This window comes from Dendronephthya gigantea, unplaced genomic scaffold (genome assembly GCF_004324835.1).
Source record: "Dendronephthya gigantea isolate DGI-Jeju-01 unplaced genomic scaffold, DenGig_1.0 000014F, whole genome shotgun sequence".
In the NCBI taxonomy this organism is placed as follows: domain Eukaryota; kingdom Metazoa; phylum Cnidaria; class Anthozoa; order Malacalcyonacea; family Nephtheidae; genus Dendronephthya; species Dendronephthya gigantea.
In genome coordinates, this window is record NW_021163024.1 from 703,347 (window position 1) to 775,435 (window position 72,089).

A 72,089-nucleotide genomic window follows, 5' to 3' on the forward strand; every position below is an offset into this window, starting at 1 on the left:
ATATCACACAAGTTAGAACTTGAAGAATGATGTACGTTATAACATTTGACTTCAACTCAGGCACAGGCAGGACTGTTTAATGTATCTGTCAGATGATATCATCACCATTCAACGGTTACTTCAAGTGCCCCGCTTTTACTAAAGTATCTCAGGACAGATAAAACCGTGGGAGGGTAATCATAAGTTAATGCAAATGAACCAAAGTGGGCTAACATGCAGTGTCTGTCAACATTTAAGCTCGCTATTAAAAATTGCGACAAGGGAACAACTGTTCCCAATGGATTCCTTGTAAATACAAGGCTGTCCCAAAACTGCAGTGTCCAAAAAGGTGACTCTATAAAATTTGCCTTATTTATGATATCATATTTTTGAACAACCTTCTTCAAGGCTGTCAACACAAATGTACTTATTATAATGTCATATCATCACTTAGTCTTAGGTTAGGTTTGTTTTAGGTTTTTAGAACCTCGCATGTAGAGGAATAAATTTTGAAGTGTTAAAACTTAGGAAATTCAAAATAGCATTGATGATTCAATGCAGTCGGTATTATCGAACCAATGGACAACTTTATAAGGCCAAGTCAAAATGTTTTCCTATCTCTATCGCGCAGATGGGCAGTAAATATATTAGATACAACGGTCGGCACTGTTTCACATGGAGTCATGGGGAACTATAGCCCGACGCAGACTATATATTGGGGTCTATATAACCCTAATATATAACCATCCCTAACCCTAACCCCAATATATATAGTCTGCGTTGCAGGCTAGGGGAACTAAATTAATACTGAATAGTAACTCTAAAGGTGATTTTGCATATAGTAATAATAAATTTTTCACTAACACTTCATGGTGATGATATTTGAAGGGTGCGTAACATTAGCTGATTAGGTTAACGTTTGGCACTAGAAAGTTCGGCGTCTTAGACGGGGGTGAAACGCAACGGTAAAAACGCAACTGTAAAACGCAACGGACACAGCCTTAAAGTCTGGTCATCATGCATTGGTCACCGACAGTCGGCGATGTCTGCTGTCGGTGATCACTGACAAATGAAGTGCTTTGTTAGTTTAAAAAAACTTTGTTCGTCGCCGGCAACCAACCGACTATCGGTGACATGTGAGAAATGACCAGGCTGCTGAATAGGGTAGCGAACGCATTTCCACTTAAAACATTAATTAGAACACTTGAGACAACTTAAGGAAAGCAAATAAGATATCGGCCAGTTCACCAGTTCACCATTTACTTTATCCTAAGAACATAAATAGAGCTAGTCCAACTCAAAGCAACCAATATTTTCTGGTGATACCAGTACGGTCAACATCGGATGCCAGTAACAGACAAGAGTGATTGAGAAATATATATCAGGTACGATTTTGATTATGTTTTAATAAAAAATACATTATAAGTTTGGGTATGTGCACAATCCTAGCTGCAACTCGAATTTGAACATTATCGAAATAGTTCTTCAGGATATAGGCTAATTAGATTATTTCCATATTGCATGCATGTATTATTTCAATTATTTCCATATTGCATGCCACGGCGTATAAAGGAAGCTGTTATATATAGAAATGCTGCTTTGAAATGAAAAATTTAATTTTCTGAAAACTTGTTTTCAATAGAATCATTAATCTTCGCCAACTACGAACATGAAGACTATCCTCCTTATTGCCTTGTTGTTCTCAGCCATCCTTTCAACAACTCAAGCTCTTAGTTGTCTCCCATGTCCCCAAGTAACTTGCCGTTTACCATCCGAGCTTAACTGCAAAGGAGGACTAGCGCGAGACCCTTGTGGTTGTTGTGATGAGTGTGCAAAGGTCGAAGGAGAGGAATGTGGAGGACCATGGCACTTAGCTGGCTTCTGCGACACTGGTTTGAAATGTGTTTACAAAGGTGGCAATGAACACAATATCAATGCTGTTGGGCTATGCAAAAAATCAAGGTAAAAAACCCGAATACCAACCGAAAATTTCAAAAAATACAAAACAAAACAGAATCCGAAGATTATAACATGATCTTAAAACATAAAATATAAAACGAGACAAGGATGAAATTAATTTAATTTGTTATGTTTCGTTAATCTAAACTTTGGTCTCAATTAAGCAAGCAAACACTTCAAGCTCTTTTCTTACAAGCATTTGAGATAAAGGGAAAAAGAAATAGGGAAAAAATATTGAAAACATGTTTCGACTTAACTATATAAGCCATCTGCAGTGCAAATAGGGTAATTATTTACATAGTGAAGTATATCAGTAAGGTAGAAATATGATATATCCGAAGTGCCGGATATTCTATGACAATTAGTTTACTACTATATTGACAACATGACATGATACAAGATATGCATATTAGGCAGAACAAGACAAAGACAAGACAAAAATTATAACTGGAAAATAGTATTGAAACGTTGGACCTGTTTGTTACGGTCTGGTTTGTGCGTAAAGAGCTTCCTTGAGTTTAAAGAGAGAAGGAGATGTTAGGCTGTTAGCAGTGTCTAGGATGGTAAAGCAAGGGCGGGTGTAATCAGTTTTTCAGCTAGCTATTTCTGCTAGGTATATTTGTAGATGCGTGAGTTTTTGTCAGAGGTGATGAGTTCTACAGGGCCGGCAATTGTACAGCGCTATTCATTATATAGATGTTAATCATGCAAAGATGTTTATTTTACAGCAAACTAAATAGTGTCGATCCCCTTGGCTTGATGACTCTATGATATATAGATTTGACATTCCACGGTTTTGATTTTTGAATTTTGTATAACTGTTATATTTTCCCATTTCAGGAAATTGTTCAAGGTTACAAGCTAAATGAGGAGCAACAAGAATGCAAAAATGCTTTGAAGAAGCTCTTGAACAGTTTTTATTTAACCAGGTCTCATTATAACATTTATAGATAACCAATCGATTGTTAATTTGATTGTAGATTGTTAAGAATAATTGATGTTACAATTATATATTTTTTTTCGTATAAAACGTGTATAAAATTGAGTATTGTTATAATTCCGGGTTTATGAAATGGCTGCGTTTTGGGGCACTGTGGTTTTTAGTCGTGCGACAATCTAGAAACGTAAAATTTGTCTACTTTTCCCCTCTTCGACACCATCTCTGGTCATGTATATTTCACTTAACGAGTCACTATACGACTATAGTCCATACCTTTTTTATTTATACTTAGATTATTAGGTTATGATGCACCACACTAGTTATGATTTTATGGCACGAAGGATGCCTATATAGATGTAATATTTTCAAACAATCTTCTATTCAAGAGGGTACTTCAGGGGCCGGTCAAAATAAAGAACACTCTTACATTTCTCTTGAATGAATTTTCTTGAATATTGTGCACTGAATATGTAGTTGTAAACAGTATCTTTGTATTAAGCTGTTAAAAACATTTAGTTTGCTAGTTGAATATAACGATAGACTGGCTTGCTACTTTGAACTTATCCACCGTTATTTAAGCTCAACGGGCTTGATACAACTTGCCTCTCTACAATTCATGTATACTGATACTTATCAGATAATATGTCTGTATATTGCTGATTATTTAGTACCGTTTGGTGATGTTTGAAGGTACTTCAAGTGCCACGCTTTTATAATATAACACACTTTTGTAAACAATCTGAGGGCTTTGTTTGCAAACATGTAAATAAGTATTAAATTAAACGTCAATTTTCTATCTTGCGGAAAAGATTCGTATATAATTTGATACATGCATGAACACTAATCTTAGAGTCATGCCGTGGGGAGAGGATTTGAATAACGAAACGCATGGATTAGATCCCCTATTTTTCTTACGGTTTTAATTGTTCCGTGTAGACTATGTATATTGGTGCCAAAAGTACGAGTATATGCATGCAGCAGCATTTAGAATCGCTTCTTCACAAGTTTCGCATGCGTGTGTGTGAGAGCTATATTTTAAAACTATATATTATGTATTTTTTACCCTAGATGCATGAGGCTAAAGATCGACCTCGCGTGGCTGTCAGGTCAGCAAGATACTCTCGTGTGCGGATAGTTTTTCGTGAGGAATTCGCCTCGAGAAGCACGTTTCTCACGCGTGTCGGCGGATGCTTTTCGGAGAGCTCTTGTATGCGGCGGGCTCAATGCTGAATAATTTTATAAGCTGAGTTAGCTGACTGTGAATAGTAATAACAGCCTACATTAAATACGAGCCATTCGTTTTCATTTATAGACTGGTATGATACATGCATCTATGATAATTAAACCAAGTAAACGGGTGTAGAATACGCATATGAAGTTATCAATGTTCATACGCCACGACTTAGCATATATAGCTACTGAACTTTTTTTCATTACCTAGATTATGAAAGTTTTGACACGCCATGCATGAGTTAGAACTTCACAAATGATGTCGGGACATTTTAGAGCAATACTTCCACTCACACTGTTTAATGTATCTGTCAGATAATATCGTTAATATTTTAACGAAACTTCAAGAAGCACGCTATTGTACTAACGTATTTTTCAAATAATCTCAGGTCTTTGCAGGAAAATAAATTTTGAAGTTAAAACCGTGCGAGGGTAATAACTGCAAGTTAATACCAGTGAACCAAGATTGGACTCAAGTCCAACATGTTATATGGAGCAGCTGTATAATGAAAGGTTATTATCATTATATTATTCATTTCTTCAGAAATTCATTGCAGTCAGTGAACATGCACTAAAATATTAGCATAACAGGACTAAATTATTATGCTATGGCTACGCTACTTATTTCAGCCTTGCCATAAAGCCAGTTTTCCCCTTTAGGTGAATTTATTCGCGCGACGTGAAGCGATATCTGAAATCCGGTGATCAAATATTTCAACGCGAAAAAGTAGAACCGCTTCCTATTTTTTATCTGTTCGCGCAAATGAATTCGCCTTGTGGAAAATGGGCTTAAATCGGTATTCGAAGTAGAAGGACTAGAATGTTCATCCAGTTTTAATTACTGTTACATACATTACGTCCTTATTAAAAAAGGATATAATTCACAACCTATAGCTATATATTATATTATACATTTACTTAATGGTTTCCGTGTTTGGATGACCTGATCCAAACACGCGGGAATGTTGCGAGAGTTAAGAAAAGCGCGCGAAACACGAGCCGAAGGCGAGTGTTTTGCGAGCTTTTCTTAACTCGAGCAACATTCCCAAGTGTTTGGATCAGATCATCCAAACACGGAAACCATTAAGTAATTGTTTTATAAAATAACTAACCATAATTAACTAACCATAAAAATTCCCGCGAAATTTCCGTGTTTGGATGGCCTGATCCAAACACGGGCTTCAACCAATCAGAACAGGCGTTATATACATGTTATTTTATAATTTTCATTACCAGATTATTATTAAAGTTTGACATACGACACAAGTCAGAACTTGAAGAATGATGTACGTTATAACATTTGACTTCATCTCAGGCACAGGCAGGACTGTTTAATGTATCTGTCAGATAATATCATCACCATTCAACGGTTACTTCAAGTGCCCCGCTTTTACTAACGTATCTCAGGACAGATAAAACCGTGGGAGGGTAATCATAAGTTAATACAAATGAACCAAAGTGGGCTAACAGAATAGCGACCAGTGCATGTCTGTCAACAGACACCGCAGAAATTGGTGTTTAAGACGTTTCAACCCGAAAATCTAATCGCTGGTTCACAATTGTGCATTTCTGTATCGCCCTATCAAAGAGAAACCTTTTGAATATCTTAAAAAAGTTCAATTTTTCCTTCTGAATACGCATTCTGCAATCTTTTGACAGCTCATCATACACATCTGACCGCTGTGAAATGGCCATTTTGAGGCTTAAAGTATACACAAGGTTATTAATTCAGACGATTCGTTTTTACCGTGAGCAAGCTTCAAATCTTTTGTGCAAGACATATTTTCTTGAATATTTATAAATCTTTTTCCTCACCAAGTTTGAAGTCTAAGTATCGAGAATTGCGGCTAAGCCTATACCAATTTCCGCGGTGTCCTGTCACCATGCATTTAAGCTCGCCATTAAAAATTGCGACAGGGGAACAACCGTTCCTAATGGATTCCTTGTAAATACAAGGCTGTCCCAAAACTGCGGTGTCCAAAAAAGGTGACTCTATAGAATTTGCCTTATTTATGATATCATATTTTTAAACAACCTTCTTCAAGGCTGTCAACACAAATGTACTTATTATAATGTCATATCATCACTTAGGTTAGGTTTGTTTTAGGTTTTTAGGACTTCGCATGTAGAGGAATAAATTTTGAAGTGTTAAAACTTAGGAAATTCAAAATAACGTTGATGATTATATGCAGTCGATAACATCGAACCAATGGACAACTTTATAAGGCGAAGTCAAAATGTTTTTCTATCTCTATCGCGCAGATGCATGGGCAGTAAATATATTAGATACAACGGTCGGCACTGTTTCACATGGAGTCATGGGGAACTATAGCCCGACGCAGACTATATATTGGGGTCTATATAACCCTAATATATAACCCTATATATCCCTAACCCTAACCCCAATATATATAGTCTGCGTTGCAGGCTAGGGGAACTAAATTAATACTGAATAGTAACTCTAAAGGTGATTTCGCATATAGTAATAATAAATTTTTCACTAACACTTCATGGTGATGATATTTGAAGGGTGCGTAACATTAGCTGATTAGGTTAACGTTTGGCACTAGAAAGTTCGGCGTCTTGGACGGGAGTGAAACGCAACGGTAAAAACGCAACTGTAAAACGCAACGGACACAGCCTTAAAGTCTGGTTATCATGCATTGGTCACCGACAGTCGGCGATGTCTGCTGTCGGTGATCACTGACAAATGAAGTGCTTTGTTAGTTTAAATAAACTTTGTTCGTCGCCGGCAACCAACCGACTATCGGTGACATGTGAGAAATGACCAGGCTGCTGAATAGGGTAGCGAACGCATTTCCACTTAAAACATTAATTAGAACACTTGAGACAACTTAAGGAAAGCAAATAAGATATCGGCCAGTTCACCATTATTGATTTACTTTATCCTAAGAACATAAATAGAGCTAGTCCAACTCAAAGCAACCAATATTTTCTGGTGATACGAGTACGGTCAACATTGGATGCCTAACAGACAAGAGTGATTGAGAAATATATATCAGGTACAATTTTGATTATGTTTAATAAAAAGTACAATATAAGTTTGGGTATGTCCAATCCTAGCTGCAACTCGAATTTAAACATTACTCAAATAGTTCTTCAGGATATAATTTCATTATTTCCATATTACATGCATGCAATTTTGCGTCATGGCGTATAAAGGAAGCTGTTATATGTAGAAAGACTCTTTAAAATGAAAAATTTATAATTTTCTGAAAACTTGTTTTCAATAGAATCATTAATCTTCGCCAACTACGAACATGAAGACTATCCTCCTTACTGCCTTGGTGCTCTCAGCCATCCTTGCAACAACTCAAGCTCTTAGTTGTCTCCCATGTCCCCAAGTAACTTGTCGTTTACCATCCGAGCTTAACTGCAAAGGAGGACTAGCGCGAGAGGCTTGTGGTTGTTGTGATGAGTGTGCAAAGGTCGAAGGAGAGACATGTGGAGGACCATGGGACATGGCTGGCGTCTGTGACACTGGTTTGAAATGTGTTTACAAAGGTGGCAATGAACACGATTCCAATGCTCCTGGGGTATGCAAAAAATTAAGGTAAAAACCCGAATACAAACCGGAAATTTCAAAGAATTTAAAACAAAACACAAAACACAGAGTTTAATTTGTGATATTTCGCAAATGTAAACTCTTGTCTCAACTCGAGCTTTTTTCTTACAAGCATTTGAGATAAAGGGAAAAAAATATTGAAAACATGTTTCGACTTAACTATATAAACCATTTGCAGTGCGAACAGGATAATTATTTACATAGTGAAGTATATCAGTAAGGTAGAAATATGATATATCCGAGGTGATATTCTATGACAGTTGAATTATGATACAAGATATGCATATTAGGCAGTACAAGACAACGACAGACAAAAATTATAACTGGAAAATAGAATTAAAACGTTAGACTTGTTTGTTACGGTCTGGTTTGTGCGTACAGATCTTCCTTGAGTTTAAAGAGAGAAGGAGATGTTAGGCTGTTAGCAGTGTCTAGGATGGTAAAGCAAGGGCGGGTGTAATTAGTTTTTCAGCAAGAATTCTCTAGGTATATTTGTAGATGCGTGAGTTTTTGTCAGAGGTGGTGTGTTCTACAGGGCTGGCAATTGTACAGCGCCATTCATACATGCATGCAAGCGAATATGCATGGTCGGTCCAGGTCGGTCGTAGTAGCCTCGTAAACTAATGCTTACTAATCATAGATATTCACTTTACAGCAAACTAAATATTATGTCGATCTCCTTGGCTTTATGGCTATAGGATATATGGATTTAGGTTTGATTTTTTAATTTTCTATAACTGTTATATTTTCCCATTTCAGAAAATTGTTCAAGAGTACAAACTAAAGCAAGAGCAATAAGAATGCTTTGAAGAAGCTCTTTAAACGATCAGTTTTTATTTATCCAGGTCTCATTATAACATTTATAGATAACCAATCGATTCGGTTAATTGGATTGTAGATTGTTAAGACTTAAGAATAATTGATGATACAATTATATCTCTTTTTCCGTATAAAACGTGTATAAAATTGAGTATTGCTATAATTCCGGCTTTATGAAATGGCAGCGTTTTGGGGCACTGTGGTTTTTTAAGAGAACGCCTCTACAGTAAAGTCGTGCGACAATCTAGAAACGTAGAATTTGTCTACTTTTCCCCTCTTCGACACCATATTTGGTCATGTATATTTCACTTGACGAGTCAGAACCAAGATGGTGCCCCACGGGGTCCCCTGTCGTATACAGGGAGCCCAATAATCTAATTTCTCTTTGCCTGCTCAATAGTCTTTTCAACGATGCGTTTCTAAGGAATTTTGGATTGCAAAGTTTGAATTGCCAATTGCGTTTTTTTTTCGGATACCCTGCTTGTAACACCTGTGCATTAAGTATCTTGACTACAATTCTGTACCTATATACGACTATAGTCTGATACATTTGTTAATTATACTTATAGATTATTAGGTTATGATGCACCACACTAGTTATGATTTTATATGGCACGAAGGATGTCTATAGATATGATATTTTCAAACAATCTTCTATTCAAGAGTGTACTTCAGGGGCCGGTCTACACTATGCGGTATAGGCACCGAAAGTACGAGCCCATGCTAACCATGCATGCAGCAGCATTTAGAATAGCTTCTTCACAAGTTTTGCATCATTGCATGCATGTGTGAGAGAACTATATTTTAGAACTATATTAGGTATCTTTTACCCTAGCTGAGACTAAAGACCTCGCGTGGCTGTCAGCTCAGCAAGTTACTCTCGTGTGCGGATAGTTTTCGTGAAAGATTCGCCTCGAGAGGCAAGTTTCCCACGTGGGCAGATGGTTTTCGGGCTGAGCTAACTGCCTCGCGAGGTCGTTAGCTCAACTGATAGTTCTCGTGTGCGGCGGGCTTAATGCTGTATATAAGCTGACTCCGATGTGTCTGAATAGTGATAAATCAGCTGATATTAAAAATGAGCAGTTTCGTTTCATTTATAGACTAGTATGATAAATGGATCTATGATAATTATACCATATTAATTTTTAACAATCGTTTACACGAATAAGGCTGACAAATATACGTGTCGCATAATATCTTGTCATTGACATTGACGTTGCCGTTGGTCTTATATTTTTAAATGAAGTACCGTATATCATTATTGTGGATATAATTTCAGGACATTGTTGGCGAAAAACCGTTTAAAATTATAACAATTAATACTTCACACTTTTTGATGACAAACTTTCGTCACAGTGGCACTTTAAAATCGCGTGTGATATAATAATATAGAGCCGTTTCTATAGCAATGAAACAAAGGTTACGTGAAGTCAACACAGCTACCTTGCTTCTATCGTGCGCAGTGTAAGTGGTTAGTTCTCATTCATTTCCCCGCCATGAATCGAAATCAGCACTGATCTCATTGAAGTCAAGGGGAAACAATTGACCAACCGAGCGAAACGCCCGGATCAATGGCGTTATAGACTGGTATGCGTTATAATATATTTTGACAGGCTGTTAAATGTGCTTGTCTTAGGGCCTCTTTACATGGTTATCCCGGCTAAGCGAGGTAAAAATCAGATCAAAGCCTGATTAGTCTTTCATCATATTATACAGTTTTCACCTCGCCTAGCCGGGATAACTCGCTCCATAAAAACAGGTCCTTAACAAAAATTTTAAATTACATGTATTCATGCTTTGTACCGATAAATGTATAAAAATATAAAATGGTATAAAAACAAAAAGAAATATTGCAAAAAAATTATTGCATGACTTCTATATCATACGCATGATGAAATTATTAATTCGTTAAATTTAGCAATTACTGTTCGTTAAATTGCTAATAATTAATTAGTTAGTCTGCAAGAATTGGCCAATTTCAATAGTTTATTCTGTGATATTGATTTTGAGCAATCTTCCATGCATTCAGTTAAGGATGACATAAATACTGATACTTGTCATTCAATGTCATATCATTGACGTTGACACGGTGTTTATGCACCGTTACCGTTTTTAAGTACCATGCAACGGTACTTCAAGTAGCACGCTTTAACTAACAAATCATTGTAAATTGTCACAGGACTTTGCATGCAAAAATAAACTTTGATGGATGAGTTACGAAAAAAAGTAATTTTAAATCGTGTGAGGTAGAATCGAGTTAAGGCAAATGAACCAAACATTACATGCCAGAAAATTAGGCCAACATGTTTTTTTAAAGTCATGGGGAAAGTCATGACCTCAATCACAGGGGAAATGATATTATTATACTAACCATTCATATATCTAAATATATACTACGTACTTAAATGCGTCAACAGTGATCTACTGAAGGTCATTGGGAAGTTATTATATTAAGGCTCCGTTCACACGTTTATCTGAACGGCTCGTCACGAAATCTTCGTTTGCCAAACATTAGCAGATTTGGTATATTTATTAATTCATGTCAGTTTTGAACATTAAAGCCTTATTACAACACCGTGTAGACGGCCGGGCTTATATCATTGCGTGCGTGCATGTTAATTTTTATTTATAAAACTTATACTGCATGAAGATACAGGGTCTCTCTCAAAAAACGCAACCACTAAAATATGCAAGACATTAATACAGCTCTAAAGCGCAATAGATAAGCACCTCTGGGAATTGAAAATGGCTCTTAATCCTTCATTTAAAATGCTAAAAGTCATTTTAGCTGAACTATGGAGCAAACCCGAACAATATAAATATTCTTGCATATTTAAGTGGTTGCGTTTTTTTTGAGACACCCAAAAGGCCCCGTTTCCACGCGGCCGGATGCATGTATAATTGGCAAATTTTTCGTTGGTTGCATGGGAGTTTTCTTTTTAACATAGCATATTTCTAAAAGAAAGGGCACAATCGTTGAAAGAAAGGGCCCTAAACAGCCAGGGCCGTAGCTAGAAGCTTAATTGGGGGGGGGGGTGCATATTCATATATTCGTCTTATTTACTTACTTTGCATGCTATTGTTCCTATGGTATATAAACATGAATATATGAATATACACCCCCCCCAATTAAGCGGTCTAGCTACGGCCCTGTAAACAGCTAAAAAGTTGGTTGGATGCACTTGTGTCCGGTTACCTTGACACGGGGATACATGCACGATAACCAATTAATCACCAAAGAGTAATTACTTCCTCAGCTCTGGAATATAAATAGTATGAGGACAAGAGAGAGCTTCAAGGAGTTTCTTTCCATGCGAGTATGCACGGAATAGTTAATATCTATGAATTGGCTACTTACAAGAGAACCATCAGCCATGTGAGAATCATGTGAAGGTTTTACCTCATCGTATGTTTCTACACGCGTCATTTCTTTAACGCGCTGAAAAGCAGTCTTGGTTGAAACCAACGTCATAGGCCATGCTTGCAAAGTATGCACTTGGCCCAGTTCCACTTTGCATAACAAAATTGAGGCTCTTTAAGGCATCTTGAGTATGACAAATAAGATATTGGATTATTTACAAGGATATTTACAACCGTCGACTGATTGCTATATCCTGGATGTATAAAAGAGTTGGCTTAACTCAGAGTGGCCAATATTTTCAGGTGATACGAGTGAGATCAACATCAAATTCTTAAAGACGAAAGAGAGCTTATAGAAATTATCAGGTAAAATTATGATTATGCTTTAAATATTAGTATTATAGTTTCCAGTATAGATAATAATGTTATGTTAAATCTTAACTAGGTATATATATAGCCAAAAGTGACTCGAATATGAACAGCAGGCAACTAGTGCCTTGAAACAATTATATTATTTATTTCACAGTGGAGTATAGGTATAGAATAAATATCACGGCTTAATTTATTACTTAAAAATACTTTTTTAACAAAGCTATTGGTGATCACCTAATTCCAAAGAAAAATTTTGAATAAATTCCACCAATACGATGGCAAATTGGATTTGTAGTAATTTATTCTGTCTTAAGACGGCCACAGATTTTTAAATACGACGCTTATACAACAAATAGCTAAGCTGACAGCAAAATCGTATTTTGTGATTGCGTGCATGACAACAAATATTTAATATTTCATTTTCTAAATAATTGGACACTAAAATAAGATTCTGCATAGAATCATCAATCTTCGCCAACTACGAACATGAAGAATATCCTCCTTACTGCCTTGGTGTTCTCAGCCATCCTTGTAACAACTCAAGCTCTTAGTTGTGTCCCATGTGAGGAAGTAACCTGTCCTTCATTACACAAGCTGAACTGCAATGGAGGACTTACTCGAGAGGCTTGCGGTTGTTGTGCTGCGTGTGCAAAACTCAAAGGGGAGAAATGTGGAGGACCATGGAACATTGAAGGCGTCTGTGACTGTGGCTTGAGATGCTTCAAAGGCCCAGGTTTTAATGCTGTTGGCGAATGCAGAAGGTATAATATTCATACATACACATCACTATGATATAACTAATACGACCATGTTTCTTTTGCAGTATCATGGCAAGATAATTATATATAATACTAAAGGTCATGTCCAGTCAAATTTGCGTATCGGTTCTGCTCATAAAAATAGCTAAAATTGAAATTTGAAAATTGCCTAAATTTCGTCACTGGGTTTTTCCGGGCATGTAAAAACTCTAGTTCATATCCATAGTAAAACCATAGCAAATAAATAATGTGTGAGATACGCAGACAGTTCAGCGTATTTAAAAGAATTTTAACAGTTCAAAATATAAACAAAGCGTTTGAGGATACCAGCATTACGACATGATTTCACCTTTAATCGCTGTCTTATTATTTGAATAACGTAGTTTAACGTATAGTAATATGTTATATTCTCTTTTTCAGAAGGCTGCAAGCTTATTTGCATGGAAGAAATTAAGGATGACAAGAGTAGAAGGCTGCAATGAAGAATCGTCTCTTGCATGCACGAGGATCAGTTTAATTTGCTTCTTTGATACTTTGTTAAATTTCACCGTAAACTTTCAATTAAGTTTTTTATTTCTTGGCATGATTTTTAGACATTGAATTACTTGTTATAATGAGATTAAATAAACTTGCTCTAAAAAGAATGGCGTATATGACCGTCATACAGACCATTACAACGTAATTCAGTTGTGCATGGGCAACCAATCTGTATTATTTTATCCCCTAATCCAGCACAAATATTTACCCGTACAGACTGGTAAACTATTTAAAAAAGATGCCAGAATTTACACTCATAATGATGCATAAAAATTAAACAAGCGATCAAACATCGATCTCGTGGCATCGACAATTGCAAACATATATTATTCAACTAAAGATTTTCGAGCATGCGCAGTTTTCGCACGAAATACAGTTAATATCAACAAACTTAAAGATGATTGGGTCTTGAAATTTGATGAAAATCCTTGCAAATATACGAAATTGAGGTTCGCTACCTTTTTAATGCACGTCAAGGTTGTAGTGAATGTCATTAATTTCATACAAATATTTATGGATATATTTTGGAATTCAATTTACTAGCTGTATAAAGCTATAGGATTTGACAAACAAGTTCCGATACAACCATTAACGGAGTATCGTAGCAGCGTCTTCAAATGACCTTAGGTAGAAATATCGAGAAGTGTTTTTGTCTATTTGAGGCAGTTTCTACATCAAATTATGATGCGAACTTTACAAATAATGTCAGCTTTTAACTTCTTTTGATCAAAATATTTTCAGAGTTCTCGATATTGTTATTAGCAACGACATGAATGTGCTTCGTTTAAGCTTTGGAAATATCAAATATTCAACGACATGTCCTCTTCGCGATCTACAGATGTATAGATAAGCTCGGGGTGTCTCTCTACCTCACTCACTCACCCTGAAGAGGAAAGGAATTGCCAAATTAGATCATGCAGTTATAAATTCGTGTCAAATTTTTAATCTGAATGACTTCGAGCCTTCCGATATTCTCCCTGCATTCAGCATCTACCTATACTGTTTTCATTGCGAAAAAAGAATGAGAAAACTTTATAGATGTTATCGCTTCGCATCAAGAATTGCAGTACCTGAACTTGTTTGCAATCAAAGTTATGTAAAGTAGTGAAAAATTTATACCATTATAACAAATGCGGAAGAGTGCATGTGAATGAAAACTCAGCATGTCATGTATTAGCTACAATGTGCATACTTACCACTAAGCCACCATAGTGCATCGCTAGTCGGAGTTGCAAAAATAAGCTACCTGCGGTTGTGAATATAAATCTAAGGTATATAAGTATTTAAATGATGCTAATACGGAACGAAAACTACGCGTCGACGCTCAAATCCTTGCAAGGGAGGTTACACGAATTAGATGAATCATTTGCATACTGAATAGCTACTCATGCAGCAAAAAGTGGGGGCCAAAGCCCATCCGAGCTACATATTTTGATTGTATACTGACGCTAAATCCACCAAAGTAATTCAGTAAAATTTCTGTATTTCCGTATATAATTATGACAAAAAAGGGTTAATAAATGCAATTTTGACCAAGGTACTTGTCTGGCATTGTGCCTCTCTATAACCTAGTAAATTTATATAATTACACTTCAGTTTTTAACACTCGTAACTGGTCCAGACCCCATTTTAATTATATTTCCAGAATAATTCGGTACGGAATCATGCCAAATATTGCAATTTCATTTGCTAGAAGGGATGCGTCGGTTTTGAACATTTATTATATTCATTTTGAAATCACTGATTGTAGTGTTGTAGACACGCCTTCTGATTGACAGACGGACGAGGGGGCTAAATATAGTAAGAAAGGAATAAGTATTGTATTAGGGGGAGGGCTAGAAGCGAAGAATATATGTATTACAAAATTCAACAATGGCGACGAGGATAGAAATTTAAAATAAACGACAATGGCTTCGTTGGTGTGAAAGGTGACTCCAATGCCACCATTCAATGCTGACGAAGAAGTCGGAGGAAATCAGGCGCTTCGATGGCGAACATGGCTAGGAGATTTTAAGATGTTTCTCGCTTCCAGTAACATCACAAACAAAACACGCCAGAGAGCCAGGCAGGGCCTCAAGTAAGAGAAATATTTCGACAATGTTTCGATTTTAAAGCTGACGACGACGATAGCTAAAGCAGAGGCGTATTTCGAGCCACAAAAGAACCGTTTATACGAGCTCTATAAATTCCGTGAAGCAAAAAAAGGTGGGTCAATTTCAATTCATACAAGATTACGTTCGATGTCAAAGAACTGCGAGTTTTCTGACGTTGACTTTGAAATAATGGCACAAATCGTAATCGGGGAAAAATCACAAGACATGTTTTAATTGCGGCGTCGAATTCCCTCATAAAGGCAGACAATGCCCAGCCAAGAACAAAACGTGCACAAAATGCGGTAAACAGAGAACCATTTCGCCAAACAATGTCGAAGCGGAAATCAAAACACACGAAGAAACCATGCAAAACCCCCATGACAGCCGAAAGGAATTACGACCAATGAGAAAATCTGACGATGGGAGCAGCAGTAACAGTAACAGTGACAGCGAATCTACGGAATATTGTTATGCAGTTAAAAATAAGTCAAACGAGACACCCAATACCAACTCTTGAATCGGTCTCCATGGAACTCAACGGAGCTTCGTTCTTCTCAAAACTCGACCTGTGCCAAGCACACCACCAACTAGAACTCAGTCCTGAGTCACGAAATGTCACGACCTTTTGCATTAATCTAGGACTGTTTCGGTATAAGCGATTAAACTATGGCACCAACGCAGCGGCCGAGCTTTTCCAACATGCCTTACAGGAAGTACTCCAGGTCATCAAAGGAATAAAGAAAATTGCGGATGACATCATTGTATTTCGTAACACCAGGGAAGACAACGACCGTGGTCTGGAGTGTCTCACCCGACTACAACAACACAACTTTAAATCTGGAGAAATGCAAGTTTCTCAAAAAGAACCTCCAATTATTCGGACTTATCTTTACCGAAAAGGGTGTCAGCCCAGACCCTAGGAAAATCAAAGCCTTTGCAAACACACAACAACCGACGACAGTCAGTGAAGTAAGAAGTTTGTTGGGAATGGCCATGGAACTACAGCTCTAAATTTATAAGAAACTATGCTACTATCACTGAACCAGTACTCCGCGAATTAACACAAAAGAATGCACATTTTACATGGACACATAAACACCAAACAGCTTACGACAAACTGAAGCAGGCTCTACTCAAAAGTCCGGTCATGAGCCATTTTGACACCTCTAAAGAGACTTCAATATTAGTCGACGCCAGCCCCGTGGGATTATCCGCGATATTAACTCAGAAGGATCCACAACAAAATGCTTCCAATATTGAATGAATCGTCTCACTACTGAGAAAGCCTATAGACACAACAAAAAGGCGCGAGGAGCCGATTGCAATTTATATAATTATATATACTACAACTAATTTTATTGCAGGTTGTCACAATTGCGAAGTTTAAGAATTGGAATATCCCAAATTATAAACACAAATATGTGAGTGTGAGTAAATATGTAATTGCGTAAATTATCATTTGTAAAATCGCTACTCATTTGCGAGTGACTCGGACACTCGCTACTCGCTACACTCAGTACTCGTTACTCGCGAGTGGCGTCAAGTTACTCTATTCGCAATCATAGAAATATTTGCAGTCATCTAACCGGAGAAATAATTACTTTCTTGCTTTAAAGTGGCGAAAGGATCCTGTATGTGTGTATTGCTGGCACAATATTGCTATTTGTGTCCACAACAACGGACGATTTTAACACGGAAAAGACCCTCGCAATTTCAGATTCAATAAAAATGGATACAATGCTTTATACTTGGCCTTTCGCCCCCGATGCATTCATGACTTTGTCGCGACTGCAATCATTTGATGACAGAGTTACAGTAGATAACTCAGTTGCGCAACTACTTGACAACTGAAGAAGTGGCCACTTGACTCAGCAGCCAGATAAATCAATAGCCACTAAGTTGCGCAGTCACCGTGGATGAGTAACACTTTAGGCAGTCAAAATGATGAGTAACTCCATCCCTGCATGCCGACCAGATGGCTGAATAACTGCGTAGCAACTACAACTAGATCATGCAGCCATGCAAGGTCAAAGAATGAATTGCTGCTGAATGACAGTCATGAAAAATGGAGTAAAAAATCGTACAATATTTTCGCGCGATGTTTTCCGATTTGTGTAAGGTATTGATATGGGTATACCACAAAGTGTTTCATACATGCGCAGTCATTTTATTTAAACGCATAAAATGTATCATTGAAATCCAACCCAAAATCCAAATATTGCCCCCCAATCTATAGAAAATAGGCTTCGGTTAACATATGTTCGGTATATGAAATTGGGCAAGGAATCTTCACTATAATTTTATATGATCTATAATAGCTAGCTCTCACTCAAGTTAATTGCTGCTGGCTTTACAGTCGTTTTCCGAGTCTTCGTGGGTTGGTTCTGTATGTCATCAGCTTCCTAAAACGTTTTATGTGACTTTTATTTTGCTGTGTCCGCCACTCGAGATTTTAGAATTTGCACAACATGCAATCTCCCAAGTAGGATGATTCATAACTATGGCTATAACCAACGTTGTGGATTAAAAGTTTTGGATGGGTTTTTTATCTTTCCAGGTCTGGAACTTTCCATGTTGTGTCTTTATAAACCTTATATTTCCAAATAATTCAACTAAGTATACTAATGATTTTATCAATTTAATAATATTTTGGGACAGACGTGCCGGGCGGGAAGCGTATTCGAAGTATAAATATTAAACTCAACATAGTGCTTTCAGTAAAGCCATAAGAGACAATCAAACCATTTGAGAATAATAAAGATATATTTGATAGTAACGTTTCGTCTTAAGTTAAGACGAAACGTTACTACCAAATATATTCTTACTATTCTCAAATGGTTTAATTGTCTCTTATGGCTTTACTGAAAGCACTATGTTGGGCTTTAGTATTTATACTTCGAATATTTTGGGACGTATAGATAATGTTTCAAGAGCCCAACCTTGCAAAATTGATTGACACGATTGCCTACACTATATGCTTGCTTTCGAGCTTGAATGTGGGATTTGGGTTTGAAAACTCTCCTGAAGTTATAGGGTTTAAAGGGTCTTAAGTTCGAGTGGAATTATACGCACTTCATATTCAAGCCATGAACAGTTGAGTCAAGGAAAAATGAGTCAACTATAGGTCCTCCTGACTAATTTTTCCTTCAACTGTTCCTGGCTTGAGTTTGAAGTGTGTATAATTCCACTCGAACTTAAGACCCTTTAAACCCTAGAGTTTACGTGCATCGAGTGAAGTGCTAAAAATCACAATTGATTTATCCTGAAGTTATGTAAACATTGCAGATTATAAAGCGATATTACTTGTGTGAAAATGACAGTTTAGAATTGAAAAAATGCTTGCTTGTGGTCGGATGTTGTATCACCTATCTGGAAATTATAATAATCTATTAATCAACACTTTCCCAGTTCTCCTTAAAAACTTTTCTACCCGTACAATTGGTTCTAGCCTATGCGCAATGAAACTAAACACGCAATGTTGTAGCAATAACATCATTCTCATTTCTATTATTCTCTAAAATATTCAAGATGTTGATGGTTACCGTTGTTATCATACTGTATATCAATTTTTTGTTATGGTTCCCGTAACTTTTATTCTTTATTCATTTCTTTCTATTCTTTAATCTCTACCCCTCACTCGTCTGGGCGAGGTGTTCCTTCACTTCCTTCGTCTACTTTTAGGGAGCGTTAGTTACTACGAATACGGATTCTCGCTTCTTGTTTGCTTACGCCATCAATCAAAACTTGTAGTCGTCGAGGTTTTGAGTGCACGTTTGTTGGTTCATTACGTATTCCAAAACGCCACGGCTACGTGTTTTGTCAGATGGCGCAGACAAAAGCACCGAGTTTGGCGCGGAAATGACGAATCCTTGATCCCCAGTCGTATTCATAATCACTGTAAAGCTACCTTCGTTTGACAATAGGGAGAATTTGCATGATGACGTGAACGTCTAAGACGACGTGAAAATGGCGAATTAATGGCGTGGTATAGTCCATATTTGGGCACATCACGCCATTTATTCGCCATTTTCACGTCGCCATTTTCACGCTCACGTCCTCGTGCTAAATCACCCTAATACATACAAGTGGAAGCCGAGTAGACGAAAAAGCCATAAATATTACTAGAACTTTGCCTTCGTGCCCCAACCAGCCCAAACTGTTTTCGTAACACAATTCACCACTGGCACCTGAATAAGTTGCGAACAAGTAGTAACTACATATAAACATAGAGTACAATAATTATTTTATTACATCATGCAACCAGCTGGGCATGTTTACAAATTAGCGACAAACGGAAAACACTGTCAGACTTTTATGATGATGCTTAAGTAGACACACGTAATGATTAGGTTTAGAGCATGCCAAATTTGCAGCGCTGTCTTTTGAAAGAATTTAACAATTATTATAGCTAATTTCCCAAATATTCTACTTGTCGTTTTCCACAAAACGTTTACCCAAGACTAATTACCTGCTATTCGATTATTCAAGTTCTTTGCACCTATAAATCATACATGTTGATTATTATTGATATAAACAGATAAATATTTAACAGCTATAGCTGCCTAAAATATACAAAGAGCCTTTTGACTTTTCGACCTGCACCAGGAATTAGTTCGAGTTAACGCCACATATTTTTTACGTATAGAGCATGTGAACATGCTAGTATATTGTTCTCGAGTGTTTCGAAAGTCGACCCGATAAATTACATTAGATATAGTTAAACGCAGCAAACGCTTTTATAACAAGTACGATCGTACTACAGGGTGTCTCAAAAAAAACGCAACCACTTAATATTCTAAAATTCATATTGTTCATAAGCTCAATAGATTTTATGCCCCTGGATTTTAAAATGGCTTCTAATCGTACAGTTCAACTGCTAATAGTCAAATCAGCTAAACTAATAATGGTGCAGCTAACAACCGAACAACGAGTTTTTATTGTCGTGCATGATAACTTGAATGCTAACTGTCGACCTTGTAAAATAAATTGTAAATAAAATTTTACTCGTTAAATACTTTCAATTCAGCTCGTTGGTTCACGCACCCGACTTTGTTTACCGACGATTGTGCCGCTAGAATATGATTACAAGCTTTCTCGCATTCCAGGGGCCAAACGTCTTTTGTGTTGTAGAACAAAGAGGATATTCATGAATATTAAGTGGTTGCGTTTTTTTTGATACACCCTGTATAGTGGACCAGGACTGCGTAACCGAGTTTCTCAAATGCATTGTATTTATAACAATGGAGAGGACAATGTATTTCTAATCGTTTGCGTTTACTTATACAGGGTGTCCCAAAAAAATGTCCCCTCTATTGAAATCAAGCCTTTGTTAGAATCTGATTGCCCTAATATTATGATAAACCCAATTGAAAGCAAGACGCTTTATTTGAATGCCTCAACCTAATAACTATGCTATTTACACACTACTGCGTTGATCATGCATTCAAATCAACAAAGGCTTCATTTCAATAGGGGGGACTTTTTTTTGGGACCCCTGTATATAGGCTGAATATTAATGATATATAGGCTGAATATTAATGATATGTATATATTATTTGGTGCAACTATATCAAGAATTGCTTGTAACTTGCTTCAAAGGTCAAAAGTAAAAATTCGAACTCCGTCAATCGATGCGGAATATTGCTTAGAATAATTGTGCCAAGTTTCATTCCGATCAAACAAGTAATGCTAGAGCCTTAGGGTTTTTTTAAAGACCGTCGCCCCCTAACAAGAAAAAGAAGAAGATTAGCAGCGGTTAGGGACCAGTTCCTGGTCCAATATTGCAAAAACTCGTAGTCTTTTCCTTATTAATAATCAACGTTTTCATTAATTCTGAGTGAATCCAGCGCTGATTCTTAGTGTTATAATTATTAATAGAACCAAGCAATCGAGACGCTTTTTGCTCGTGCATTATTTTTACGCTTTCAGAAATATGATACTGGCATTTTTGCTTCGTGCATAATAATATCTTTAAACCTCTTTTCACCTCCTTGTTTGTGAACTCGTGCATGCAAATTTTGTAATTAACTCACCGAGTGCTTTAAGTTACCAACGCAGAGCTGTCGTCACGCACATGTCATCTCAAGTATGTTAAAAGAAACCACGACACCATCATAGGCGTAATCAACAAACGCTTCAACGTTGAAGCGTTTCGAAAGTCGACCCGATAAATTGCGTTCGATCAAATATATATTAATGCATGGCAACCTCATTGATAATAAAAACTCGCAGTCTTTTCCTAATTAATTATCATTATTAATAATAGTATAGACGTTTAATTCTAGCTGTTAGGTCATATCCCTTGATTTGCAGATAGCATGATAATAGTTTATTCTGGTTGGGAAATACTCAAAAAAAAGTTCTATGAATTATATCTAAACTCTTGGATTTACATGATGTTAACGTTCTTTTGGGCATCGTGCATGCAAGCTTAACACTATATATATATAGGGGCGGTTTCCATTCCTGGATTTAAACTTTTATAAAAATAAATATAACTTTAAAATATCCTTTACATGTTGAAGTTACCAACGCAGGGCTCTCGTCACGCCCATGTCATCTCAAGTATGTTATGTTAAAACAAACCACGACACCATCATAGGCGTGATCAACAAACGCTTCAACGGTTCCATGAATTTTTTTATGATCTCGTACGTTGGATATATAAATGTGGTAAAACAGATAAGAAAGATGATTGGATCGAAGGTTTACTCCTCGAATACACACATAAGGTAGGCACATTGGTTTATAGCTTGAGGTGATTAGACATTAAAATATACGTTATAACGTCGTAAAAATTAATTTACTGTATTAATAGCTAGAATGCGCAGTGCATATATAGTTCCATTCACGGTGCATGCATGGGAACCTTAATAGACTTATATTATTATATTGAAATAGGATAATGCTGGATCATTCCATTTTATTTCGACATACATAGTTTGACAGAAATTTATAAGACTAGTTATGTATGTTATGTATGTTATAATATGTAGAAATTATATTGTTCATTATTTTGAAAAAAAATTAAGTACTGTATATAGCTATTATTCTAATATGAATCACCCCTCCTTAACGTCCGTTGTAGTGACTCTTAATTGAATAGCAATTATAGCCTCCAGTACTGCTTCTAGCAGTTTTAGTTATAACTAAAGCAATTTAGTTATAACTATAGCAATTTTACTTAATCGTAATTCTATGCTTTGCTTTAACTTCTGGACTATAACAGCCAAATAATTTGATTACAATCGACTGAATAAAACATTGAGAAACGTACTGAATGCATGTGATTAACATTAGAGAGCTTAAGCAAGTGACGTTTTTGATAACACCGACGTCAAGAGCGAGCGAAGGCCTGGGGCGAGGACGCGGTGCGTGGCTGAATAATTGAACAGTTAAGCTAAAAGTAAACTTTTTCACGACGAACCCCGGTTCTTTAACTTTTTACTTTCGACATGGAAAACTCATTCAGGAATGCAAGAAATGTGGCACTACTGAGTCATGCGAACAACTGTTTAACTGACGAGGAATTAATTTTACTGTTGGAGGCAACAACTTCTAAAAACCCTGACTTTACCTACGAAACATATGATCAATTTATTCTTGATGATATTCCTGAAGCAGAGTGCAAGGCTAACTTCAGATTCGAAAAAGGTGATCTACCATATCTTGCAGAAGTTTTAAATATACCTGACTCCTTCAAATGTCCTCAAAGATCAAGAGTACCTGGCATAGAAGGGCTTTGTATTCTCCTTAATCGAATGACTTATCCATGTCGATACAGTGATATGATTAACTTGTTTGGTCGACCAGTTCCTTTCTTAAGTATGGCAACAAATGTTGTACTTGATTACATTTACGAAACTCATGGGCATCGTATTACCAGATGGAACAACAACATCCTCAGTTCAGAGCAGCTGGAAGCATATGCAAGGGCAATTACAAATAAAGGGGCAGCTTTAAATAATTGCTTTGGTTTTATTGACGGAACCGTAAGGCCCATATGTCGTCCAAAGGTCAACCAACGTCAAGTTTGGAATGGACATAAACGAGTGCATAGCTTGAAATTTCAGAGCTTAGCTATACCTAATGGTTTAATGGCACTTATTTATGGCCCAGTTAGTATGTCTACCAGTATATTATATTGTCTTTATTTGTTTGTTGTTTGTCTTAGTAGTCTTTATTTTTATACAATTGGCCTATGTCATGCAATTTCTGTTCATATTTATTGTTTTTAGATGTATATTTGTAGATCTGTACCTGTTAAGTGTTTGTATGGCAAGTAAAAAAAGGGAATAAATAATTTGGTTGAGGAAAACTAGGGTTAATATATATAGTTGATGTAAAGTAATCAATAATAATATGCAAATTCTATGCTATAACCTAATATGATCAAACAAGATATTTATTGATCATTTTCTATAATTTTACATTTTTCTTTTAGAAGGGAAAAGGAACGATGCAGGAATGTTGCGAGATTCACTACTGCTTGACGATTTGGAGGTCCATGCATTTGCAAGGAATGGAAATCCTCTTTGTTTATATGGGGATCCAGCATACCCTTTACGGGTGCATTTACAATCACCATTCAGGGATGTTCAAATGACACAACAAATGAAAGAATTCAACACCTCAATGAGCTCAGTACGAGTCTCGGTAGAGTGGCTTTTTGGTGATGTGGTTAGAACATTCAAATGTTTGGACTTTAAACAAAACTTAAAAATAGGATTAAGTTCAGTTGGTAAAATGTATATTGTTGCAGCACTTATGGAAAATGCTTTCACATGCCTCTATGGAAATCTTACATCCCAATACTTTAATCTTCCTCCCCCAACACTTCAAAACTATTTTTCCTAATTTCCTGTAGTAGTATATGATGCATGTTACAATTATTTGTACAACAACTTTATTTCATTAATGATGACAATATTATCAATTAATAATTTATATAACAATTTTTAAATAATAAATAATTCAATATACAACATATCAATTAATATTAATAATAATTTCTGCTTGAAACATAACAATGTTCAATAAACGTGGCAATGTTTCTTGTTCAATGTTTACCAGAAGTTACTTTTTTTGTCCTGAATTAAATTTAACATCAACATATTTTGCTGCATTAACATATTGAGCATTTCATCATGCCTTTTCTGATCTGCCTCAAGTTGTTGTTTTTTCATTTCCAATTCACACTTTCTCATCTCCAATTCTTTGTCGTTTTTTTCTTTAAGATAAGCAACAATTTCTCCTCCTGAACGACGGATTTTTTTCTTTGGCTCTTCATCACTACCAGCATTCTCCTTTGCTTTTCGACGTTTGGTTTCAGACAGCTTCTCCATCGCTTTCTTTCGCATATCTAGGGACTTTACTCTGTCCAGCTCACTTTTTTTTCATTTTCTTGGTAATTGTTGAATCGCTCTTCGTCGGAGGCAACTTCTCTCTCAACTAATTCCTCTAGCAAAGTATCCAGCTCAGTGGGTTCTGGTGAGATACCAGAAGCACTCTTTTCAGTACGAGCTTTCTTTTTATATTTTTCAGCTAGTCGGCTGTATCTGTCTCGTACGGCGCGAGTTGACACCTTGAATTTTGGTTTGTCTACCCTTTCCAAGTTTAAAGCTACCTTCTCCCAAAACTTTGCTCTGGCAGTTGTTTTTCGCTTTGCTTGAAAAGGATCGACAGCAAGTATTTCGCGACATAACAAAACATCGTGCGACTGCGACCATTCCATAGGCGACTTCCTATTGTAAATGTGCAGAAATATTCATGTGAGGGATAAACTGTTGGTGTTTTGTCTTACACCTAAGCCTGACATCACAAATACTCTCACCAAACATTATTGTAAAACAACAAACTATAGATTATACCGAGGGGTATTAAAATTACACACAAAATCTACAATTTTATGCTGGATGGGCTAGTTTATTTTGTGTCAAACAAGTAAACACTTACTCTAAACTTGCAGAAGACGACTCTCCTTCAGCAGACATTTTCTGAGTCCAGGATAAACGTGTAGGCACAAACAGAAAACGTCCAGAAAACCACAGCCCTGGCAAAAACTGAAAAACCCTAAAACGCAAGTTCTCGAGTCTTTGACTTGACAACACGAACCTCAGGACATGTGCAGTATATAACTCGTGGTAGAATTACTTCCGGTTCGCGTCGGTGTTGTCAAAAACGTCACTTGCTTAAGCTCTCTATTATTTATTGGCACGGACTAGGCCATATACTGTAAGGTCAATGCAATGTCACAAAATTATTTATTAACACTAATTACTGTATATATGCCGTTCTTGTCGATAATTTTAACCTATCGATTTTTAGCTGATTGACATTCCTTTTTTTGTTTTTTCCTTGTTTTGCTACTTAGCAAATTGGTAATAGCTATATCTCCAACGGTCGTTACTATTTATGCACTTCTCAGTTTTTCAGTAATGAGATCTATACTATAGTTTTATACTTATGTTTTTTTACAAATTTCATAAGCTTCAAAATATGAATTGGAATCAAGTTTCACTGCATTCTTTTTGAGATAATCCCTATGATACAATATAATTATTATTGCTAGCCTTTCCTTCATAGCGTGCAGGTCAGCAACATGCATGAAGGAGTATACATTCGATCCACTCTTTGGTTTTCTAATTTCAAGGGAAATTGCCAATCATTCTTTCGTATTAAGTCTTTTATATCTTATGAAAGGGACGGTCTTTAAAATATCTATCCCAATCGATCTATTATTTCCTCTATTTTTAACAAATCAGTACCGGTACAATCGCGCAGCCGTGGGTGGAATATTAAGATATCAAGGTCTGGAATATAGTATATGAAAAATTATTAGATTATTTTGATTTTTAAAAAATATATTTTAAATTTAATCTCTAAACTTGAAAACATGGACAGAATCATCATCACCAATTTAACATTTCATTTTCTAAATAATTGGATACTAAAATAAGATTCTGCATAGAATCATTCATCAACTACGAACATGAAGAATATCCTCTTTACTGCCTTGGTGTTCTCAGCCATCCTTGCAGCAACTCAAGCTCTTAGTTGTATCTCATGTCACGAAGTAACCTGTCCTTCATTACACAAGCTGAACTGCAAAGGAGGACTTACTCGAGGTGTTTGCGGTTGTTGTGCTGCGTGTGCAAAACTCAAAGGGGAGAAATGTGGAGGACCATGGAACATTAATGGCGTCTGTGACTGTGGCTTGAGATGCTTCATAGGCCCACATTTTAATCATTTTAATGCTGTTGGCGAATGCAGAAGGTATAATATTCACATATACACATCACTATATGATATAACTAATACGACCATGATTCAAGATAATTATATATAATACTAAAGGTCATGTCCAGTCGGGTTTGCGTATCGGTTCTGCTCATAAAAATGGCTAAAATTGAAATTTGAGAATTGCCTAAATTTGGTACTGGGTTTTTCCGGGCATGCAAAGACTCCAGTTCATACTCATAGTAAAACCATAGCAAATAAATGTGTGAGATACGCAGACAGTTCGTCGTATTTCAAAAATATAAAACAATTAAAAGTGTAAACAAAGCGTTTGAGAATGCCAGCATTACGACTGGATATCACCTTTAATTGTTGTCTTACTATTTGAATAAAGCAGTTTAACGTAGTAAAATATTATATGCTTTTTTTCAGCAGGCTGCCAGCGTATTTGCATGCAAGAAATTAAGGATGACAAGAGTAGAAGGCCACGGTGAAGAAACGTTTCCTTTAATTTGCTTCTTTGACACTTTGTTAAATTTCACCGTAAACTTTCAATTAAGTTTTTTATTTCTTGGCATGATTATTACACATTGAATTATACTATACTTGTTATACTATACTTGTTATAATGGAATTAAATAATCTTACTCCAAAAAGAATGGCGTAATATCATTACAACGAAATTCAGTTGTGCGCAACCGATCTGTATACTTATCTCCTAATCCAGTACAAATATTTACCTGTAGACTGCAGGCTGGTAAACTATCTACAAAAGATGCCGGAATTTATACTCATAATGATGCACAAAAATTAAACAAGCGATCAAACATCGATCTTGCATGGCATCGACAATTGCAAACATATATTATTCAACTAACGATTTTCAAGCATGCGCAGTTTTCTCGCACGAAATACAGTTAATATCAACAAATTTAAAGATGATTGGGTATTATGAAATTTGATGAAATTCTTTGCAAACATAATTGAAATTGAGGTTCCTTACCTTTTTAATGCACGTCAAGGTTGTAGTGAATGTCAGCATTAATTTCGTACAAATATGGGTATATTTTGGGATTTAATTTACTAGCTACATAAAACTATATAGGATTTGACAAACAAGTTCCGTGAAGGCAGCATCGTAGCAGCGTCTTCAAATGATCTTAGGTAGAAATATCGAGAAGTGTCCAATAGACCTTTTTCATAATGACGTCAAACGCGGAAAATCTGATGTTACGCGAAGTTTGATTGGCTCGATAGTTTTGTGGAGCCAATCAAATTTCGCGTAACATCAGACTTTCCGCGTTTGACGTCATTATAAGAAAGGTCCATTGAGGCAGTTTCTACATCAAATTTGATGCGAACTTGACAAATAATGTCAGCTTTTAATTTCTCTTGATCAATCGATATTGTTATTAGCAAGTAGCAACGACATGAATGTGCTTCGGTTAAACTTTGCGGATATCAAATATTTAAACAACATGTTCTCTTCGCGATCCACAGGTTCGGAATATAGATAAGCTCGGGGTGACTCTCTACCTTACTTACTCACCCTGAAGACTGAAAGGGATTGCCATATTAGATCAGTTATAAATTCGTGTCAAATTTTAACCCTCGAGCCTTCCAAGTTATGTAAAGTGAAAAATTGTTACTATTATTAGCAAAATTAATGTGGAAGTAGTGTGAATGAAAACTCATGAAAGCATGTCATGTATTAGCTACAATGTGCATCCTTACCACTAGGCCACCACTGTGCATCGCTAGTCGGAGTTCCACAAATAAGCTACCTTATTCAGTTGTGAATATAAGTCTAAGGTATATAAGTATTTAAATGATGCTAACGACCGTCAAAATTGCTACTGGCCATCCACGGAACGTAAATACGCGTCAACGCTCGAATCCTTGCAAGAGAGAGGTTATATATGGATCATTTACATAATACTCAGCAAAAAGTGGGGGCAAAAGCCCATCCGAGCACTTATAGGTTCCGCGGCTACTGTATATATAATTTCGATTGCACTGACAATCTAGTTTTCCGCAATTTAATATACAAATTTTACAAATTTGCTTTCAGAATTGTTCTTAACTAGCATCGCAACTATATCACCGGTTTTTGTTTTTTTGAGACATGACAAGACTCACGTCTTTACTATATTGCCCTCGAGTATATGAAAATTATTTCCGCCGTTAATTTAACCACAATGTATTTTCTAAACTTCTTACCCATTATTACAAAATTATAAATTATTACCCATTATTAAAATTTTACCGCCAAATATCTATAACATTTATCTGTTCTCATTTCCTTGTTTTGAAGTGGCATCATACCAGGAATATTTGATGTTAGAAAAATGTAATTATTTGATTTATACATCAATATCATTTTTAATAAATATTTACATAAATTATAAATAAACATTGACACTGATGTCTTCGGTGAGGATTCCTGTACCTAACTGCAATGACTAGTTTTTTAGTGGTTCTGTGTACTTCGAAGTAAATAAATTAGAGTTTAAATGGAGCATAAATTCTTCCGACTTGAGGAGACATTTCCTCAGCAAAACCATTGAAACATACGTTATCCAAATATTAGGTGATAAAAAAAATGCAGGCCATGCACTTAGTAACTTTAATTACTAATAGATCGACATCGCCAACGCTTGCTAATAATTGTGCTAAGTAATAATGAATAATCGCTGTTGCCATTTTTTCTACATCTTTAAATTTCGACTTTTTTCGCTAAAAATTGAAGTCTTCTTCATTTGAAAGAACTTTACTGAAATATATGATTATTACTCAACTTCTAGTATTGCACATTTTCTTTTCTGAAGCATTCCGGCTTTGACAAAATGTGGATTACGCCAAATTACTTACTGTCAAACTTATAATATAGGAAAAGTAAACCGAATGTTTTTTTATGTAACGCATGAAAATACCACTCTTCTTTTACGCCTGAAGGCTGGAAAATATTTTTCGTATTTGACCCCCTGCTCTTCTTTGAGATCGTCAATAATTTTAATGAAACGCTATAAATTCTTCATAAACGACATCCTTTAAGACGAACCTCAAGGTTTTCTCACACTTTTCGTAAGTATTCTTTCAAAATTTTCCATAAGTAGATGAAATATTGGCCATTTCGACCATATATTTTTTAAAGCAGGAACAATCAAGGTCGGAATGATACAACCATGCAACAAAGAGTGAAGTAAACCATCCCGTTAGGGAACCTAAGGGGTCGGAACTTCTAACCAAGTTAATTCTTGTTCACTTTTTCTTTATCGAGATTTTCCTTTAATTTCCCCTTAATAAAGTACTGCGTGGAAGTAAACTGCTTTCATATTATATTCTCGTTCAATATTCACGATGGCCACTTATAATGAGTGTTTTTCACGTCCTTGAGGTTTGTACAAAAATATTATCTGCGTTGAAATAAATCAAACTGCAGGAACCAGTGAAATATAGTGATGAATAGTTACCAATACAAATATCCTAAATATATATAGCTAAGCACGAGTCACATTTTGTTCGTTTTCTCAGTGGCGTATAAGCCAGCCTGAACAATTCCGTCCCACAATGAAAAACTTTGAGTCACTTTAATTATTTTCTTTAGAAATTGATTGTTTTCAAGTCAATAAAAAAATTACATTTGTATTACAGGGGCACCGAAAGCAGTTTAGGGTGGCGGGGCAGAGTTTTAGAAAAGGGCACATTCATTTTACCTTAGCAACCACACGAAGAGGAAACTCAAATTTACAGAACATGCGAACTTGCAAATCCACGGGAGAACGCATTTTTAGTAATATTACCAGTTACCAGTCATTTTTAGTAATATTACAGCGAAAAGTAGGCATCATGATTAAATGTTGAATTTATGATACTTTTATATGGTAGCAAAGGGCACAGGACTGCCCTCGCTCGCCCCCGTAAGGCAAAGGCAGGGGTGGGGGGCAGCTTCCCCCGTGGTTCCGGCGCCCATGTTTGTATAGCAGGGCAAAATGCCTATGCGATTGTGCTTTCTTGGAGCTCACAAATTATATACTAGCTACTATATAATGTTATCAATTATTTTTTTTTACTATTAACTGTTACACGTTAAAAACAAGCAACAAAGTAGTTACGTTATTTCCTCTTTCCGTTTTAATATTACGACAAAGCACTTGAGAACAAGTGGGCAATAAATAAAGCTTGAGAATAATGATATGAGATATTAGTTAGACGACAGTTGCCTTGGCAATAAATATACGCAAGAAAGTATTTCCTCCAAGTTACATATTGATTTACTCGTATATAAAAGATGGTTTACTCATCGACGTTGCCAGTATATTTTCAGATGCTGGTGGCATTATAGCAAAAAGACTTTATAGCAAAAATACTATACGAGAATCAAGAGAAATCAGGTAAAATATCCAAGCTTTTCTGTATATTTTAGGCACATGATGCATGATATCTACAATCCTGGGAATCTCGCTTCGTTCAGGCAGGATCTCGCCAGAGCCGGGCTGACCCACGGTTTCATATGAATGCAATTTTACAAATATATAGTGAGTCGATTTATTATTGGCACAGCACGTGTAAAATAGGGCCGAGGGTACCCATTTTAGCCGTGCCGTGCCGATAAATTGACTGTAATGTACTTAACTTGCAAAGCTAATATCGTGCACAGTGTATATGGGTTTTTATTTTCGCACTTAGACATTTCACTAACTACCAACAATGAAGACGATCATCCTTACTGCCTTTGCTTTGTCAGCTATTCTCGCAACAACTCGAGCTCTCAGTTGCCTCTCATGTGAGGAAGTAACTTGTCTTTCATTATCCGAGCTTAACTGCAAAGGAGGATTAACTCGGGATGTTTGCGGTTGTTGCGCTGCCTGTGCCAAAATCAAAGGAGAGAAATGTGGAGGACCATGGAACATTAATGGCGTCTGTGATTGTGGTTTCAGTTGTTACAAAAATCCGCTGGATATACAAAAGCTTGGTGAAATAAATGCTAGTGGGATATGTATAAGGTAAGACACCTGTTTAATTATTATGGACGTGCACAGAGTTTATTTCGTTAACTTCAGCTGCGGCTTCGGAAGGTGATTCAATCCTTAGCCGTGATAAAAAGTTAAAATTCATTGACCAAATAAAATTTATCCCACAAGGTACTTATATAGGGCGGCTTTCCATTGTCGCGTTTTTTAACGTTAAATTAGGCGCCATTAAATGATAGTTATCAAATCCTATGATCAAATCGACGATTGAGTTGATGGATACGGTTGGATTCTGTTGATTTGATCTTCTTAGAAGCTTTTTAAGTTTTACCATAGGCAGCCCAGACTTTGACTTGCGCGTGTGATACTCGCGCGCGTGTCGCGCTTACCTTGTTTACTTCGTCTATATATTATGACAAGGTAGGAAAGAGTTTATCAAAATATTACAGATATACCTTCGTAAATGTATAATTATCTAAAAAGTTACTTAAAGAAACGCCACAAAAACTACAGCCTAATAATTACCGATGATTAAACTACATTATCCTGCAGTTTTCATGTTTTTAAACAACATCTAAAGCCTTCAAATTAGCGAAATAAAACAGGAATTCATACGGAATTTTGAGAAAACTATCCGAGGGTCACTCCGCCTAAGGAAACGTCATCTTTTTTGAGATATTAACTAAACGCTCATTGGCTTACCTGCAGGACCACCAATGAGAACCAATGAGCGTTTAGTTAATATCTCAAAAAAGATGACGTTTCCTTAGGCGGAGTGACCCTCGGATAGTTTTCTCAAAATTCCGTATGAATTCCTGTTTTATTTCGCTAATTTGAAGGCTTTAGATGTTGTTTAAAAACATGAAAACTGCAGGATAATGTAGTTTAATCATCGGTAATTATTAGGCTGTAGTTTTTGTGGCGTTTCTTCAAGTAACTTTTTAGATAATTATACATTTACGAAGGTATATCTGTAATATTTTGATAAACTCTTTCCTACCTTGTCATAATATATAGACGAAGTAAACAACGTAAGCGCGACACGCGCGCGAGTATCACACGCGCAAGTCAAAGTCTGGGCTGCCTATGGTTTTACGTGCGTGTACGTACGTACAAGAAACGCGACAGTGGAAAGCAGCCTTTATAGGCCGTAGGATGAGCATCCAAAAGATGCTTAGAAAACGGATTCCGTTGCACCCCTCGTGAAACTACATAATTTTCACATGAATCAATAGATAAAAACTTACTTTATCAGAATCCGTCGCTCCCCAAGCGAAACAGGTGCACAATTGGGAAAACAATCCCTCCAAAGTTTGCTATATTCGCGCTTCGAAATATTCAAATCGCCATTGTTTTAGTAGCAAATGCGCATGCGCTTGTCAGCCAAACTCGCACTGCGCACGCGCATAAGCACGCACATGCTTCGAGTTATGCAAAATAATCATGGCTGAAGATATTTATAACACTCGAATATCCTCATGTTTTATTCATTTTGATGGCGTTACGGAGCAACTTTGCAAAGTTACACGCCAAAGGCTTAAGAAATTTCTTGAGTGTAGGTCCAAATGGGCCAAACTTAAATGTCAACAAGCTGAAATAGCTAAGAAATCTTACGAAAACATCGATGACGGATCTGTCAATTCATACATGGAGAAGAACCCTGACAGCATTAACTTAGAATGGTACCATCATATGAAATGCTGGAAGAGATTTTGTGATGAAGAGAAGATCCGTAGACAACAGCGAAAGGAAGAAAAAGGAAAAGGCACTAGCTCTGAAACTGTAACTCCTACCAAAGGCCTACATGTGAAGGTGGAACCAATGGAACCAAGGCGAAAAATTACACGACAATCAGTCGCAGACGTTAATAAGACCCTGCCTAAAAGAAACGAGCATGTACTTCCAGAGATATGTATTGTTTGTGGAAGAGATTCCTCTTGGTTCTCACTAGACAAGGTATGGTCATTTTGATAGATATAATTATACTAGTGCAATGTGCACTAGTAGCTAGTGCAATGTGCACTAGTAGCACAGCATTCTCGAGTTTGGTTTTAAAATATCTTGAATTGTGGTCAAATAAGTTTATTTAGGCTTAGGGTAAAGTAGTTTCTAATGCTACAAACATCCAACTGTGTTATTAGCAGATATTTAGTTTAATAGTTTTGTTCACACCAGGTGACTAAGAAGAGAAGAAGAACCCCACTCATGTTGGCAGAAACAATTGATGCTGGTCTTCTACGTACAGCTGCCGAGAGAAAGAATGATGAACGGATACTCGTGCAAATCCGGGGGAAAGACTGTGTAGCACTGGACGTCCGCTATCACAAAGTTTGCTACTGCAATTATACAAATTTTCTCACCAGAGAGACAAAGAAGCAATTGGAGACTGAAAGATCTACAGTGTACGAGAAGTCTTATGATGTCTTCTGTAAGAAAGTAATCGAGACTGAGGTCATCGCAAATAAGCAAATAAGGTACATGAAAGATTTGCTGGAGAAATTTGTTATCATTGCTAAGGACACCGAGAATGTGGATGCATCTAAATATAGAGCTTTTAAACTCAAGCAACGACTGATGAAAAGTTATCCCCAACTTGTGTTCTATGTACCGAAAATGAGAAATGTTAGTGAGATTGTATATGTGGAAAATTTGGATTCTTCCGAATTGGTTGAGGAACATATGTCAAACAAGTCAGAAAACAACGATGAAGACTTTGATGAAGAGAGCTATACCGGTACCATTAATGATGATGATCTGAATTCCAACACAGAAACTGAGGGAAATTCTAAAGTCAATGAGTTACAAATTCTATACAATGCTGCATTGATTCTTCGCCAAAAGGTCCAAGATATACCAAAACTGAATCTTCCTTGGCCACCATTGGCATCTGATTTGACAATGGATAATGTGCAAAAAGTGGTTCCATGTGAACTTTTTAATGTATTGGCTTGGACTTGTGGATTCTCTTCAGAGCCAACTTTAAGTGAGTACGTGCCAATTGAGGGCAAGAACAGTTCCAAACTAACATCAATTGTACAAGACCTTGTGAATTTAGCATCTGGGGGAAGGAATCCTACACCCAAGAGCATAGCACTTGCCATGGCACTTAGACAACTGACAGGTTCAGCCTCAGTAATTTCTCTATTGAGTGGCTTTGGACATTGCATGTCACACTCATTTGTATTGTGCCATGAAACTGCCCTTGCACAGATGAATATATCCAATGATTCTGCCAAATTTGGTAGGAAATATTTTTGCTTTTCGGGAAGCAAATTTTGTTTCTGCATTAAAAGCCAATGTTTCCAGATGTGGGAGACAGGGAGACATTGGAGCAAACATTGAAAATCACGAATATTTTCGCGACAATGTTTCTTGCTGCGTTTGGCCAAGGCTATATTTAAGCGAAATATTTAACTTGTTTCTTGATTGTGTGAGTTGTATGTATATTTATATATTCTCCGTCCTGTTTGATACAGGTGGGTTTTTTACCTCACAAATTTTTATTGAATTAAGATGTTAATAAGTAGAATTATACGTTAAAACGGTATTTTGAAACAATAGCCAATAAATTGAAGTGATTTAGCATATGAGCAAGCAAAATGTACAATGTGTTTTAACAATATTTATTGTGTGTGTATTTATTCGTTAATATTACAAGGTTTGATCTTTATTCCGTGATTTTATTTTGTTATTTTTACACGGGAAATCGGGGAAAACCCACAGGGAAAATCCATTTTTCCTGTCTGCGCGTGCGCAGTGCGAGTTTGGCTGACAAGCGCATGCGTATTTGCTACTAAAACAATGGCGGTTCGAATATTTCGAAGCGCGAATATAGCAAACTTTGGAGGGATTTTTTTCCCATTTGTGCACCTGTTTCACTTGGGGAGCGACGGATTCTGATAAAGTAAGTTTTTATCTATTGATTCATGTGAAAATTATGTAGTTTCACGAGGGGTGCAACGGAATTGCATCTTTTGGATGCTCATCCTACGGCCTATTAGCGTCAACTCTATATTCTGCATAAAACGCTGATAAATCCTACATTCCTATCTTTTTAGCCGTCAATTGTATGGATAAACGCAGGATGAGGAATTGCGACCACGAAATTCCATTGAGAGAATACAATACAAATACAATACAATACAATGTGATCATATTTCAATCTAATCTATCATTTTTCATGATATATACATTCATATATAGATTCAAATATAGATAGCTCTTGACTATACTTCTCAGTTTACGACATGTGACCATCTTACACTTCGACGAGGCTATAGGCTTTTCCAGGCACGCAGTGTGTGTTGTGGGAGGCATCCAACGTCCTGGCTGCGACTTTCGCAGTGATTAATAGTACATAGTATAAAAAGTCAAGTGACTTGGAGATTATTACTTATTACTTTCTGCTAGTATAATTATATGTATTATTAGCATAAAATTATTGGATGAGGATTGGTTGAGAGCAATCAAATATTATATAATGTCTATTCTGATAAATGAAAAACAAGTGCTTTGGTGGTAGTATTTTAGATCACAAGTGCATGGTTTGATTAACTGAATGTAACACAACTTAACATTGGTGTACTGTAATGGTAACTTAATACTTGCTAGTCCCATTTTAAAGGCATAAAAGTTTGAGTTTAAAATGACAATGAATTTGTTACAATGCAGGTCCACTACTCAAAAACTTTGAACTTTTCTTTAAGTTGAATACAATTTTATCAATGATTCATCTCATTATGTTAGCCTTGTGAACCATTTTCAACATCATTTTATGTATAACATTCAACTAAATCTGAATGTGCTACATTCAACTAAATCTGAAAGCCTATACTCATTAAGCCAAGACGTTTGAAAAACAATGTGGCACTTGTTTTCTGTTCCTTTTCCTAATATCAAGTGGTCAAAAAAGTTAAGTTACACACCAATGATTAATCTATAATTAGAAAGTTGACAAACCTATTCTATGTTAGGAGTATTAAAATGATTTTCTAATTTTGCAAGAGTATTGAATGCAATACCACACAAAGAGCAGACATACCCAATGTTGGTAAGCTGTGTCTTCACACCAGTGGTAGTATTTTAGATCAAAAGTGCATGGTTTGATTAACTGAATGTAACACAACTTAACAGTGGTATACTGTAACTGTAAAAAGCCCCATACTCATCAAGCCAATTTAAAGGGGTAAAAAACATGTGGCACTTGGACAATGTTTCCTGTTGCTTTTCCTAATATCAAGTGGTCAGAAAAGTTAAGTTACACACCAATGATTAATCTATATTTGAAGTTTACAAACCTATTCTATGTTATGAGTATAAAATGATTTCTAATTCTGCAAGAGTATTGAATGCAATACCACACAAAGAGCAGACATACCCAATGTTGGTAAGCTGTGTCTTCAGTTGCAATTCCTCAGAGCAGACATCAATCTGGTGCTCTGGCCATATGAGATATCACACTCCTTCTTAATGTGTTGCATCAAGCATTTGCAATCAGGAAGTTGTATGTGCATAAACCTTTTGAGTAGAGTCCTTTTTAGCACTACCTCTTAATTCTCAGGTGGACACATATTTTTTTCCTGGTGAGTCTCACATTCATACTTTCCTGCCTCATTCAATCTTATTTTAGGCGAGGTATACTGCCTGTGGTTGGAAACATCACTTTCAGTTTTTTCTTTAGAATGCTTTCTTATCATGTGACGTGCCAAATTACTTGATCGAGAAAACCTTTCTTGGCAAACATCACATTTATAAGGTTTCTCTCCTGTATGCGTTAATGAATGTCTCCTTAAGGAATTAGCCCGAGCAAATGTCTGCTGGCAAATGTCGCATTTATATGGTTTTTCTCCTGTGTGTATTCTCCTGTGTCTTGTAATAGCACCAGACTGGGTAAATACTTGATGGCAAATGTCACATTCATATTTTTCTTCAGCATGTTTATTTTTATGGTCAGCCAAATCAGTCATGAGAGAAAATCTCTGCTTGCAAATACCACATTCATAGGGTTTTTCCACACTGTGTGTTTTCTTATGTACATAAGGTGGCCAGATCGTGTGAATTTCTTGTTACATACATCACATTGAAATGGTTTTTCACCCGTGTGCGTTTTTTTGCTCCTCTAAGTGGGATGATCGAAAAAACCTTCCCTCGCAAATATCACATTTGTAAGGTTTGATTCCTGTGTGGGTTCTTTTATGTCTTACTAGATTACCCCTAGTCGAAAATGTCTTGCTACAAAACACCGCATTCCATTCTTGATTTGATTGAAAAGTAGTTTCAAATCCTTTCAATTGTATTTTGACAAACAATGCCAAGTGTTCTGCATAAAATGCGCCGCCATACTGAACGTTCTTGTAAGGTCACACAAACATTCATTTATTGCATTTCCGGATGATATACTTGTGAAAGTCGTAGTCCCTCTAGAGCATTTCTTTCTTCTTTGCGTATTTTTCTAGCAAACGATCCCTCATTTAAAAGAAAATAGGCGATCTTCTTTTGTACGATATTTAATTATTTATTCACAGATAATAACGTGACATTTCCGAATTGCAAAAATTTGCAATAACAACTTTTCGTATTTCGTAACAACTAGTGCTTCCACTATTAATATTCACATTTCATTTTCATTCCCACAGACAACAGATTACATAAATATGTAGATACAATGTTTCTACCTCCTCCGCAGGCCCTTTTCGGGCAAATATGGCGTCCGAAATCGCCCGAAATACTCCCTAGCGCCTGCGGAGGACCGAGGTACCAATGGTTTCATCAAATCATCAAATGGCATTAGAAAAGTTTACAGTAGATGTTGATCGTACCCGCTCCTCCACAGAGGTCTGACGATTTTTGTAAACACGATAGATTTGTTTTGTTTTATTTAGTTGTAAATATTTTGGCACAAAATATATATCTTTGGGTATAGAATAAAGTTTCCGAATGGAACAAGTTAAATTTCATGGTCCAAGGGTCTGCTCCCCCGGTATTTTGGAACGTACAAACGCTGAAACACCATTTCCTGCTTGGGTACTATGACGAAACTTTAACAGCTTTCACATAATTTAGGCAAGTTGATAAGTTGATTTCCACTCATAGCAGCGCGTAATCGAAAAGGGGAAATTGTTTTGTGGTGATTAAGCAGCGGCGTAGCCAGGATCACTGTTTTGGAGAGCCGAGATGCGAGCGCCGAAGGCGTGTGCCATACTAGGGGGGTTCGGGGGCATGCCCCTCCAAAAATTTTTTAAAAAATTTGCGACCCGCAAATGTGATTTCCTGCATTTTCCGCGTAAGATTTTGCAGAATAAAGTCAGGATTCTGAGGTCTATCTAGTGCATAAAGAACATGGTTTCCTCCCCCAACTTCGATTAAATCTCGGATTAAATTATGTACAGTTGCTATAAAAGTTAGTAAAGTTACAAACTTACAAAACGATAGAAGTGTTTCGTCACAATGCAAATACAAATAGTCAAAACGCAAATACAAATATAGTCACAATGCAAGTACAAATAGTCAAAACGCAAGTACAAATACCTTTCCTACTACCGCCTTTCGGGCAATTTCGATATAAGCATGCGTTCGGCCTCTAATTAAATGCGTTTTTCAATAGGATTATAAGTTCCAACCAAATTAACCAGTTTCAATGCAGGTATAGCATTCCAAATAATTATTAAAATACGGTTAAATACTATAAATTGCCAGCGAGTTCTCTTTAAGGGTATTCAACTGCGTGAAAAAAGGTTAAATGGCTGATTCTTCGAAATTTAAGATATATATATATATATATATATATATATATATATATATATATATATATATATATATATATATATATATATACATATATATATATATATATATATATATATATCTCAATTCGTAACCTTTTACCGACTATATTTGATCGTTCGATAATTTTCCGAACGAATAGTGCATTATTAAAGTCAAAAGTTGAACAAAAAATGATGTCTTTTGGGTTTTAGCCGAACCAACTTTTTTCGTCTCATACAAGTTCCGCCGAGTGTAGTTCTATCCAGTGAGAATGTCAACCATCGACTCCGTTTAGATTGCTGCAGCAAATGAAAGCCGGCATTTTAAATTTCGAAGAATCAGCCATTTAACCTTTTCGCACGCAGTTGAATACCCTTAAAGAGAACTCGCTGGCAATTTATAGTATTTAACTGTATTTTTATCATTATTGGAATTTATACCTGCATTGAAACTGGTTAATTTGGTTGGAACTTATAAACCTATTTGGAAACGCATTTAATTGGAGGCCGAACGCGAGCTTCTATCAAAATTGCCCAAAAGGTGGTAGTAGGAAGGGAAGGATTCGCTTTCAACACGGCGTTGTGATTATTTCTAGTTGCGTTTTGACTATTTTTACTTGCGTTTTGACCATTTGTTTGCGTTGCGACTATTTTTATTTGCGTTTTGACTATTTGTTTGCATTGTGTGTATAATTGTTCGTTTGCATTTAATAATGAATGCGTTGATTTATTTGTATTTATGCTATGGCCCTTTTGGGCCACCGTTTAAAGATCATGTGATGGAAAAAACCAGGGATTGTACTGCGAGAAAATGTCTCCAAGGTTTAGGTTTCCTTCTGAATGAAGGTCATGTGACGGAAATAACCAGGAATTGTATTACGAGGAAATGTCTATCACACTCTTCCGGGCTTACATAAGCACACATGTATAAAAGTCGATGTCACGTTCAGACCTTATAATACTCGAAGAAGGATGTAATCGTCAACAATGCAAGCCTTTGAATCCTGACGACAGAGAGACAAGCTTTTTTGGTAAGAATGTATATTTTGATTGTTGAAGTGTACTGAAATAATGAAATAACGGGTCGAAAAAAGCGTCGACCCAAATTAATCAATTTATTTATACATACAAGCACAGGATTTTGGTGAATCGTATTTCCACAAATAATATTTTCGCCAAAAACAACTCGATCGAAATATAATATAAGAATTAATGCCGGCATTCTAATGGTGACTTGATCGAAGTAATAATAAGAAAATAAATCATCACAACTGCATCCATACATGTCCAATACTGTCGCATGCATACGGATTGACCACCTTTCACCATTCGTAAACTACATTTTCGTTTCGTGACACTTTTCACGGATCGATACTGATGGTAAAACGGGACATACAAATGGACTGAATCCCGACTGACCCTTACAAATTTCACATAACATTTCCCATATGAAATAGGAGTTTCATATATGAAATGATCATTTTCATATATGAAATGAAAGACTTCATATATGAAATTTGATTTTCACATAAGAAAAGTGACTTTCATATATGAATTTTATTTTTTTTAATATTAGTTTTCCTGTGTAAAAAAACAATTCATACATGAAATTTTTGGCTTCTCCGATGAAATAATTTAAATTGTGTATGACGTTTATTTTCACATGTGAAAAGTAAATTTCATATAGGAAATGCTAGTTTCACATATGAAATTTTGGTTTCACATATGAAATTTTGGTTTCACATATGAAATTTTTGTTTCATATATGAAATTTTAGTTTCACATATGAAATTATTTAAATATCATATGAAATTTTACGTTCACATGTGAAAAATAAATTTCATAATATGAATTGCTACTTTCACATATGAATTTAAATTAATTTTTAATGAAGTTTTTCTATATGTAAAACGATTCGTACATGAAATTTTGGCGTCTCCAATCAAATAATTTATACCGTGTATGACGTTTATTAGTTTTACATGTGAAAGGTGAATTTTCATATATGAAGTGCTAATTTCACATATGAAATTTTTGTTTCATTTGTCAAATTTTGGTTTTTCACATATGAATTTTTTTAAATATCATATGAAATTTTACGTTCACGTGTGGAAAATAAAGTTCATAATATGAATTGCTACTGTCACATATGAATTTTAATTTATTTTTTTATATTACGTTTTCCTATAAGTAAAACGATTCATACATGAAATTTTGGCTTCCTAAGTAATAAAATGATTTAAATGGTCACCATTCATGTCATTAAATTTCACCTGTACATGTGAAAAATAAATTTCATATATGAAATGCCAGCTTCACATGTGAAATTTGTTTCACATATGAATAATTAAAAGCTGATACATATGAAATTTCACCTTCAAATGTGAAAAGTAAATTTCATAAATATGAAATTTCTTTCACACGTGAGATTGTAAAAAGTTCATAATTTATCAGTCTTCATTTTCATAACACTTTTGCGTATTTTAACATATTACCCATCTGGGTTTTGATATAAAAGGAATTTGGTTACCTAGGAAATTACTTTCGAGCGCAAAGCTGTTTATGAAATGCCTTGGTCGCTACAGGGACGTTACAAGAAGCGGGCAACACAAGTTGTATCTCAAAATTCGTGATGCAGTTGCATCTCAAATTCTTAATTGGACTGTCAAACGTGTTTACTGGTCAAATCCCACTAAAGCCTGTAGTGTTCTTGTATTTATTTTATTTAAAGCGCCTGGGAGCGAGGATGACCCGATTACTACCCGAAGAGTCCTCGATCGGATTAGTCGGCATTGCTCGTAAACGGTCCGTGCTTCGGAAGAACGTCTCATATTACATCACGTCTCAAACTTTCTGCTGGCTTTCGTAAATATGGTTTGGGAAACTTGTTTTCGCGTAAAAATTTAATATATATCCGTGTGGAATAGTCCAAATATAGATATAAATGGGACATGTGGTTAAGCTGTGGTTAAGCTGTGTTCATGTGGTCTAAAGAATGGTTTTAAAGAAGTTGTCAGGTATTTTATTGTGTTTGTGTTGATCAGCTTGACTTGATTATATACATTATATATAAATCACGGTAATCACAGATGAATCACGGGCAATTTGTTCAATTTATATTGATTACTCTTAATCCTTTTTCATATAACAGTAATATGAAAATACGAGGGAATTTATATTGTTCCTTATGACTTATGTTATTTTTTACACATGAAAGTATAAGTATTGATGGGTCAGATGGGAAAGCCATGTCTTGTCTGAGTCTGACTCAAAATCATTGCATACAGTCATCAATCACCAGGAATGACAATCAGTGGGATTAGATTTTAAAATTTTGTGGTTTTCAATTAGCTGAAAATTAAGATTTGTTCACAATGAACTGACCAGAGTACTGTTGTTGCAAAATAATGTTGCAAATAATGTATTGGTCATTCATTTGTTTTTTTTTACAATGACCTATTAGCTGCATGATCTGGTAATTGAACTTTACAAGAACTTTGGTCTTTCAAAGATAGACTTGTGTCCATTGCACATCATGGCCTATTGAATGAATGCTAATAACATATTGACAAAATCTGTAAGAACTAGTATACAAATACATTGTATAATAGTAACACAATTATTTTTTTTGCTCTTAGTTGATGCCTACACCACCTGCTTGGGTTGAAGTGGACCAAGCCAAAAATGAATAAAAATAGACAAATATACTGTTGGCAGCCATTGAGTTAGAAACACACCAGGAATCATCTGTCTTCGGCTGGCAAGGAAAATAAAGACAAACAACTTGATCTGGCTAAATGATAAAAGGTATGTATATACCTTTTCTATATTTATATTATGATTAATAGCAACTGGCATGATTTTCCCTTAGCCATAGAAGCTTTATATACTAAAGTTGTGATAAAGCTGGTAAAAATTTGTGTTGCTAGGAATAGTCTTGTATGATGAAATTAGTTTATAATAATTTTGAAAGTGAGATAACCTAAGTGCATTTGAATAAACTGATATATTTACTTTTTATTAGAATGTGTGAGGCAGAGCAGCAAAGATAGTGAAAAGGAATGCTGTGTGCAAACAGATGAAGGATGAAATCATGAAAAAATGGCATGCAAAGGAAAAATAATAATTGAACTTGATAAGTGTTCTTCTTTAAATGTTAGCCAAATTGTTTTTTTTAATTGTATACGTAAATATGTGTATGTATTTAAAATGATTAACTTTTGTATTTAGATTTTTATTGTATAAACCCTCTTAAGTTTTAATCCAATAAATGTTCAATCCATACATTGAAATTCACTCATGCAGCCATTTTATTATCTTCTAACTATTTCATATGTGAAACATTTCATTTTTGAAATCTTTTCATATATGAAATATTCTTGGGTAAAAATCATATATATGAAATGATTTCACATGTGGAATTTTCATATATGAAGTGTTTCAATTCCACACAAGGTTTCATATATGAAATATTTCACATATGAAACAATTTCACATGTGAAATTTTCATATATGAAACAATTTCACATGTGAAATTTTCACATACGAAACAATTTCACATGTGAAATTTTCATATATGAAGTGTTTCAATTCCACATAAGGTTTCATTCATATATGAAACATTTCATATGTGAAATCGTTATGTGAAATTTTTGTAAGGGGACGTACGAACCGTACGAATGGAAAAAACCCAGTTACCATTTGTAAATTTATTAACGAGTGCGCTCCTTTGGAGTACGATATCCGCATACACGCACGAAACGACTGTCGATTCGTTCAATCCGTACCAACCGTACGAATGAAAAACGTTCATATACCAATCGTAAAAAATTCATCACAGCACCGTTTCCGCTATACGTCTAACCCCCTGTGGAGTACGATATTCCCATACACAAAACGACTGTCGATTCGTACCATCCGTACCAACCGTACGAATGGAAAACGTGCATTTACCAATCGTAAATAACACCGTTTCCGCTATACGCTTAAATCCCTTTTGAGGACGATACCAATACACGAGTTTTTAAAAATAACTCGCTAGATACCGCTTCAATATATTTTACCCAAGATATGCCTTATCAATTAAATAGACTATTTACTGATATATAATATTCCTCGTTCTCAAGAAAAACACGAGCAATATAACATGTTGTTATTAAAAGCCACAAGATATCACTGCAATATATATAGCGCACAAGATATGCATATCTATCAGTAAAATAGAACACTATATAGGTATATGTAGCATTCCTCGTTCTCAAGACAAAAACGAGCGATATACGCGCATTCTCGATAAAAGCGACCAAACACAAGCATTCTCGATAAAACCTGCATGCATGCAATGTTCCCCCGCATGCAATAACTGTATATGCGTCATACATCACAAAGCTTTACTTTACTATAAATACATGCATGCATGCAGCAATCAAGATAACTGCCTGTATTTGCCTGTATATGAGTGTTAATTTTTATATGTAGCTAACATTCCTCGTTCTCAAAAAAAACCCAGTAACGATTAAATAGTGCATGTATATTTTTAATGGAAAACTTTCATTTACCAACCGCTATACGCATAGACATAGATTCCCTTGGAGTATGAAATCAAAACACGCATTGCTAAAAAACCCCGCTAGATATCACTTCAATGTAATATTATGGTACCCAAGATATTCCTATCAATACAATAGTCTAATTATATATGATATTGATCCTTCGTTCTCAAGAAAAATACGAGCAATGTAACATGCGTTGTTATTAAAATCTGCAAAATGTTAATGCATTATACATAGCACACAACTTCACAAGATATGTCTATTAATAAAATAGAGATGTCTTTAAGTTAAAACTTTTTAAGACAAAACGTTAGAAATGTATTTTTTTAAACTCTGAATTGTTTTGATGGCTTTCATAATTTTATAATTATGTTGGTTTTATAATTATGTTGGGCATATTTATCATAAGAAGTCGTTTTCCGCCTGGCAAATCTCTAGCTACGATATTAAAATAGACTTGTTATAGGTAGCTACTATAGCGACGAAACAATCCATTCGAAAATGACATAAGGAGGGCAGCCGTTATTGAAAAGGAACAGCGTTAATTTAAACGTATCTTTATCACAAATTGTTTTCGATCGACACCTTTTCGGAGACAAACCTTAGTTAAATTACTTTATTTACAAATGGACAAAAATCTGTTTACGGATCGTAAACGAACAGTCCATTTGATACCAATGCCATTGGTCCAATGGTACGGATCGACAAGCTTTTCAGAGCCCTATCCTAGACACATCTTCCCTATATTTACGAATCGACACAGTCTGTTTACGGATCGTAAACGAACAGTCCATTCGACACCAATGGTACGGATCGACAAGCTTTTGAGAGCCCTGTCCTAGACACATCATGCCCTATTTACGAATCGACACAGTCTGTTTACGGATCCTAAACGAACAGTCCATTCGACACCAATGGTACGGATCGACAAGCTTTTCAGAGGCCTATTCCAGACACATCTTCCCTATATTTACGAATCAACACAGTTTGTTTACGGATCGTAAACGAACAGTCCATTCGATACCAATGGTACGGATCGACAAGCTTTAGAGGGGTCTGTAGCTTCGCACATCTCCTTTTTACCAATGGACAAAATCTGTTTACGGATCGTAAACCAACGATCCATTCGATACCAATGGTACGGATCGACAATCTCTTCATCGCCTTATCTTATAGACACAACTTGCCCTATTTACAAATGGACACAGTCTGTTTGGGGATACAGCTGTTTACGCCTTAGACACACGCTAGTTTCCATGCCTCATGTTCTAGTCGGCAAAATGCGTTTACGAATCGACATAGTCTATTTACGGATCGTAAACTAAGATACTAATCGTGCGAATGATTGCTTACTTCTCACGAATAGAAATGCCTAAACCACTTTACCATCCGTATAAAAAAATTTACGAAACGAACGACCCGTATGCTTGCAACAGTATTGGACAACCATCCACAACTGAAAGAGCGTACTTGAATTAGTGCAAATGCAAAGTTTGGCTGTGAAATTTGGTGAATTAGAGAAAATATAGCCATGCGAGGTTGGCAAATTTGTATACTTTTGTATTACGTGTGGAAATGATTAACTAAATTAGTTACAAACATCCAGCCGTAATACAAAAGTATACAAAATTCGACAACTTCGCATGGCTATATTTTTCCCTAATTTACAACAATTCGCAGCCAAACTTGGCAGTTTTACTAATTTTGGCAAGCTCTTTCAGAAAATTTTCTTTTTATCGCTCAGATAGGAAATTAGTCTAAAGCACATTAACGAAAATGCTTACAGTCTAACTCTGCCTTGCTTTCTTATGTTACAATACCCCCGTGTTAAATTATTAAATTAAACAAACGGATCAGAATAAATTCACCTCTCGGATATTTCAATTAGCAATTGCTCTTGCTCGTGTATAATCGTAAGTCGTTGAAGGATTTGATCATGATTATAAGTAAAAATGTCATGCAGTCATATATAAATCAATATAGTAATATAGGCTACAATATAATAGGAAATCAAAGTCTAATATTCTGAAAATGAGCAACTTAAATTTCCGATCGGTCAAACCTTTCATCAAGGCTTCAGAATGTCACTGAATGTTTTTTTCGAGAGCCAGGCCAACCACAAGTCAAAACTTGCATACAAGGGAGGCTCAAAGTGAGAAATATTTTACATCCCAAGTTGTGGCAAAAGTTACATCGTCGAGTTACACCTGATTGAATGTTCATCGGCAACCTCGGAGCTGGTCATGTGACCGAGGCTAAATTGAATTCCTTTGGGGGCGAGGTGAGAGTATCGTGTTACACTTCGTTAGCCTGTTCGCAGGCAACCACTACATAAACAAGCACGAGAGCGTCATCGATGCTGGACTACATAACCTTAAAACTTGTTTAGAATTTGCTATTTTAAATAGCTTTGTATACAAAGAAGTTATATTAAAACCAAAGCAAGTTCTTTGCCTGGAAAATACTTATTTACAAAAAGTTGTGATGTGTGTTTTGCCAACGGGCTTTGGGAAGTCTTTGATTTTCCATCTGTAACCAGTGCTGTTTTTTGCGAAGTCAAAGCTGCTCGACCACGTTCGATTGCGAGGTATGCTTAAAATAGACAAATCGGCTGCTTAGAATAGACAAAATCTTCTCAAGTTAAGGACACAACATTTGATCAAACGTATTTAAACATAGTATTCAAGTTACATATATTATAAATACGCATGGATGATAGCCATTTCCGTCAACAATACAAAAACTTGAAACCAACTTTGCAGTTTTACAAAAACTTGCCAGACCGTTGCAACCAACTTCGCAGTTTTGATATAATTTTTTCCCGAATAAAGAAGCCGAGTCCTCGTAATTAACATCTGCGGTCGTGGGATGTTCGGTTTTCCTGGAAGATTTATTTTCATGTAAAAATTGACTTCCTTCTGTAGGGAAGTGAAAAGATAAAAATTGGTAGAATTTTTTTTCGGGGAAATGCCTCTCATACTGGATTAAAGTTTATCAAATGATAGACTGAAACGTAACGTCTGCATGGTTTGCATGTGCCCAACTAAAGAAGATGTGTCATCCGCGGTTGTGGGATGTCCTGTTTTCGTGGAAGACTGATTTGATATTATATGTAAAAATGACAAGATAAAAATGAAGCAGAATTGTACTAAAAGGAAATGCTTCCAACGTTTAAACTCCCCTCGGTTTAAATTCAATGTCAAGTGATGCCCTGACTTCGTCTCATTGACAAAAATAAAGCACAAAATAACATTTTTACATGCTATGATAATGCGGACTACAGATTTCGGTCAGATTCTGGCGCAGCGGTCATGAAGTAGTCCCCTCGGCATTTCGAAGTTCGAAAAAAATTTTGGGACTCGGAGCCATTCTCTGCCAGATTCAACCTGATGGCTCTTCCCGCCCAGTTGCCTATGCCAGCCGCTCCCTCAGGGATGTGGAACGCCGATACAGCCAGATCAAAAGGGAAGCTCTCGGCGTCAAATTCGGTTGTTTAAAATTTGACCATTACCTAAGCGGTGATGCCGATTTAACCGTCATTACTGATCACAAACCTCTGCTGGGTCTGTACAAGCCTTGGTCCCGCCCTCCCCTAACCATCGAACGATGGGCCTTACGCATTCAACATCTCAACTTCCAGCTCTGGTACGAACCCGGCCCGAAGAATCCGGCGAACGTTTTCTCTCGACAACCGACCCCACCACGTGCCCACGTCAGCTCCAGCGAGCGCAAAGACACTCGGGTAATCAATGCCATTATTTCCTCCTATCTCACAAGGGCGTGTACCCTCGAACAAGGTCAGAAAGCCACAGCCAAGGACACGACCCTTCAGGCCGTCCTCGCAGCCCTACAGTCGGGTTCTTGGAGTAAGGACCTCGCTAATTTCTACCCTCATTGGAACGAACTTACCACCTCACAGGACGTTCTCCTTCGCAGCCGTCATATAGTGATCCCTCACGCCTTACAACATCGGGTTTTGGATCTTGCACATCAGGACACCAGGGTATAGGGAAAACGAAAGCCCGTCTACGCACCACTAACCCCCCCCTTCCAGAGCCCCCTGGCTCCTCGTAGGAATAGACTTCACCGGCCAATTTCCCACTGGAGAAAATCTACTCGTCTTGGTGGACTATTATAGTCAGTAACTGGAGATAGAGATCATGAAAAACATCACAGCAACGGCACTGGAGCCACGTCTCCGACGCATCTTTGCACGGTACGGGTTCTCCCAAGAAATAGTCACGGACAATGCCAAAATCTTCTGCTCCTCCAGTTCGCCAACCTCATGGCAGAAATCTGAATGAAACACCGAAAGATAACCCCTCGTTACCCGCGCGCCAACGGAGAAGCAGAAAGGCTAAACCGCAGTGTCACAATGTAGTGAAGACGGCAGTCGCCGAATCAATGACTGGCTACTGGCGTACCGTACCACTCCTGGCGCAGTTACCGGACAGCCACCGGCAGACATCATGTTTGGACGCAGCATTCAAGACAAACTTCCATCCCTCACCTCAACGTCCGTGACCATTGACCACAAGAAGTACCGTTAGCATGATAGGAAAAGTAAGAAAACTTCCAAAGAGTACCACGACAGGAAGACAAAAGCCCGCCATCATTCAATTAAAGTGGGTGATTCCGTGCTCAAACGCTCTGAAAAGAAAGGTAAACTGACATTCCATGGCATACGACAACGTTCCGAGTCACAACCGTAAAAGGGGATCAGTCACAATCGAGAACGATAGGCAACGCTTTATGCGCCACACTTCTGATGTCAAGAAAGTACCGACTTCAGACACTGCAAAATCCGACGTCACCTCCGATGCCAAGAAAATGCCGACTCCAAACACGGCTGATCCTAAACCATCTTCAGCAGGCATTGGCGAATCAAGGACCGGCCGATCAGCCTGGCAGCAGCCAGCTTATTATGGTTTCCCTCCAGTCAAATGAAACGGACCAGTCCTCCTGTGATCCAAAAAGGGGAGAACTGTAGTGACTGTTACATGAAGTATAAATAACGCAGGCATAGGTCAGCGGGCTTGAGAAGCTCAATGAACTCAAGCGAGAGGACTGACATGTTGACATTATTTTAACACGGGTTCTTCATATTAATGTGCAAGAATTTTCTCATAAAATAAAGAACATCTTCGCACACAACACATCGGAATAAATATCAGAACCATTTTCATCTTAAAATTAAGCTAGTACATTTAAATCCAAGTAACAGAAGCCTGCAAAATATCGTTCAAAATTGGATCCGTTCATTTGAATGGCTGTTGTCATACTGGATACACACTTGTGTTGTTCGAAATTGGAAAACGAATTTGGAAAACTAGAGAAACACACCTCGGAGCCAGCTGGGCATTCTCCCAACAATATATTACACTCATGACATAAAACTATTCCAGACTTTCGTGAATTCTTTAATATTAATTATAAGCCAAATTTCCTCGTTCACTGAGCTCAAATTTCAGTTTCTAATTTTACAGGGGAAGCGAAGCAAATTATTATGGATGAACCTGGCCCAAGTCACGCAAGTTATTGCAATGGTATGAAACTATGTAGCAATATAACCCAGAATTGAAATTGTTAAGTTTAATTCAGAAGATTTGTAAAGGAGAATTATTCCAGCTTTCGTGGTAGCCGTATATAAAAATTTTGGTATTAACAATTATAATTAGAGTCCTAAAATTATTAAAGTGATTATTTGGTTTATGTAATCTAACTTGTAATTTAGCAGGAGTGCCGCGTTCGAGATATGCGACGAATACTTCATACGATCCACTACAGAAGGTAAAATATTTTGAAAAAGTTATTTTTTTCCAATAAATGTTTTACACTCACAGACTGAACGTTTTAACAACTGATTATATAAATATAGGCTTTCGTCATATGCTTGATGCACTGGCAGGTAAAAGAATAAGGAGCAATACTTCAGAGGTATTGACATATTAATAGTTGTCGTGTAAACAGAAGCTTTGTTAACATTTTGCCATATTCATAAAATATGTAATGTCAGAATAATTAGCGGGTGTCCTAGCGGATACTGTCCTCCGCAGAAAGTATCCCCCCCAGACAAGATCCCCGGTCGAAAAAGGTCAACACAAGTCTGATAAAATTATTTCAATTTGGTCTCTTCATCGTTACTTCTATTTTCTAGTTTGGGACTAAGCAGCTCTTGGAGATATCAAAACAAGCATTGAAGAAAGGAGAGATAAATATCGCAGAACAATATGCTGGAAGAGCAATACGAAAAGAGAAATACGAAGATGCATCAAAGGAGAGAAACCCAGAACCTTATTTTCACTTGGCTGAAGTCCTAAAGCAGAAAGCGTCAGACGAAACCGTCCTGTTACCTCAAAGACAAAAATTATTACTGCAGGCTGCGTCGCTGTACAATTTCGTAGGAAATTGTTTTAATAAAAGTGCTGTTGAATCTAAAAGCGAATTTGCGACGAGTCATGAGAATGTTTTACCTGGGAAAATTTTAGAAGTTCAAGAAAGTCTAATCGTAGCCACTCGAGGAGACCGCTTGCGCTGTAGATTTAATCCTGAAAGTAAGAAGATTGCCATAGAACAATTACGAGAGGAGGCTAAGAGAGAACTGAGAGTTATAAATGCCAAATACGATGCTAAAACTGGTAATGAGGAAGATCTTCGGAAATTGTTTATCAAGCAAACCGCGGATGTAAAAGATTTATACAAAAAGATTGCATCAAAACTGAAACAGTTTTTTGCAGAAATCATTCAAGAGTGTTTAGAAGTCTTGGGTGAACTGCCATGCGAATACGAAGTCATTCTACTTGGATCATTATCGAGAGAAGAGATGACACCATATTCTGATCTGGAGTGGGCTATACTAACCAGATCTGATGACGAACAGTCTAAAATATTCTTCCGCAATTTAACCAATCTTGTTCATTTACAGGTAGCTAAAATTCCAAATTTGACATTCAATATCGTATAATTATAATATTTTTATAATTATGTAGTTGACATTTAATGGTTTCAATCCACCTAATAAGGTCTTACAATGCAAAAAAAAATAGAAATACCATGTAAGCTGACATGCACGAAATCTAGCTAATTTCAGTATCAGAAATTAGTGAAAAAATAGTCGTCGTTTGTGTAAAAATTTGCTCTTCATCCACATACATACACTGTAATGGTTTTCGAGTTCTACTGTAAAATACATTGAGTGAAAATATTAAACGCAAAATCGTCGTAACCACAGACTTCGGGCATTGTTTGCCGATTTGTAGATCGATAGAGCGGCCGTTTCGAGACGTCTTTATCACCGATTATTTTAACGTCGACATTTCCGACGATCGAACAAATCAAACCTAATGATTTCGATATTAATGCCGATGAAATTATCAAATGAAACACAAATATTTTGATTCGAATAGTTGGTTAATTTACGTTTAATGTACCGCGTTAACGTTGTTCAAGATATTGCCTCTTGTAACCGCGATATTCATTTTTCTGTACGGTTCGGACAAAATAATCATGAAAAAAATAAATGACAAACAGTTTAACCATGGAAAACCTAGCTATATACATAGTTTGGAGAACAATCAGATGGCAAAATGTAGAGTGAAATACTCAAGGAGTCAATCACCAACATATTGCCACCGAAAGACTGTTCTACTGATCCAGAGGCACTGGTAAGCAAACAGTGGACCAAGGTAACGGCGATTTTAGGTTTTCGATTTATATTTTTACCCAATGTAGCTATTTCATAGCAAACGTTGAATGTACTTTGTATGGATGAGACGAAAATTTTTGATAATGTATATGTTACACACAATTTCTCCTTGTAATAATTCCCTACTTATTATATAATGACGAGCTGATCAGTATACAGTAGGCGTACAATATACGAGTTATGACCATGCGTTCAATAATAATAACAGTTTTCTGTGGTCTTCAACTATTTGCAGGTAATCAACCTTGGAGAAACCATCCTTCCTTGCATGGATATTGAAGTATTAAGAGGAGCATGGTTTTATGATGATGTAACTCCAAAAGGAATTTCCTTCGATGGCCTTCTTGATCAGGCAAGCAAGACTCCTTTGGGTAACACAGACGATTTTGAGCTCATTCACAACCCCACTGAAATGGCAAATTTTCAGAGCAACTTTTGGTACAAGAAGGATCCTTGCCTCGGTAAGTTTCATTTCAATGTGTAGAAAGCAGGTGGTTGTATACCAACACGTCATACTGAACGCCACCACCCTATACAACCCAGACTTCTCGCTTCTGCCGTTGTGAAGAGTAAAAATAGAGATTTGATATTGAAACCTTATTTTTTATATATTATATCATTATTAGGTGAAATCCTTTTGAATGTTGCGCCCCTGGACGAAAGCAGACATGCTTTACTGGATGAATATAAGATGGAGCTCGAGAAGATATTGAGCGAACCATGTGACTTGGATAGCTGTGCTCACGATGGATTAAATACCAGACCGACAAGAGGATCTTGCCGAGGACTGCGCACGCTCCAAGAGGACATATCCAGATATAAACCATTACTACATGGCCTAACTTCAGAATACTGTTTTAAACCAGAGTGCTCGAAAAGGTTGTTAAATTACGATGGGCAATTGTTTGATATCAAGAAAACAATCTATCGTTTAACAGATCGCGTGGTGGTGGCCCTTTCAAATGTTTTCGAAGTAGGAGGAAAAGGATCATTTGAGGCTCTTGACAAGTTGTGTGAGAGGAACGTGATCAGTCCAAGTGCCAAAGATAACGTAGCCAGTGCTGTAGCTATTGCGTTGAAGATGAGGTTGAGTACTTATCTTTCTGCTGGGAAACAAGAAGAGACAATAAAAGGGACAACAGGGAACGCTACATCTGCTTACCATATACCTACAGAAAAAGAACTGTTTCATTTTTTCTATGTGTCCAGTCCACTGTTTGAATCGTTGCTTCGCTTGGGTGACGACGTTAAGAACCGCTCAGAAGATTTAGCACAAACAACGTTCTTCAGTTTCTCTGATACCGTAAAAGGCCACATTCACTGTCGTCTTTTAAATTACAAGGCCGCGTCAGAATGCTATAAGCGTGCACTTGAAAATGACCCGGGGAATAGTGGCATAGAAATGCGACTGCACCAAATTGAGGCTTTGCTAAGCGTTAGCACGGACGGTGGAGATATTTGGGATACTTACTTCACGACGCCTTTCTTAACTACATTTGTCTCTGATGAACGTAATATTAATGTTGTAACTGAAATGAATGAAAAAAATTACGCCAAAATAAAGCGGTGGGGTATAAGTGTCGAAACGATTGCTGATTTAAACAAGCTGGCGGTATTACTCATGTCCCAGAAAACCGGCGAAGCTTACAAATGTCTGCAGCGAGCATTTACAATGGAGCAAACTATTTTTGGCGATAATCCTAACCCACATTCTGCCTTAACTTCGGCATTGCTTGGAAAATTGTCCAGTAGCTGGGGAGAGAGAATCTTCTATTTCGAGCATACGCTTAAACGCCTTCCATTTTCAGAAGAGAAAGAAAATTTAACGGATGCGAGATGTGATATCTACGGCATTTTGGCACAATCCTATATCAACACGAGAAATTTCGAGCAAGCGAAATTATACTCAAAAAAAGGTTTAGATTTGATTAAAACAAGTGCGAAAAGTAAAAACAGATCACACTGCTCATTTTTGAGCTTATTAGCAGGGATTTCGGTAATTGAAGGGAAATTTGAAAATGCATTGGAACACTTAAGAAAAGTTCAAGAAATTTTAAAAAATACCGTAGGAGATGAATGCATCATTGCCAGAACGACGAGGTCTGTTGCACGCATGTATAGTAGTTTGGGTAAAATTGACGAGGCAAAAGAACTACTTCTACGTGGACACGAAGAAGCACAAGACACACACAAAATGAATTACCTGGACGCTCTTGGAAGTTTATGTTGGAAGCAAGGTCTAGCGGAAGAGGCAGAACAACATTATAAGGAAGTGTTAAATCAAATAATCGAACTGGCGTCAGCGAAAAAATTCATCATCGTATCAACCCTCTTAGTTCTCTCCAAGATTGTAAGTGAGAACAAGCCCTCTGAAGCAATCAGCTATCTGGAACAGGCTGCAAAATATCTTTCCGATCTAAATGACAACGACATAAAATTTGTGTTCCTGAAAAAAATCGCTCTGAGGTGGGAAAGTCTGAAAGACTATACCAAAGCTTACATGTACCTGAATAAAGCGCTCAAATTGTGTGGAAAATCAGAGTTAACCTCGGAGATGGAGTTACGACGTGAAATTGGTCTACGCGTTAAACTGGTAGGCTTGCTTAAAAAGGTAAACTCGTTGCCAGGGACTGGGGAGAGTTCAATAACTCATAAACAAATGAAAAATGAACAACGACAGCACTATGAAAAAGCTTGTGATCTATTGCAAAAATATTTAGCGTCAGGCAGTTTAGACTGCAGTGGCATTAATATGCCTATTAATATGTCAGACGAGTTATTTAGTCCTTATTGTTTGTGCAGAAGTGAGGAGGTGGAAACCGAGAGTATTAACGAAGAAATTTGGAGATACATCAACGAGCTTTCCAACGCTTTTGATGAGTTTGAAAACGAGAACTGCATCTCCGTATCGAAAACAAAGGAGTATCAAGAGCGTTTAACTTTTAAACGCTCAAAATTTTCCCGCGATGAGCCAGGGGAGAACACAGAAGTATACTGTACGAGCGCGCACAATAAAAGAATAGAATGTTCTCTTGTATCAGATTACGATAACGCCTGCGTTTTAGCAAGATCTATTCTGTGTGACAGTAATCACAGTTACTTAAAAACGAAAGAAAAATCTTTTCTTTCTTTGGTGGAATCGTTGCCAGAAACGCGCTCCTGTGTCAATTTTTTTATAAAAGAAGCAGAAAACGCTAAAAACAAGAAGGACATTCACCAGATGATTGTTTTCCTTGAACTAGCTTCCAGCCAGGCGTCGGTTATCGAAGATGAGGCAAAAATTTTCAAATTGGTCGGAGAATGTCAACTACACCTGCAAAGTTACAGAATGGCAGAGATCAGTTTTAGGAAAGCAGCAGACATTTTTCGATCAGTAGAATCATCATCTGAACTCGACATTAAAGTTTTTTATATGGAGAGTTTGATTGGTCTGGCCAAGAGTCGCATGCTTTGTAATGATGTGGAAAATGCATTATGCGCATGCGAGGAAGGTTTGCGGATTGAACCTCAACTGACGACATCTATATTTTTAGAGAAGAGAATTGAGTTGCTTTATTTCGATGCAAGATGTTCGTTTCTGCAAATCACGAGTTCTACTCCCAGAACACACCTCGAATGTTTGTCTGAGAAGTTGGATACACTTCATCACCACATACATACTAATTTGGAAAATGACTTTTATGCGTTCAGCGAACAGTTAATTCTTTTTCCAAATATTTTGGTTATGAAAGTATTCATTCTCTTCCGCGTTGCGATATCAGAAGAAGGACGAATGAACGCACGACAGTATGCAAAACATTTTGCTGAAGAACACTTGAACGTGGAGAAGTATGGAAATACCAACGTGTTAAAGAATTCTGAGGTTGAAAATACCAGACGCACGCTTCGTCGTTTCCATTCCTGTTTAGGTCAAATTTTAGTGATTCAGGAAACGGAAAATGCAGAGATTTTTTTAAAAAAGTCTTTACCTGATTTTTTTGTTCCTGTTTTCACTGGCACAATTATACCGTTGGACGAGATCATCCCATTGTTAGATGCAATTACAGCAACCAAGGCCGCCTCATCATCCGCACAAGAACCACACAGCCTGTTCCAGCAAACCCTGGAATTATGTAGGGACGAATACCTGAAGGTAAACGACAATCCAGTTCCACTCCTTAATTTTTTCCGAAATCTGGGTAATCACTATGTTGACGGGGGAGGGACTGAGAAAGCCACTTATGCCTATGAAGCTGGATTAGAGGTCGTCGATCACCTGATCTCAGACGCTGCAGACCAAGTGAACGCTCGGGGTGAAATGATGCTGCACCTTGCCAATATGCACAGAATTCAAGCTTTAGAAAACACAGGAAAAGGCGAAGTGGAAGAAAGTCTCTTGGCAGAAAAATACTACAAGTTTGAAAATGGCAACGGGACTGAAAAGAGTAGTATTCATAAATACATTATGTATGCTAACTTTCTGTGTGACGAAGGGCGCTTTGAAGAAGCCATTGTCGTTCTAAATCAAGCAATTCAAGCAGGCGACAAGCTGTGGTCAACCACCGTCATTTGTTCATTTTCACAACGTGTTCTTTATGGATCAGATGTCAAAAAATACATTGAATCTGACGGTGAACTGCTCACAAAGATGGGAAACTTGGCGTACACATCACTAGTTCGCGCGTATGTTCAACTTGGAAACGGAAGAGAGGCATGCAAAGCGTTAGACACATTGATAACAAATGGCGAAGATTTGCCTCGCAGTGCAATCTACACAACATCCTGTCTTTCACATCTTGTTGCCTTCTGCCAGAAATATTTAATGTCACTTATTGAGGATCCCTCGAAATTATCATTTAACGATTCAGAATTTCCACTGTCATCCGAAAATTTCGCGAAATTGTACCACGAGCTGGGAGAATTCGAACTGGCGCTTAATTTGTGTGAGAGGTTAAAAAAATCTTTGGTTGGCTTTTTTGTTCCTGCTTCCACCGGTACGATTGAACCATTGAACGAGATCATCCCGTTGTTAGATGCAATTACAGCAACCAAGGCCGCCTCATCATCCGAACAAGAATCACACAGCCCGTTCCAGCAAACCCTGGAATTGTGTAGGGACGAATACCTGAAGGTAAACGACAATCCATTTCCACTCCTGTATTTTTTCCGAAATCTGGGTAATCACTATGTTGACGGAGGAGGGACTGAGAAAGCCACTCGTGCTTATGAAGCTGGATTAGAGGTCGTCGATTACCTGATCTCAGACGCTCCAGACCAAGTGAACGCTCGGGGGGAAATGATGCTGCACCTTGCCAATGTCCACAGACTTCAAGCTTTAAAAAACACAGGAAAGGGCGAAATGGAAGAAAATCGCTTGGCAGAGAAATACTACAAGTTTGAAAATGGCAATGGGACAGAAAAGAGTAGTATTCATAAATACATTATGTATGCTAATTTTCTGTGTAACGAAGGGCGCTTTGAAGAAGCCATTGTCGTTCTAAATCAAGCAATTGAAGCAGACGACAAGCTGTGGTCAACAACCGTCATTTGTTCATTTTCACAACGTGTTCTTTATGGATCGGATGTTAAAAAGTACATTGAATCTGACGGTGAACTGCTCACAAAGATGGGAAACTTGGCGTACACATCACTAGTTCGCGCGTATGTTCAACTTGGAAACGGAAGAGAGGCATGCAAAGCGTTAGACATACTGTTAAAAAATGGCGAAGATTTGCCTCGCAGTGCAATCTACACAACATCCTGTCTTTCACATCTTATTGCCTTCTGCCAGAAATATTTAATGTCGCTTATTAAAGATCCCTCGAAATTATCATTCGACGATTCAGAATTTCCACTGTCACGTGGAAATTTTGCGAAATTGTACTACGAGTTGGGTGAATACGAACTGGCGCTTAATTTGTGTGAGGAGTGGTTTACCGTATCACAACCTACTAATGAAACAGAATATCTGAACAAGCTTTCGAGTGTGCGTGTTACAGCAGATGCATTGGTTATGATGGGGAGAGGTGATGAATCTATTTTTTTTTACCGTATGTTTCTTGTGACGCTGGATCAGTGTGAAGGGATTCTTTTTAAATCATTTGATGAACAACATGCTATTATTTCTCAGCTCTCATTTCCGGAATCAAGATACGTTTACCTGGCACTGGGGAGGATGATGCTGAAACACCAAGATAAGATTGATGATGCAATAGCATGCTACGAGCATTGTGTAGGCCTGGATCCCAGTGACGACAGCGATCTAGACTGGATGGGAACTCTGGCGGACCTTTATCAAACCAAAGCTTTCACAAATGGTAAGGAAGATAAGGCGATCTACCAGAAGTGGATGGGCAAAGCTCAAGAGTGTTTCCAGAAACTGATCAACAAAAACATAAAAATGACGTCATTGCTTCTGACCACCTTTGCCTCATTTCTTCTCCGAAATAAACAATTTGCCGAAGCAATTTCCCACTTTGAGGAGCTGCTTGCTGGTGAAACAAACTCTGTGATCTTTTACGCTCAGGTTGACATACCTTTGTCTGGCGTTCACATAGCGAGAGAAATTAGAGAAAGAGGGACTTTTTGTTTAGAAGTGAAGGTCCATATTTACTATCTTATTGCGCTGGCGTATTTTCAATGTGGTAAAATTGAGAAAGCACAAGAATGTGCGCTGGAAATGGAGAAATATATCGAGAATTTTCGGTGTACACCATTATATTACCTCAATGGTCGTTCTTTACTTGCGTATACGTACAAAGAAACTGGAAACGAAAGAAAGGCAATGGAAATATTAAAGAAGGTGTTGGAGATTCAACCAGGTAACATGCCTGTGAAACAGGCGTTAGAAGAATGTGCAACTATTGCAGCAACAACATCAAGTTGAAATTAACGTTAACAGATACGTCACAGAACCGCGACACGTGATCCTTAAAAAACTTTATTATGGTTGAAAAAATCCTCTTTGGGGGAGGGGGGGGGGGGGTGGTGGGGGGTGGACGAGTTGTGCCACGCAAGGGAATTGAAGTGAAGACACATCTCTACCGGCGAAATTTAGGCTTCCAGGATTTGTCCAACCATGGCTACGCTCCTCTTGTCCAGCCTTGGCTACGTTCTTGGTTAGAGTCAGGGGTGAGAGCTTGTTAAACACGAATATTTGTGGAAGAAATTAAGAAAAAAAGAACAAGAGTAGAGAATTTTGTCCCGTTCCGTTCTTTTCAAAAACTGTCAAAAGAGGCTTTAATGCGTCTACATTAAGAAGTCGGCTGAACCTGTTTTTTAAAGTTAGTACTCAAATTAGTCGAATACGCGTGGTTTGAATAGCCAGCAACATTCCATCATTACATTATAATCACATTAATTTTAATGTAATATATCTAGTTAATGTTAGTTATTAAGTTCATAAAAAGATACTGTATGAGTGACTGCTAATCAGTTGAGCGTCCAGAGAAGTGCGAGACAGAACGAACAGTAGATTGGAAATAACTGTGTAGTAGACAAAATCCTACGGGGATCCACAATTAAGGTACTGAAATTTAACTGTTTGCATGTACATTAGTGTTTATGTTTAAGTTTAGTTTGATTCATTGTAAGAAGTAAGAAAATGACTGGAATGCATGTATCTTTATATCTTTTACTTATATAGTTAAACTTAATAATTTTATTATCAATAAAAATTAATGAAATTCCCGTTCGACTTGCGTTAAAGTAGAAATGCCAAACAACGCGTAAATATACGACGGATGTAGCTGTAATGGTAATTAGAGTGATAATTATCACTAATATTCTTAGTACTGCACGAGTAGTATTGCACCGGCATCGCAAAAGAGCGTAGGTTCGATTCCTGCCGGAGGACCTATATATAGTTGACTTATTTTCCCATCAACTGTTCCTGAGTTGAATTTGAAGTGTGTATAATTCCACTTGAAATTAAGACCCTTGAAACCTAGTATTTATGATTTATATATTATTCCCACACTTCGTTTTTGCTCAATTGTATATATCCAGCAACAGAAAATTCAATAAAGAAAGCAGTCACGATAACGAGTTAGCAATGTATTTTCAATGTACAATGTATTTTCCTGTGTTGTAATGTAATTGTTGATGTATTTTGTATGTTCATGTTTGGTTACAATGTAAAAACTTGCATGAAATTTTTATGAGTGGTTGAACTTTACATTTATTTCCGATAACTGCTTTCTAAATATTTTGAACTTTAAGTATTATTTTGAACCTTTGTTGTTTGGTATAAAATAGAAGCTAAGTTTATATCTAGACTACTCTTTACCAAAAGGGGGGGGGGATTCTGCATTTTTCATACAGTGTGCAGGGGGTGTTATGACATTTTGTATTTATAATAAGGGGGGTCCTGGTAATTTTACTTTAAATGTTGTCGCTTCCCCCTCCACGGGCATAAATAATGAATGTTCCGTAACGTTGCGATTCGGTTGCGATCAACCGATAGAAATCGCAGACTACCCCAAGGGAATCCGTGATTGTGGGTTTCAGTTGTTACAAAAATCCGCTGGTTATACAAAGGCTTAGTGAAATAAATGCTAGTGGGATATGTATCAGGTAAGAAGCCTGTTTAATTATTATGGGGGTGTATAATATACAGAGTTTATTTCGTTAACTTCATGGCTGCAGCTTCGGAAGGTGATTCAATCCTTGGCCGTAATAAAAAGATAAAATTCATTGAACAATTAAAATTTATCTCACATCCATCGTCAGGTTTTTTGTACTTGCGTATACACACGCGCATAAAAGTTAAATTAGACGCTATTAAATGATATACTTATGAAATCGACGATTGAATTGATGCATAGGGCTGGTTTCCGTTGATGATTTGTTCTGATTTTTCTGGCATAAAATTAATTATACAACTAGAAAATACATGCATGCAGCAACCCCTCGCTATTTCAAACCAAGTACACAATTTCTTGAGCTAACGTGAACTAAACTTATATTATGAAATGAAACAAATATATCAAATCAAATATATCTCAAATATATTTTACCGAGAATATTATAGCAAATGTTTCGATCATTCAATACAAAAATAATCATTAAGCTAGTGTAAACATTGCCCGTTCAATTTTGTATCTTTGCTGCATTATATAATGGCAGCCATTAAGTAATGGTTTAAAATCGAATTTTCAAACGATTAATTATAAATAGTACAAAATATTCAGAGACAAAGAAAAAACCTCAAACGTTATTTTATTCTGTATAATGCAGTCGACGGCTATAAAAAGTTTTATACTTTAATATTGTGTATTTTCGATATCAAAATTCAAATTACATTTTCAAAAACACTTTTTGAAGTTAAAGCAAAAGAGTAATAGCCTTTCACAGGTTTATGCGTTTGCGTAAAAAGCTGAGAATTACACAAAGATTAAAATTAAACAAATATAAACGGCATGTAAAGCTAAAAATTATACAAATACAGCTCATCCTAAATACCGCGAAACAAATACGAAATAAACAAAGTAAACACGCACCTTTTGAAAACACTTATAAGCTGGCAGATTATGAATTATTTCTCTTACACCCCTTTTTTGCTATATCTGTCATGCTTCGTATATCTTGTTTTTTTCTCGTTGTATTTTGCACAAAGTTTATGAAACGCTTTTACAAAAAGGTTTACAAAATGACAGTTCAATTGCTGACGTTCTCAATGAAAGATCACAAGTCCATGATATGGTTTGATTAACTGAATGTAACACAACTTAACAGTGGTGTACTGTAACTAAAAAGCCCCATACTCATCAAGCCAATTTAGAGATGTAAAAAACATGTGGCACTTGGACAATGTTTCCTGGTGCTTTTGCTAATATCAAGTGGTCGAAAAAGTTGAGTTAAACACCAATGATTAACCTATAATTAGAAAGTTTACAAACCTATTCTATGTTAGGAGTATTAAAATGATTTTCTAATTCTGCAAGAGTATTGAATGCGATACCACATAAAGAGCAGACATATCCAATGTTGGTAAGCTGTGTCTTCAGTTGCAATTCCTCAGAGCAGACATCAATCTGGTGGCTCTGGCCAGACATATCACACTCTTTCTTAATGTGCTGCATCAAGCATTTGCAATCAGGAAGTTATATGTTGCATAAACCTGTTTCAGTAGAGTCCTTTTTAGTACTACCTCTTAATTCCTCAGGTGGACACATGTTTTTTTCCTGGCGAGTCTCACATTCATACTTTCCTGCCTCATGCAACCTGGTTATAGGCGAGGTATACTGCCTGTGGTTGGAAACATCACTTTCAGTTTGCTTTTCTGTAGAATGCTTTCTTTTCTTTCTTTCAAATCCTTTCAATTGTATTTTGACAAACAATGCCTTACTGTTCTGCATAAAATGCGCTGCCATACTGAACGTTCTTGTACAGCATTAAAGAAGGTCACACAGGTCCATTTCCGCACCGTGTACTTGTGAAAAGACAAAGTATGCTAGTCCTTCTAGAGCATTTTCTTTCTTTGCGTATTTTTCTAGCAAACGGTTCCTCTCATTTAAAAGAAAATGGCGATTTTTCGCTCGTACGATATTTATGAAAGATAATAACGTGGACCTTTCCAAATCGCAATCCTTCGTAACAACTAGTGCTTCCACCTACTAATATTCGCATTTCATTTTCATTCCACAGACACAGATACGTATATATATATATATATATATATTATATAATATATTATATATATATATATATATATATATATATATATATATATATATTTATATATTTATATATTTAATGGTTTCATCAAATGGCAGTAGAAAACATCCCAAATTGAAATCAGAATTTTTTTAAAGTAGATGTTGATCGTACTCCCTTTCCTCCGTAGAGATCTGATGTATTAAATTATATTGAAGTATGGGTTAGCAGTTTAACTCAATGACAATGTCGATATATAATTTTTATACACATTAGATCGAAGCCTGCGTTGGAGGCGATGTTAAGGTGGTCTTTGCAGTCAAAATTTTTCTTTAACTTTGGATAACGTTATATTTTATCCTTCCTATATTACCGAGCAGGTAATTCTGAGCAAAAAAGAGTTGTACGAGTGTGCAGTAACCATAGTTACGAACAACAGACATACCCAATGATGGAAGATATTAGATACAAGACTATTGTAAACATGTGCGATAGAAATGGTTTTATTTAGTTGTAAATATTTTGGCACAATAGATGTATCTTTGAGTATAGAATAAAGCTTCCGAATTGAACAAGTTACAGTTGCATATTATTAATTTCGAGAGGCTTCGAGCAAGTTTCAAACTTCTTGTGAGAGTTGTAGTTGGTTCCAGAGCCAACTAACTGGCCAGTTTTACTAAAATTTTGATGTCATTTTGATTTCAATCTTTGCAGTGATTATAAATACTCAATGTTCTGGGAATTGAACCCCGAGGCCAGTGAATTTTAAAGTATTTGACCTATTTACCTTCGAATTTGACCTATTTACCTTCGTGTAATAGAACAACGTTATTAACGCAAATTAAACGAGTTGAGGCAGAATAACCTAATTAATAATGTAATAAATAATAAATAGTTTAAACCATGCATGAAATCGTAAGAATGCCAGGACAAGTGAAAACCATTCTCTTCTCGGCTCATGCAGAGATGGTGGTTGCTTCGTTTGGCCCCACAATCATGGACACTGTTTTTTTAAGGAGGGAAACCGGAGTACCCGGAGAAAAACCCTCCACCGAAATCGAAATGCCAAAGTTCCGAAACCTATAAGGACCCCCCTAAAAGTAGCCACAAAAAGTTTAAATGTTTTATTATTTTAGAGTAATTAGATATCTATTTACAAACTACAGCCTAAAAAAAGAATAACAAATGATCATATATGAAAAAAAATCGCCGCAGTATTGATTGTTGGAAACGCCATATTTGAAGGTTGAAATGGGAATTAGCGCGCGCAATGTACGTCGTGTCAAATAAACCCAGATGTGGATTCTCAATCATACCCTTAACCTAACTTAACCTATGGTGCATCCTATATCGCACCCTGGTGATCCTCCACAAACTGGGTTGCCATTCCCCTATATATGATTGTTCAAAAGTAAGTCAAACTCCCATCCAACCTTCGCAGAACCAACATTTTAGCCTTAAAATGCCGTTCTTCATTTAGTGCGTCGCATACTTTCGACGAATTTTCATTCCAACGTTAACACAATCGTATGTTCCCGCAGAATTACGATTCGGTGAAGTATTCAAGTACCAAGTATCGACATCACCATCTCATTTCATTTCTTTCTTCGCTGTATTTGCGAGCGCCGCATCAACGGTCTGAATGAATCCGGTCATGCACGAATGTCGTTGTCGGCCGAAACAGATTACGAATTTGTGACAGCTGTTTTACTCGTCTCGTCAGTAGTTCCTAAGTCAGACCGTGCGAACTCCACTTACTCCGGCTGAGATTTAAAGCTAAAAATCTTCATCCGAAAGTGCGCAGCGTGCAGCTAATGACACTCCGCTCCATATTGAGAACACTACAGAGCAGGTGCTCCAGCGCGAAAAATCATTACAGCTTGGTACTTGGCGCCACAACAATTTTTCAAATGGAAAAATGCTGCTAACGGCGCTTATAACGTGTATTCCAGAAGACAGCTTTCAGTTTAGATTCTAAGTGAAAAATATCTTGGAGCACAACGTTAACCGAACGCGCGCACAACGATAACGCTCGTCTGACTGAAGATCAAGAACAATCATGCAAGTTTGATGTTTGCAAACCAGTTTAAGACGAATTATATTTCAGCTGTGCTTGGTCTTCCTCAGACGTTCCTGGTGGTTTGAAAGACTGCGCGCGATGCCTTAAAAAAGTCGTCGTCGATTGCCGAGTTGGAATCTGAATCCGCCAACTCTTTTTGCGCGGCCGAAATTTTTTCAAAATCCTTTACGCCAGACATAGTCGAGGTATCATGCATGCAACTAACTCAAACCTCGCACGTGCGAACGAGGAACCATATGCAGCTTTAACCATTAGACCTCAACTTTTGAGAAACCATGCACCAAGCTTTAACTGATTTTACGATAGTCAAGTGTTTACACACGAGGGACATTTTTTGGAAAAAACAACACGGAAACAAACTTGGGAACAAACTGTGAAATCAAAATTCAACATGCAAGGCCAAGAGGTGGGGACGGTAACCAAGTGTGTAAAATACATTTGACTAAAACCACCAGGAGATCTCGAACCCGGATTCAACAATAGCCTATTTGATGAATTCAAAACTTAACTGGAAGTCCTGGATTCGAGATTGAAAAACAGTAGCTATAGTAACTATAGTATGAACCTGAGAGTAGTTATCATCTTCATCTGCCATCTCTTTGACGTCGTCTCACAGGAAGTCGTCGTATCGGTGGTGGTCGCTCGGTCGTCGCATTTGTCCTCGGTCGTCGCCGTCGAAACTCGGTCGTCGGTTGTCTTCATTTGTCTTATCTTTACAATCCGATGAACGCTTGAAGTCAACGCGTAGATAAATCGTGTACAATTCGTTATTCAGAATTTTCGTTCAGTCGCTTTCAGAACTTCAATTCACGTAGTTCAACTTCAGTTCGGGTTTCAGCATATGCCATAGCATCCAGGTTTTAGTACATGATACGTGAACGTCGACAACAGTCTCTCTGGCGTAGAAAGATCGTCTAAATCCAGTTTTGCGCGGTTTTTCGCTCGGCCAGTTAACATCTTCAGAATGTTCAGTTTTAGCCAACAGAAGCACATTTGACCTCATTTCATCCAATATCTTCACTTCACTCTTCACATGTTCCATGATCTCATTTAATTTTCATTTCATCATTACTTGATACTTCATGTTAAGATCGGATGTAAAGACAATCATAGTTCGCACGCAAATGCATATTTTGACCTACATTTTTTATCGAAAATGCTTATTTCATATTAATCAGGATTGTTAAATGAATTTTTTAGGCACAAATTTTCCCGCATATAGTCAGAGCACTACCCAAAATCCTACACTTAGTTTCTCATTTTAATAAGCGATTTAATGCAAGCTTCATATATCACGAACACTTGCGTGTTTTTTCATTTTAAACCGATGCTGACTAAAGCATTGTATACTGTAAACCCCTTGCAAAGATCATCGTTGATGCGGATAGTTTTACCTATAGTGGATGCTTCAACGCAGAAATACAAATGAGGGGCCTCTTTCATCCGTATTTCGTCATTGTTAGAAGCAGCCAGTTAAATCCAACTGGTTGGAAGCTTATACTGTAAGTTCGAAAATTGAAACTCAAGGAAGGTTGACAGAATATTACGCAATAGTCGAGGCATCATCACATCGCATGCTTCATGAATAATGTTGGTATCAAATGCCAAACAAGAAGCGAAAATGTTCCCGTTAGAAACGACTCGCGTGTTAAATTTTTATCCTAACTCGTATGACAGTTCAGAAATAAATTCGAAAGCATATATCAAGGTCTGGAAAAATGCATAACATTACCGTGAGCATATAGAAAGGCCTGAAAACAAGTGTGAAATTTGACCATGAGGCATATAGTTTAGTCTTATAGCGGGTCTTAAACATGACCGTGATCATATAGCAAAGGTCTGGGAACGAGTGCAAATGCCAATCAAAAGGACATCTCGAAAGACTCAAACAGGTAAGACTTCAATTTGGCGAGTTTCTGTAAATCATTCAATCAGAGTACACAGTAGACCTTCCGCTCAAATAACAAATACTTTCGAGGTTTTTGATGTGCTCTTGAAGTGCGAGCCTTCGGAAACACTCCAGTGATTTCGCAGTTCAGTCGCTTGCACCGAAACACGCTCCGGACGCTCGGTTGCGTTGCCGACTCTCCCCAAATATCAGTCGGGCAGGCGGCCTCCCGAAAGATGTACATGAAAGGCGGCGCTTCCCCCCACATGCACACAACTGACACTCGGGGAAAATCAACATCACAGTCGGACATTCAAAGCATGTTCCACTGCAGGCGACTGAACTGTGAAGTCACTGGAGTGTTCACAAAGATTCCTACTTCAAGAGCACAACCGAAACCTCGGAAGTATTTAGAATTTGCACAAAAGGACAACAATGCACAAAAATGAAATAATCTCCATGCCCTCACCCGAGTGAAGTCCTACTTGCTATCATCAATTTCCTTGACCCTAAAACTGGCAGATGCAATTTTTCAGTAAAAACTTTTTCACATTTGCGGGCAGTTAGCGATTGCCTCTAGTCACCTTTCTTAGTTCTTTTCTTTCGAGGATAGCGAACGTTTCTTTCTAAAAATTGAGAAAAGGAGGCTTGATGAGTGAAGAAATTTGAAACAACAGTTTGAAATCAACTCAATATGGAAGAATGCCAGTGTGTCTGGAAATTTGTGAAGTATTTAGATCGTAAGAAACAGTCAAACACTTTGAGATGCTAATAACACTCCATCGTATTCGGTTGATTAATTCAAGTTTATTTTCATAAACTATATTGTGTTCGTTACACTGGTATACGGCGTGGTACGTCATCAACAATGGATTTCAATCCAATATTTAAAATGAAAAACGAGCATTCCAAGCACCAATCTGCAGCACTTTATGTCAGCCCACTGCATAATTTTGCTTTATCAAAATACCATAGTCAGAGCGGAAACCGGCAAATTAATTGCGCACCTGGCTTAACCATATCACGAGTTCGGAACACAAAATTAACAGTTTTCGTTCAAAAACTTCTGAAGTTCAGGATAGTTTGCAAGTACTCATTGCTAATACTTCCCAATACGAACTACTTATAAAAGAATCCAAAATTCATGAACGTATCACTTGCCCACGCACACAGAGTTATCTAAGTCTCGCATAAACTTGACTTACACGAGGTCATATTTCTTCAGAATTTTGCCTTTCCCCAAAATTTTCGCTGTAAAATAATAAGGAGTGTTAACATTAGTCACAGGAACTTTCGGAAGACAGAACTAGTTCAAATAATAATAAGATTTTACGCAAAAAGCGGACAAAATCGGCCCATATTTTAGCAACCGGCATTGCAAATGTTTGGCATTTGAATTCAACAAAATGCGTTGATCCGTAGCGGATTACATTTAGAAATCGCTCATTTAATACCTGTAGTCACTAACACCAACACCGCTAACAAGAAATACGTCTTTTTAGTTGATCATGAAACGTTCGCTTCTTGCAGACTTGTAACCTTTTTGCAGAACTTGAGGTGTAACGTCTAGCCCCAACAAGGAAATGCTCAAGTATGGCTTTCAGCGTAAAAGGCTAAAAGCACGTCTCTCCATGCTTCAAGTTTCCCTTGACGTCAAAAAAATTCCCAGCTCTGATTGGCCAGGGAGAACGAGGAATCCACGCTATTGTTTTTACTGGACCTGAGTAATTTGCATTTCTTATAAAAATTCATTAGAAAGAATTCAAGGTTTGTTCTTTTAGCGATAAACAAGTTTATGGATATATGAGCAGCCATTTCACATACACCAAAGTCAGCGAATATGGGCTGGCGTCTTGACTCAGTTTTAAATACCAAGACTAGGTGAAATCATTTGCCTTTTTATTTAGATGTTGACCATGCCAAAACTCATTTTCTAATATATGTAACTTGTAAAATATATCACTTCCTATATCCTGCAAATGTGAATGTCATTGCCATTCACGATACTGCAATCAGTGACATTAAAATTTGGGACACTTGTATAGAAAGAGTACATTTTTACGTGATCTTAGAAAATTTACTTGTAACCCCCCTCCCCCGTTTCAATGTTGTTTTTTCTGGTGAAAAAAATGTTGGCAAACAAATCCAAGGCAAAGGGTTTATTTCGGCATACAACACTGAAAAAGGGGGGGAGGGAAAATGTTGCCTTTCCAGGCTAAGCGGTCCAATATTTATGTCACTGATTGTAGTTTTAAAACAAACTCTGCAACATAAAATTAAGCTCGCCATTAATTCGTACTGGTGGTGTCGACAAACTTAGAAAGGAGAAGGAGTTTTTATCAGGCATTATAAAATTATAGTTAATAGAAATATGGATCCATGTAGGATGTATATACCGAAGCACTTTAAACATTTCCTCTCAAAATTAAATCAATAATGACGCGTCGAATGCAATTGAAACAATAAATGAGATGATAAACCGCATTCGGCTTCATTATCATCTCATTATCTATTGTTTGAGTGGCATTCGACGCGAGCAAAATGCGACGTATAACCGACGTATTCCTCAAGATTGACGTTTACAGCAAATGCCAAACGCTAACAAACTTAGTGTTTTAACTTCTTTTTTTGGTGCCTGAACGCTGCGTAGACACAGCAACGTTGCATCATTAGAGGCCTTTAGTTTGACGTTTACGGCAGGGACTGCATACACCCTCAGCCGTTCAAGCATTAAAATTTGTACGGCGAATGTGAAACACATACGGCAAAGCTGAATTAGCTGCTTTTATAAAAACATCAGAAATAGCCTATTGTGTTCTTATTTTTCTGCCGGCTGAACATCACACGTTTTATGCAGAACGTTTGTAATTTAGCGGAATTGCCGCACACTTAAAGATAGTGGAGTTAAAACACAAACTTTGTTAGCGGTTTGGCGTTTGCCGTAAACGTCAAGCTAAAGGTCTCTATTATTAAACAAGATGCCCGCTAGGCATTAAACTCGCATTGCTTGAGTCGAGCCAGGGCTATGACAAAAAAGACATTTACTCAGCGTGTGTTTGGGCTTGCCATAGTTGTTCAGCTATGCAACGGAACGTAACGGGCGTGAAAATGGGGAGAGCATTGGATAAATTTAATTGCGCTGTGAAGTTAGTCTTGTTGCACAGTGGAGTTAGTCTTGTTCAGATATTCGTAACACGTCATGGCACAGTTCATTGACAACGTCGTTGTATTGTTTTCAATTGATAGTACTAGTGAGAACTCGTGAGATTGATTTGAGATTGTATTCAGTTTGATCAGAGAATTCATAGCGATATTAAGCAACTTTGGTTCAACATGAAGTTGAAAAGCATGAGAGCAACAGAACACCCCGTTTCGAAAACGCTCGGCATCTTTTAGTGTAGGGCTACTGTGCTCGGCGTGTGCAGTTGAATGTAAGGTGAGCGTTAAGATAAATATGGCACTTGGAAGCCACATTTCGAAATATCTTGAATTTTTATCGTCTTTTGTCCACAAGAAAACGATGAACGTCATGAACGAATGCACTCAGCAGTGCAGCATGCACGTTAGCTTAGCAACCACGCCTGTGTAGCTCGTGGCTTGCAGGTCAGCGCACCTTATCGCACCTTGCAGGTCGCGAAATTCTCGACCATAAAAATATTAATAAGAACGCTTCTGATTTTAAGAACTCGCTTGCGCATTGCGCAATGCGAGTTAATTAATTTTTATGCGGCAAACGTGAAACACAAACTGCAAAGAAGGCTTTACTGCTTGGTTATTAATTGACTGTCATTTCGACCTTATTTCAAGCCATTTTACGCGGAACAGATTGGAATCTATCTGTATAATGTGGTGGTAAAACCGATAAAACTGATCACATGGATCATGCTTAGATGATACCGAATTAAGATACTAGAGAATTGCTGAAAAAAGACGGAACATGTGACATGTCAAAAAGTGCGATTAAAAAGCTAACATATCAGCGACATATTATTGAATCTGGGGTTCAAATTATGTATAAAATCTTGACATAAAATTAATATCTAACATTATATCTTGCTCGGTCTAAGGCCGGTTTACCCTTGCGATTTTTGATGCAATATCCTTCTTTTAATAGATGTGAACGAGTAATAAGTTACGAATGTTCTGAAGTGTATAAGCTCCTATTTGAATATCAGTAACTAATTCACTCGTTCACATCTATCAAAAGAAGAAAATCACAAATAAAATCGCTGCAAAAATTGCATGGGTAAACGGGCCTTGAGTTCTCTGCCATGTTGGATTATTCAGTAGGGACGATGACGTCAGGTTATTGATGAATTGGAAACGGAATAACACGAAAATTAATATAAAGTTCCAATACATAAAATGCATCTACGGTAAAAATTTTACTAAAAATATCATACTAGGCAGAAGCAAATATTCAGTGCTTAATTAGGTTGAATTCATTAGACATTACATTGTGTAAACCCTGCGAGATAGTTATACTGATTATCATCCCTCCTTTCGGCCGCAGCGGTGATATTTAATCCAATTTCCCTATCTATAAGTTTTCAAATGATGAATATAGTCTAGATGCGCAACAACTAACATTGATTAAAACGATTTTGCAGGATTAATCAAAT

The 72,089-nt window shown here is 36.9% G+C and overlaps 2 protein-coding genes, 3 long non-coding RNA genes and 1 pseudogene across 5 annotated transcripts; 5 read left to right on the top strand and 1 right to left on the bottom strand.

Moving 5' to 3' along the window:
- Positions 1-1,290: 1,290 nt before the first annotated feature.
- On the top strand, positions 1,291-2,883 carry LOC114519686. Its single transcript, XR_003686608.1, has 3 exons — positions 1,291-1,364; positions 1,622-1,941; positions 2,779-2,883. It is a non-coding gene; the product is annotated as an uncharacterized LOC114519686 (long non-coding RNA).
- A 4,152-nt stretch (positions 2,884-7,035) lies between these two features.
- Positions 7,036-8,595, top strand: LOC114519685. Its single transcript, XR_003686607.1, has 3 exons — positions 7,036-7,131; positions 7,363-7,682; positions 8,454-8,595. It is a non-coding gene; the product is annotated as an uncharacterized LOC114519685 (long non-coding RNA).
- Positions 8,596-24,698: 16,103 nt separating this feature from the next.
- LOC114519714 lies at positions 24,699-25,366 on the bottom strand (annotated as a pseudogene).
- Positions 25,367-33,194: 7,828 nt separating this feature from the next.
- Positions 33,195-35,466, top strand: LOC114519683. The gene is made up of 2 exons (XM_028539853.1): positions 33,195-33,800; positions 34,020-35,466. The coding sequence occupies exons 1-2, from the start codon at positions 33,288-33,290 to the stop codon at positions 35,184-35,186; spliced, it is 1,680 nt and encodes a 559-aa protein (XP_028395654.1). The 5' UTR covers positions 33,195-33,287; the 3' UTR covers positions 35,187-35,466.
- Positions 35,467-42,375: 6,909 nt separating this feature from the next.
- Positions 42,376-43,831, top strand: LOC114519828. Its single transcript, XR_003686619.1, has 3 exons — positions 42,376-42,624; positions 43,246-43,414; positions 43,632-43,831. It is a non-coding gene; the product is annotated as an uncharacterized LOC114519828 (long non-coding RNA).
- Positions 43,832-51,048: 7,217 nt separating this feature from the next.
- Positions 51,049-59,729, top strand: LOC114519715. The gene is made up of 4 exons (XM_028539885.1): positions 51,049-51,096; positions 51,317-52,084; positions 53,100-53,325; positions 53,491-59,729. The coding sequence occupies exons 1-4, from the start codon at positions 51,049-51,051 to the stop codon at positions 59,727-59,729; spliced, it is 7,281 nt and encodes a 2,426-aa protein (XP_028395686.1).
- The last annotated feature ends 12,360 nt before the right edge of the window (positions 59,730-72,089 follow it).

Bases quoted from the DNA above. Each gene is read 5' to 3' on its own strand.
- LOC114519715 (XM_028539885.1), top strand. From the start codon at position 51,049: ATGCTTGATGCACTGGCAGGTAAAAGAATAAGGAGCAATACTTCAGAG. The intron at 51,097-51,316 runs GTATTGACATAT...TCTATTTTCTAG, and splicing joins TAAGGAGCAATACTTCAGAG to TTTGGGACTAAGCAGCTCTT. The intron at 52,085-53,099 runs GTAGCTAAAATT...AACTATTTGCAG, and splicing joins CCAATCTTGTTCATTTACAG to GTAATCAACCTTGGAGAAAC.
- LOC114519683 (XM_028539853.1), top strand. From the start codon at position 33,288: ATGGCTGAAGATATTTATAACACTCGAATATCCTCATGTTTTATTCAT. The intron at 33,801-34,019 runs GTATGGTCATTT...TGTTCACACCAG, and splicing joins CTTGGTTCTCACTAGACAAG to GTGACTAAGAAGAGAAGAAG.